This window comes from Oncorhynchus mykiss, unplaced genomic scaffold (genome assembly GCF_013265735.2).
Source record: "Oncorhynchus mykiss isolate Arlee unplaced genomic scaffold, USDA_OmykA_1.1 un_scaffold_121, whole genome shotgun sequence".
Taxonomy (NCBI): Eukaryota; Metazoa; Chordata; class Actinopteri; order Salmoniformes; family Salmonidae; genus Oncorhynchus; species Oncorhynchus mykiss.
In genome coordinates, this window is record NW_023493662.1 from 202 (window position 1) to 72,290 (window position 72,089).

General features: G+C 42.2%; 3 protein-coding genes and 1 long non-coding RNA gene across 6 annotated transcripts in view; 2 read left to right on the plus strand and 2 right to left on the minus strand.

Moving 5' to 3' along the window:
• The first annotated feature begins 7,849 nt into the window (after positions 1-7,849).
• LOC110511519 lies at positions 7,850-18,523 on the plus strand. 3 transcript variants are annotated; one of them, XR_005041748.1, is made up of 3 exons: positions 7,850-7,965; positions 17,211-17,547; positions 17,658-18,523. It is a non-coding gene; the product is annotated as an uncharacterized LOC110511519 (long non-coding RNA). The 3 variants fall into 3 exon arrangements; XR_005041749.1 differs by lacking the exon at positions 7,850-7,965 and adding an exon at positions 16,743-16,762; XR_005041750.1 differs by lacking the exon at positions 7,850-7,965 and adding an exon at positions 17,055-17,073.
• Positions 18,524-21,520: 2,997 nt separating this feature from the next.
• Positions 21,521-33,438, plus strand: LOC118947090 (tripartite motif-containing protein 16-like). Its single transcript, XM_036972227.1, has 6 exons — positions 21,521-22,183; positions 22,613-22,708; positions 26,131-26,364; positions 32,233-32,392; positions 32,518-32,577; positions 32,809-33,438. Exons 1-6 carry the CDS (start codon positions 21,587-21,589, stop codon positions 33,351-33,353), a joined length of 1,692 nt encoding a protein of 563 aa, XP_036828122.1. The 5' UTR covers positions 21,521-21,586; the 3' UTR covers positions 33,354-33,438.
• An 11,576-nt stretch (positions 33,439-45,014) lies between these two features.
• LOC110516932 (E3 ubiquitin/ISG15 ligase TRIM25-like) overlaps positions 45,015-72,089 on the minus strand; it is a 538,607-nt gene continuing 511,532 nt past the window's right edge. Inside the window, exon 4 of the mRNA XM_036972188.1 lies at positions 45,015-45,755. Within this exon, the coding sequence (XP_036828083.1) occupies positions 45,654-45,755 (102 nt within the window). The 3' untranslated portion in view covers positions 45,015-45,653. The remainder of the gene's footprint in view (positions 45,756-72,089) is intronic.
• LOC110499822 (tripartite motif-containing protein 16) lies at positions 47,591-59,000 on the minus strand. The gene is made up of 6 exons (XM_036972217.1): positions 58,365-59,000; positions 57,868-57,963; positions 56,901-57,134; positions 49,172-49,331; positions 48,987-49,046; positions 47,591-48,775 (listed from the first exon to the last, which is right to left on the minus strand). Exons 1-6 carry the CDS (start codon positions 58,959-58,961, stop codon positions 48,255-48,257), a joined length of 1,668 nt encoding a protein of 555 aa, XP_036828112.1. The 5' UTR covers positions 58,962-59,000; the 3' UTR covers positions 47,591-48,254.

Sequence of the window (72,089 nt, forward strand, 5' to 3'; positions counted from 1 at the left end):
GTAGTGTATTAAACAGAGTGAGTACAGTAGTGTATTAAACAGAGTAAGTACAGTAGTGTAGTAAACAGGGAGTACGGTAGTGTAGTAAACAGAGTGAGTACGGTAGTGTAGTAAACAGAGTGAGTACAGTAGTGTATTATTAGACAGAGTGAGTACAGTAGTGTAGTAAACAGGGAGTACGGTAGTGTAGTAAACAGAGTGAGTATGGTAGTGTAGTAAACAGAGTGAGTACGGTAGTGTAGTAAACAGAGTGAGTACGGTAGTGTAGTAAACAGGGAGTACGGTAGTGTAGTAAACAGAGTGAGTACGGTAGTGTAGTAAACAGGGTGAGTACGGTAGTGTATTAGACAGAGTGAGTACAGTAGTGTATTAAACAGAGTGAGTACGGTAGTGTAGTAAACAGAGTGAGTACGGTAGTGTAGTAAACAGAGTGAGTACGGTAGTGTATTATTAGACAGAGTGAGTACAGTAGTGTAGTAAACAGAGTGAGTACAGTAGTGTAGTAAACAGAGTGAGTACGGTAGTGTATTATTAGACAGAGTGAGTACGGTAGTGTATTATTAGACAGAGTGAGTACAGTAGTGTAGTAAACAGAGTGAGTACGGTAGTGTATTATTAGACAGAGTGAGTACAGTAGTGTAGTAAACAGAGTGAGTACAGTAGTGTAGTAAACAGAGTGAGTACGGTAGTGTATTATTAGACAGAGTGAGTACAGTAGTGTATTAAACAGAGTGAGTACAGTAGTGTAGTAAACAGAGTGAGTACAGTAGTGTAGTAAACAGAGTGAGTACGGTAGTGTATTATTAGACAGAGTGAGTACAGTAGTGTATTAAACAGAGTGAGTACAGTAGTGTATTAAACAGAGTGTGTACGTAGTGTAGTAAACAGAGTGAGTACGGTAGTGTATTATTAGACAGAGTGAGTACAGTAGTGTATTAAACAGAGTGAGTACAGTAGTGTATTATTAGACAGAGTGAGTACAGTAGTGTATTAAACAGAGTGAGTACAGTAGTGTATTAAACAGAGTAAGTACAGTAGTGTAGTAAACAGGGAGTACGGTAGTGTAGTAAACAGAGTGAGTACGGTAGTGTAGTAAACAGAGTGAGTACAGTAGTGTATTATTAGACAGAGTGAGTACAGTAGTGTAGTAAACAGGGAGTACGGTAGTGTAGTAAACAGAGTGAGTATGGTAGTGTAGTAAACAGAGTGAGTACGGTAGTGTAGTAAACAGAGTGAGTACGGTAGTGTAGTAAACAGAGTGAGTACGGTAGTGTATTATTAGACAGAGTGAGTACAGTAGTGTAGTAAACAGTGTGAGTACAGTAGTGTATTAAACAGAGTGAGTACGGTAGTGTATTATTAGACAGAGTGAGTACGGTAGTGTATTATTAGACAGAGTGAGTACAGTAGTGTAGTAAACAGAGTGAGTACGGTAGTGTATTATTAGACAGAGTGAGTACAGTAGTGTAGTAAACAGAGTGAGTACAGTAGTGTAGTAAACAGAGTGAGTACGGTAGTGTATTATTAGACAGAGTGAGTACAGTAGTGTATTAAACAGAGTGAGTACAGTAGTGTAGTAAACAGAGTGAGTACAGTAGTGTAGTAAACAGAGTGAGTACGGTAGTGTATTATTAGACAGAGTGAGTACAGTAGTGTATTAAACAGAGTGAGTACAGTAGTGTATTAAACAGAGTGTGTACGTAGTGTAGTAAACAGAGTGAGTACGGTAGTGTATTATTAGACAGAGTGAGTACAGTAGTGTATTAAACAGAGTGAGTACAGTAGTGTATTATTAGACAGAGTGAGTACAGTAGTGTATTAAACAGAGTGAGTACAGTAGTGTATTAAACAGAGTAAGTACAGTAGTGTAGTAAACAGGGAGTACGGTAGTGTAGTAAACAGAGTGAGTACGGTAGTGTAGTAAACAGAGTGAGTACAGTAGTGTATTATTAGACAGAGTGAGTACAGTAGTGTAGTAAACAGGGAGTACGGTAGTTTAGTAAACAGAGTGAGTATGGTAGTGTAGTAAACAGAGTGAGTACGGTAGTGTAGTAAACAGAGTGAGTACGGTAGTGTAGTAAACAGAGTGAGTACGGTAGTGTATTATTAGACAGAGTGAGTACAGTAGTGTAGTAAACAGAGTGAGTACGGTAGTGTAGTAAACAGAGTGAGTACGGTAGTGTAGTAAACAGGGAGTACGGTAGTGTAGTAAACAGAGTGAGTACGGTAGTGTAGTAAACAGGGTGAGTACGGTAGTGTATTAGACAGAGTGAGTACAGTAGTGTATTAAACAGAGTGAGTACGGTAGTGTAGTAAACAGAGTGAGTACGGTAGTGTAGTAAACAGAGTGAGTACGGTAGTGTATTATTAGACAGAGTGAGTACAGTAGTGTAGTAAACAGAGTGAGTACAGTAGTGTAGTAAACAGAGTGAGTACGGTAGTGTATTATTAGACAGAGTGAGTACGGTAGTGTATTATTAGACAGAGTGAGTACAGTAGTGTAGTAAACAGAGTGAGTACGGTAGTGTATTATTAGACAGAGTGAGTACAGTAGTGTAGTAAACAGAGTGAGTACAGTAGTGTAGTAAACAGAGTGAGTACGGTAGTGTATTATTAGACAGAGTGAGTACAGTAGTGTATTAAACAGAGTGAGTACAGTAGTGTAGTAAACAGAGTGAGTACAGTAGTGTAGTAAACAGAGTGAGTACGGTAGTGTATTATTAGACAGAGTGAGTACAGTAGTGTATTAAACAGAGTGAGTACAGTAGTGTATTAAACAGAGTGTGTACGTAGTGTAGTAAACAGAGTGAGTACGGTAGTGTATTATTAGACAGAGTGAGTACAGTAGTGTATTAAACAGAGTGAGTACAGTAGTGTATTATTAGACAGAGTGAGTACAGTAGTGTATTAAACAGAGTGAGTACAGTAGTGTATTAAACAGAGTAAGTACAGTAGTGTAGTAAACAGGGAGTACGGTAGTGTAGTAAACAGAGTGAGTACGGTAGTGTAGTAAACAGAGTGAGTACAGTAGTGTATTATTAGACAGAGTGAGTACAGTAGTGTAGTAAACAGGGAGTACGGTAGTGTAGTAAACAGAGTGAGTATGGTAGTGTAGTAAACAGAGTGAGTACGGTAGTGTAGTAAACAGAGTGAGTACGGTAGTGTAGTAAACAGAGTGAGTACGGTAGTGTATTATTAGACAGAGTGAGTACAGTAGTGTAGTAAACAGTGTGAGTACAGTAGTGTATTAAACAGAGTGAGTACGGTAGTGTATTATTAGACAGAGTGAGTACGGTAGTGTATTATTAGACAGAGTGAGTACAGTAGTGTAGTAAACAGAGTGAGTACGGTAGTGTATTATTAGACAGAGTGAGTACAGTAGTGTAGTAAACAGAGTGAGTACAGTAGTGTAGTAAACAGAGTGAGTACGGTAGTGTATTATTAGACAGAGTGAGTACAGTAGTGTATTAAACAGAGTGAGTACAGTAGTGTAGTAAACAGAGTGAGTACAGTAGTGTAGTAAACAGAGTGAGTACGGTAGTGTATTATTAGACAGAGTGAGTACAGTAGTGTATTAAACAGAGTGAGTACAGTAGTGTATTAAACAGAGTGTGTACGTAGTGTAGTAAACAGAGTGAGTACGGTAGTGTATTATTAGACAGAGTGAGTACAGTAGTGTATTAAACAGAGTGAGTACAGTAGTGTATTATTAGACAGAGTGAGTACAGTAGTGTATTAAACAGAGTGAGTACAGTAGTGTATTAAACAGAGTAAGTACAGTAGTGTAGTAAACAGGGAGTACGGTAGTGTAGTAAACAGAGTGAGTACGGTAGTGTAGTAAACAGAGTGAGTACAGTAGTGTATTATTAGACAGAGTGAGTACAGTAGTGTAGTAAACAGGGAGTACGGTAGTTTAGTAGAGTGAGTATGGTAGTGTAGTAAACAGAGTGAGTACGGTAGTGTAGTAAACAGAGTGAGTACGGTAGTGTAGTAAACAGAGTGAGTACGGTAGTGTATTATTAGACAGAGTGAGTACAGTAGTGTAGTAAACAGTGTGAGTACAGTAGTGTATTAAACAGAGTGAGTACAGTAGTGTATTATTAGACAGAGTGAGTACAGTAGTGTATTAAACAGAGTGAGTACAGTAGTGTATTAAGCAGAGTGAGTACGGTAGTGTATTAAACAGAGTGAGTACAGTAGTGTATTAAACAGAGTGAGTACGGTAGTGTATTAAACAGAGTGAGTACAGTAGTGTATTATTAGACAGAGTGAGTACGGTAGTGTAGTAAACAGGGAGTACGGTAGTGTAGTAAACAGAGTGAGTACGGTAGTGTAGTAAACAGAGTGAGTACGGTAGTGTAGTTAACTGGATATCTAGCTAGCTAGTAGCTACCACAGCCAGTTCAGGTCTAGCATCCAGCCTTAGCCTCTAGCTATCTGTCAGATAGGTTAGCAGGTAGCCTAGAGCGTTGGGACAGTAAACGAAAGGTCTCTGGAACTAATCCCCAAACAAATGATGTGAAAAGTCTGTCAATGTGCCCTTGAACAAGACACTTAACCCGAGGTCTGGATAAGAGTGTCTGCTGATGATGTAAATAGTGCTGTGACAATAGCAGCATCATATTGCTATCTAACAGCTGTTGTGTGTTTGGAAATGTTTTGTAGCCTTTGATTTCAACAGAAGTAAATGAACTTGGCTGGCTTTCCACAGTTGGTGTACTGTTAGAGCCAGAGCTAGCCAAAAAAGTTGGCTAAAGCTGCTATTTTTGCCTCAATCACACTAGATCTGAATCGGGCCTGGCGCCACGAGGGGGCTAAAGGGGGATTAGCCCACTAATTTCAAACTTCATTTTTTGTTTTATTTCCCTGTATAAAAATATCAAAAAAGTCTCAATGAGTAACAGGTTGGCGCCAAAAAGTTATCTTATTCCCTCCTGATTCCGTGAATCTTCCAACCAGGTTTTCAAAGAATGTTTTTTGCAACTACCCAGGAGAGAACTCACCCACTGTCTATATAATAGACCGAGCTCCCTAAGTAACAATGAGATGACAACTGTGACCTTCCGGCTCTATTCCATCTTATGTATCAATATTTTAAAATGTGTTTTTTACATTGGATATAAGTAGAGACTCAGAGCTAGAAAATGGATTATCAACACTACAGTTGAGAAACAATGGGAAAGTCATTCTGCTGATAAACTTGTAACCCCACTTTTGAGGTAATGGGCCTTGAATGTTTTGGTACACCAACTGGAGAGCTCTTCTTTGTCTACCCCCATTCAGTATCGACCCCACCCATCTCTTTAAGGATTCACATGTGAGGCCATGTGCTAAACAGAGTGAGTACTGTAGTGTAGTAAACAGAGTGAGTACAGCAGTGTAGCAAACAGAGTGAGTACAGTAGTGTAGTAAACAGGGTGAGTACTGTAGTGTAGTAAACAGAGTGAGTACAGTAGTGTGCTAAACAGTGTGAGTACTGTATTGTAGTAAACAGAGTGAGTACAGTAGTGTAGTAAACAGAGTGAATACTGTAGTGTATTGAACAGAGTGAGTTCAGTAGTGTAGTAAACAGAGTGAGTACAGTAGTGTAGTAAACAGACTGAGTACAGTAGTGTAGTAAACAGGCTGAGTACAGTAGTGTATTAAACAGAGTATGGTAGTGTACTAAACAGAGTGAGTACTGTAGTGTAGTAAACAGAGTGAGTACGGTAGTCTGTCTGTAGACAGTGATACCCTCTTAAGGACATTTCCAAATCTAACTGCGGGTCGCTCAGGACCTGAAGTAGGGATACGCATTTCCTTGATACCATTTAAAATGACGTTTTCAGGTTTGTGGAAATGTGAAATGAATGTAGGAGAATATAACACAGTAGATCTGGTAAAAGATAATACAAACAAAACATATGTTTTTTCTTCCTATCTTTGAAATACAAGAGATGGGCCAGAATGTAATATTTCAGGTTTGAGACAATTTAGACTTTGGCCATTTAATGGCAGCAGTGTATTTGCAAAGTTTAAGACTGATCCAATGAACCATTCTGTTCAAAATGTTGTATCGAGACCTCCTAATGGTATTATTTCACTGTAATAGCTACTGTAAATTGGAGAGGGCAGTTAGATTAACAAGAATTTAAGCTTTCTGCCAATATCAGATATGTCTATGTCCTGGGAAATGTTCTTGTTACTTACAACCTCATGCTAATCACATTAGCCTATGTTAGCTCAACCTCATGCTAATCACATTAGCCTACGTTAGCTCAACCTCATGCTAATCACATTAGCCTATGTTAGCTCAACCTCATGCTAATCACATTAGCCTACGTTAGCTCAACCTCATGCTAATCACATTAGCCTATGTTAGCTCAACCTCATGCTAATCACATTAGCCTACGTTAGCTCAACCTCATGCTAATCACATTAGCCTACGTTAGCTCAACCGTCTCGCAGGGGGAGACCGATCCCGTAGAGGATAATGCCCTTTTAGTGTAACACCAGATCCCAAATGATTTCACAACTTGAATCTGTTTACACATTTGATTGTTTTTAATACTTCATTTGTGGAGGTGAAGAATCGTTTCAACTCATTTTGAGCATTTTTTATGAAAGTTAAACTACACCTCTTCAGTTATGTTAACCTATATTATAATTCTAATAGTCTGTTTATCATCATGAACCTCTTCTGTTGTCTGTCTAGAAACGGTGCTGTTACAGATACTGCTTGTGTTTATCATCATGAACCTCCTCTGTTGTCTGTCTAGAAACGGTGCTGTTACAGAAACTGCTTGTGTTTGTCATCATGAACCTCCTCTGTTGTCTGTCTAGAAACGGTGCTGTTACAGAAACTGCTTGTGTTTATCATCATGAACCTCCTCTGTTGTCTGTCTAGAAACGGTGCTGTTACAGAAACTGCTTGTGTTTATCATCATGAACCTCCTCTGTTGTCTGTCTAGAAACGGTGCTGTTACAGATACTGCTTGTGTTTATCATCATGACCCTCCTCTGTTGTCTGTCTAGAAACGGTGCTGTTACAGAAACTGCTTGTGTTTATCATCATGAACCTCCTCTGTTGTCTGTCTAGAAACGGTGCTGTTACAGAAACTGCTTGTGTTTATCATCATGAACCTCCTCTGTTGTCTGTCTAGAAACGGTGCTGATACAGATACTGCTTGTGTTTATCATCATGAACCTCCTCTGTTGTCTGTCTAGAAACGGTGCTGATACAGATACTGCTTGTGTTTATCATCATGAACCTACTCTGTTGTCTGTCTAGAAACGGTGCTGTTACAGAAACTGCTTGTGTTTATCATCATGAACCTCCTCTGTTGTCTGTCTAGAAACGGTGCTGTTACAGATACTGCTTGTGTTTATCATCATGAACCTCCTCTGTTGTCTGTCTAGAAACGGTGCTGTTACAGAAACTGCTTGTGTTTATCATCATGAACCTCCTCTGTTGTCTGTCTAGAAACGGTGCTGTTACAGATACTGCTTGTGTTTATCATCATGAACCTCCTCTGTTGTCTGTCTAGAAACGGTGCTGTTACAGAAACTGCTTGTGTTTATCATCATGTGATGGTAGATTAGAACCTTTTCTTGATGTTTAATGTGAAAACAAGGTTCATTTTATTCTAATTGTGAAGATGAATCAAAACATTTAGGCATTAAAGTCAATACATTGAAGCAAGGTGTTAGGTTGTAAACAGATGACCTCAAACGAATGCAGAGAAAAGCTCAAACAGAGTTCATTCACCCCACTGAATGCTGCATTTATATGCCATAGCTTGCACATAACCAAACAATAATTCATACGTCAAGACAAAGGTAGGGGTGTGACTTCTCAGAAATGTCCTTCTGTTTCCCAGAACTGCATGTTGGTCTGTTGTTGAGCGGCTGGTATCACCCCTCCCCCATTATCCCCCATGTTGCTCCACCTCCTTGTGGGAGGAGCCAGGCGAGGCCACAGATCAGGTAAGTACAGATTCTTCTCCAGTGATGTCAACGTGATATTACCTCTGTTACACTGAACACATATCCTACGTCTAGAGGAAGTTGATTTACAAACAGCAGAATGCTCTGGTCTAAAGTAGTGCACTATATAGGGAATAGGGCTCTGATCTATAGTAGTCCACTATATAGGGAATAGGGCTCTGGTCTAAAATAGTGCACTATATAGGGAATAGGGCTCTGATCTATAGTAGTCCACTATATAGGGAATAGGGCTCTGGTCTAAAAGTAGTGCACTATATTTGGAATAGGGCTCTGGTTTAAAGTAGTGCACTATATAGGGAATAGGGCCTTGGTCTAAAAGTAGTGCACTATATAGGGAATAGGGCTCTGGTCTAAAGTAGTGCACTATATAGGGAATAGGGCTCTGGTCTAAAGTAGTGTACTATATAGGGAATAGGGCTCTGGTCTAAAGTAGTGCACTATATAGGGAATAGGGCCCTGGTCTAAAAGTAGTGCACTATATAGGGAATAGGGCTCTGGTCTAAAGTAGTGCACTACATAGGGAATAGGGCTCTGGTCTAAAGTAGTGCACTACATAGGGAATAGGGCTCCATTTAGGACAATAAGGCTTTTGTGTTCCAACCACAGGAGTGAACATCCTAGTGTGGAACAGAGGGGAGACATTGGCTGGTAAGCAGCAGAGAGGAGAGCTACAACAGGAAGCAGGAGTCCAGGTTGGCAGAGGTCGAGACCAGCGGAGGAGAAGAGGGGAGACTCGGAGGGGGGGAGGGACGGGGGGGGGGGCGGGGGGGAGAGGATGAGGACGACATTGGGAAGCTGAAGAAGAAGCTGTCTTCGTCCTCGGGGACCAGAACCAGAACATCCAGGGACACAGAAGGGTCCAAATAAATAATCAGGGAGAAAGAGATAGGTTTATTGTGTGTTTCCTTTATTTTGGTAGTTACCCGACAATGTCATAGACAAGTAACTACCAAAATAAAGGAAACACCAACATACAGTGTTTTAATAGGGTGTTGGACCACCACCAACCAACCAGAACAGATTCAATGCTCCTTGGTATAGATTCTACAAGTGTCTGGAACTCTATTGGAGGGACGCGACACCATTCTTCCACCAGAAATTACATCATTTGGTGTTTTGTTGATGGTGGTGGAAAAACACTGTCTCAGGCGGCGCTCCAGAATCTCCCAAGAGTGTTCAATTGGGTTGACTGATACACATCCTCTATGTTCCTTTGAGAGCCCTCTTTCAGTCACTGAGATCTGGTGACTGAGACACATCCTCTATGTTCTTTGGAGAGCCCTCTTTCAGTCACTGAGATCTGGTGACTGAGACACATCCTCTATGTTCTTTGGAGAGCCCTCTTTCAGTCACTGAGATCTGGTGACTGAGACACATCCTCTATGTTCTTTGGAGAGCCCTCATTCAGTCACTGAGATCTGGTGACTGAGACACATCCTCTATGTTCTTTGGAGAGCCCTCTTTCAGTCACTGAGATCTGGTGACTGAGACACATCCTCTATGTTCCTCTGAGAGCCCTCATTCAGTCACTGAGATCTGGTGACTGAGACACATCCTCTATGTTCCTCTGAGAGCCCTCATTCAGTCACTGAGATCTGGTGACTGATACACATCCTCTCTGTTCCTCTGAGAGCCCTCTTTCAGTCACTGAGATCTGGTGACTGATACACATCCTCTATGTTCCTTTGAGAGCCCTCTTTCATTCACTGAGATCTGGTGACTGAGACACATCCTCTATGTTCCTCTGAGAGCCCTCTTTCAGTCACTGAGATCTGGTGACTGAGACACATCCTCTATGTTCCTTTGAGAGCCCTCTTTCAGTCACTGAGATCTGGTGACTGAGACACATCCTCTATGTTCTTTGGAGAGCCCTCTTTCAGTCACTGAGATCTGGTGACTGAGACACATCCTCTATGTTCCTCTGAGAGCCCTCTTTCAGTCACTGAGATCTGGTGACTGAGACACATCCTCTATGTTCCTCTGAGAGCCCTCTTTCAGTCACTGAGATCTGGTGACTGAGACACATCCTCTATGTTCCTCTGAGAGCCCTCTTTCAGTCACTGAGATCTGGTGACTGAGACACATCCTCTATGTTCCTTTGAAAGCCCTCTTTCAGTCACTGAGATCTCTTCTTCTAGCCATAATGGGCAACTCGGCATATTTTTTTTTTACCTGACCCTAAGCATGATGGGATGTTAATTTCTTAATTACCTCAGGAACCACACCTGTGTGGAAGCACCTACTTTCAATTTACTGTGTATCATTTACTCAAGTGTTTATTTTATTTAGTCATTTTCCTGTCTGCATTTGTAATCTGTTACCTTTGTCTTGTTCAAATCATGTGTTTTATTGAAAATGTTCCATTCCCTTTGTTATAAACAGGAACAATCGTGGCTTTGACTCCACACAACACAACATCCACAGATGTTTCAATCGTGGCTTTGACTCCACACAACATCCACAGATGTTTCAATCGTGGCTTTGACTCCACACAACACAACATCCACAGATGTTTCAATCGTGGCTTTGAGTCCACACAACACAACATCCACAGATGTTTCAATCGTGGCTTTGACTCCACACAACACAACATCCACAGATGTTTCAATCGTGGCTTTGACTCCACACAACACAACATCCACAGATGTTTCAAATATGTCTGACAACACATATCTTGTGTTTCAGATGTTTTATATATCTCTGTTTCTGGTGATAAATTGTTACGTTTTATAAACAGTTCATACTTTATTAAAACATTTAATTTTGAGCTTGAACTTGATTGTGTATTTATTCTTCACCTTAAACTGATGAATAGTTAGCCTGGTACCTTAAACTGATGAATAGTTAGCCTGGTACCTTAAACTGATGAATAGTTAGCCTGGTACCTTAAACTGATGAATAGTTAGCCTGGTACCTTAAACTGATGAATAGTTAGCCTGGTCCCTTAAACTGATGAATAGTTAGCCTGGTACCTTAAACTGATGAATAGTTAGCCTGGTCCCTTAAACTGATGAATAGTTAGCCTGGTACCTTAAACTGATGAATAGTTAGCCTGGTACCTTAAACTGATGAATAGTTAGCCTGGTACCTTAAACTGATGAATAGTTAGCCTGGTACCTTAAACTGATGAATAGTTAATCTAGTCCCTTAAACTGATGAATAGTTAGCCTGGTACCTTAAACTGATGAATAGTTAGCCTGGTCCCTTAAACTGATGAATAGTTAGCCTGGTCCCTTAAACTGATGAATAGTTAGCCTGGTACCTTAAACTGATGAATAGTTAGCCTGGTACCTTAAACTGATGAATAGTTAGCCTGGTACCTTAAACTGATGAATAGTTAGCCTGGTCCCTTAAACTGATGAATAGTTAGCCTGGTACCTTAAACTGATGAATAGTTAGCCTGGTACCTTAAACTGAAGAATAGTTAGCCTGGTACCTTAAACTGATGAATAGTTAGCCTGGTCCCTTAAACTGATGAATAGTTAGCCTGGTCCCTTAAACTGATGAATAGTTAGCCTGGTACCTTAAACTGATGAATAGTTAGCCTGGTACCTTAAACTGATGAATAGTTAGCCTGGTACCTTAAACTGATGAATAGTTAGCCTGGTACCTTAAACTGATGAATAGTTAGCCTGGTACCTTAAACTGATGAATAGTTAGCCTGGTACCTTAAACTGATGAATAGTTAGCCTGGTCCCTTAAACTGATGAATAGTTAGACTGGTACCTTAAACTGATGAATAGTTAGCCTGGTACCTTAAACTGATGAATAGTTAGCCTGGTACCTTAAACTGATGAATAGTTAATCTAGTCCCTTAAACTGATGAATAGTTAGCCTGGTACCTTCAACTGATGAATAGTTAGCCTGGTCCCTGTTGAAGGAATTCTAAATTCCTCTGTTTTATTTCCCAATCAGAATTAAACACTCTGTCAATGCATTTAAGGGTTTGTAAGACCCTATATATTTTATAAGAATGGACAGAGCCCCGGTCTTAAAAGTCAGGTAACAGCGTTTAATTCAAGAGAGTACTGGTATATACACATTTTTCCACAGGTTATAAACTGAAAATGACGTCAGCGTTTTCTAAATGTTCTCTTCATGACACCGGTAGAGAGGCCCTATAGTTCTCGAGCCTTCCCTCCTCTCCTAAAGCCAAGATCAGTCAGTGTAGATTAGCATTCTAGACAGTCTGGAGATAGTCCGTCCCTGCCATCTGGAGATAGTTCATTCATTTGTACCAAGGCACTGTTCTAAACTCCTGACTATATTATATACAATTGGGAATGGGAGCAAGAGAGAAAATTCATACATGTACAGTACATAATAGCATTTGGACAAGTCAGTCCTGATTGAAATGTATACATAATTAGTCATCATTGATAAACGGTAGTGTAGTAAACAGAGTGTACAGAGTGTACGGTAGTGTAGTAAACAGAGTGAGTACGGTAGTGTAGTAAACAGAGTGAGTACGGTAGTGTAGTAAACAGAGTGAGTACGGTAGTGTAGTAAACAGAGTGAGTACGGTAGTGTAGTAAACATGGAGTACGGTAGTGTAGTAAACAGAGTGAGTACGGTAGTGTAGTAAACAGGGTGAGTACGGTAGTGTATTAGACAGAGTGAGTACAGTAGTGTATTAAACAGAGTGAGTACGGTAGTGTAGTAAACAGAGTGAGTACGGTAGTGTAGTAAACAGAGTGAGTACGGTAGTGTATTATTAGACAGAGTGAGTACAGTAGTGTAGTAAACAGAGTGAGTACAGTAGTGTAGTAAACAGAGTGAGTACGGTAGTGTATTATTAGACAGAGTGAGTACGGTAGTGTATTATTAGACAGAGTGAGTACAGTAGTGTAGTAAACAGAGTGAGTACGGTAGTGTATTATTAGACAGAGTGAGTACAGTAGTGTAGTAAACAGAGTGAGTACAGTAGTGTAGTAAACAGAGTGAGTACGGTAGTGTATTATTAGACAGAGTGAGTACAGTAGTGTATTAAACAGAGTGAGTACAGTAGTGTAGTAAACAGAGTGAGTACAGTAGTGTAGTAAACAGAGTGAGTACGGTAGTGTATTATTAGACAGAGTGAGTACAGTAGTGTATTAAACAGAGTGAGTACAGTAGTGTATTAAACAGAGTGTGTACGTAGTGTAGTAAACAGAGTGAGTACGGTAGTGTATTATTAGACAGAGTGAGTACAGTAGTGTATTAAACAGAGTGAGTACAGTAGTGTATTATTAGACAGAGTGAGTACAGTAGTGTATTAAACAGAGTGAGTACAGTAGTGTATTAAACAGAGTAAGTACAGTAGTGTAGTAAACAGGGAGTACGGTAGTGTAGTAAACAGAGTGAGTACGGTAGTGTAGTAAACAGAGTGAGTACAGTAGTGTATTATTAGACAGAGTGAGTACAGTAGTGTAGTAAACAGGGAGTACGGAAGTGTAGTAAACAGAGTGAGTATGGTAGTGTAGTAAACAGAGTGAGTACGGTAGTGTAGTAAACAGAGTGAGTACGGTAGTGTAGTAAACAGAGTGAGTACGGTAGTGTATTATTAGACAGAGTGAGTACAGTAGTGTAGTAAACAGTGTGAGTACAGTAGTGTATTAAACAGAGTGAGTACAGTAGTGTATTATTAGACAGAGTGAGTACAGTAGTGTATTAAACAGAGTGAGTACAGTAGTGTATTAAGCAGAGTGAGTACGGTAGTGTATTAAACAGAGTGAGTACAGTAGTGTATTATTAGACAGAGTGAGTACAGTAGTGTATTAAACAGAGTGAGTACGGTAGTGTATTAAACAGAGTGAGTACAGTAGTGTATTATTAGACAGAGTGAGTACGGTAGTGTAGTAAACAGGGAGTACGGTAGTGTAGTAAACAGAGTGAGTACGGTAGTGTAGTAAACAGAGTGAGTACGGTAGTGTAGTTAACTGGATATCTAGCTAGCTAGTAGCTACCACAGCCAGTTCAGGTCTAGCATCCAGCCTTAGCCTCTAGCTATCTGTCAGATAGGTTAGCAGGTAGCCTAGAGCGTTGGGACAGTAAACGAAAGGTCTCTGGAACTAATCCCCAAACAAATGATGTGAAAAGTCTGTCAATGTGCCCTTGAACAAGACACTTAACCCGAAGTCTGGATAAGAGTGTCTGCTGATGATGTAAATAGTGCTGTGACAATAGCAGCATCATATTGCTATCTAACAGCTGTTGTGTGTTTGGAAATGTTTTGTAGCCTTTGATTTCAACAGAAGTAAATGAACTTGGCTGGCTTTCCACAGTTGGTGTACTGTTAGAGCCAGAGCTAGCCAAAAAAGTTGGCTAAAGCTGCTATTTTTGCCTCAATCACACTAGATCTGAATCGGGCCTGGCGCCACGAGGGGGCTAAAGGGGGATTAGCCCACTCATTTCAAACTTCATTTTTTGTTTTATTTCCCTGTATAAAAATATCAAAAAAGTGTCAATGAGTAACAGGTTGGCGCCAAAAAGTTATCTTATTCCCTCCTGATTCCGTGAATCTTCCAACCGGGTTTTCAAAGAATGTTTTTTGCAACTACCCAGGAGAGAACTCACCCACTGTCTATATAATAGACCGAGCTCCCTAAGTAACAATGAGATGACAACTGGGACCTTCCGGCTCTATTCCATCTTATGTATCAATATTTTAAAATGTGTTTTTTTACATTGGATATAAGTAGAGACTCAGAGCTAGAAAATGGATTATCAACACTACAGTTGAGAAACAATGGGAAAGTCATTCTGCTGATAAACTTGTAACCCCACTTTTGAGGTAATGGGCCTTGAATGTTTTGGTACACCAACTGGAGAGCTCTTCTTTGTCTACCCCCATTCAGTATCGACCCCACCCATCTCTTTAAGGATTCACATGTGAGGCCATGTGCTAAACAGAGTGAGTACTGTAGTGTAGTAAACAGAGTGAGTACAGCAGTGTAGCAAACAGAGTGAGTACAGTAGTGTAGTAAACAGGGTGAGTACTGTAGTGTAGTAAACAGAGTGAGTACAGTAGTGTGCTAAACAGTGTGAGTACTGTATTGTAGTAAACAGAGTGAGTACAGTAGTGTAGTAAACAGAGTGAATACTGTAGTGTATTGAACAGAGTGAGTACAGTAGTGTAGTAAACAGAGTGAGTTCAGTAGTGTAGTAAACAGAGTGAGTACAGTAGTGTAGTAAACAGACTGAGTACAGTAGTGTAGTAAACAGGCTGAGTACAGTAGTGTATTAAACAGAGTATGGTAGTGTACTAAACAGAGTGAGTACTGTAGTGTAGTAAACAGAGTGAGTACGGTAGTCTGTCTGTAGACAGTGATACCCTCTTAAGGACATTTCCAAATCTAACTGTGGGTAGCTCAGGACCTGAAGTAGGGATACGCATTTCCTTGATACCATTTAAAATGACGTTTTCAGGTTTGTGGAAATGTGAAATGAATGTAGGAGAATATAACACAGTAGATCTGGTAAAAGATAATACAAACAAAACATATGTTTTTTCTTCCTATCTTTGAAATACAAGAGATGGGCCAGAATGTAATATTTCAGGTTTGAGACAATTTAGACTTTGGCCATTTAATGGCAGCAGTGTATTTGCAAAGTTTAAGACTGATCCAATGAACCATTCTGTTCAAAATGTTGTATCGAGACTGCCTAATGGTATTATTTCACTGTAATAGCTACTGTAAATTGGAGAGGGCAGTTAGATTAACAAGAATTTAAGCTTTCTGCCAATATCAGATATGTCTATGTCCTGGGAAATGTTCTTGTTACTTACAACCTCATGCTAATCACATTAGCCTATGTTAGCTCAACCTCATGCTAATCACATTAGCCTACGTTAGCTCAACCTCATGCTAATCACATTAGCCTACGTTAGCTCAACCTCATGCTAATCACATTAGCCTATGTTAGCTCAACCTCATGCTAATCACATTAGCCTACGTTAGCTCAACCTCATGCTAATCACATTAGCCTACGTTAGCTCAACCTCATGCTAATCACATTAGCCTACGTTAGCTCAACCGTCTCACAGGGGGAGACCGATCCCGTAGAGGATAATGCCCTTTTAGTGTAACACCAGATCCCAAATGATTTCACAACTTGAATCTGTTTACACATTTTATTGTTTTTAATACTTCATTTGTGGAGGTGAAGAATCGTTTCAACTCATTTTGAGCATTTTTTATGAAAGTTAAACTACACCTCTTCAGTTATGTTAACCTATATTATAATTCTAATAGTCTGTTTATCATCATGAACCTCCTCTGTTGTCTGTCTAGAAACGGTGCTGTTACAGATACTGCTTGTGTTTATCATCATGAACCTCCTCTGTTGTCTGTCTAGAAACGGTGCTGTTACAGAAACTGCTTGTGTTTATCATCATGTGATGGTAGATTAGAACCTTTTCTTGATGTTTAATGTGAAAACAAGGTTAATTTTATTCTAATTGTGAAGATGAATCAAAACATTTAGGCATTAAAGTCAATACATCGAAGCAAGGTGTTAGGTTGTAAACAGATGACCTCAAACGAATGCAGAGAAAAGCTCAAACAGAGTTCATTCACCCCACTGAATGCTGCATTTATATGCCATAGCTTGCACATAACCAAACAATGATTGATACGTCAAGACAAAGGTAGGGGTGTGACTTCTCAGAAATGTCCTTCTGTTTCCCAGAACTGCATGTTGGTCTGTTGTTGAGCGGCTGGTATCACCCCTCCCCCATTATCCCCCATGTTGTTCCACCTCCTTGTGGAAGGAGCCAGGCGAGGCCACAGATCAGGTAAGTACAGATTCTTCTCCAGTGATGTCAACGTGATATTATCTCTGTTACACTGAACACATATCCTACATCTAGAGGAAGTTGATTTACAAACAGCAGAATGTTCTGTAGGTGTTCTGATTGGGGTGATTGTGTGTTCCAGCTTCCAGATCTAGAGGAAGTTGATTTACAAACAGCAGAATGTTCTGTAGGTGTTCTGATTGGGGTGATTGTGTGTTCCAGCTTCCACTGCCAACAAGGATCACAACTTCTTAACCCATTACATTGGTGTCAACCATACTTTTATTCAGTCTAATCCAGAGAACCCAGTTGTAAATCTTTTTTTTATCATAACAAACTGTGTCTAAAGTTTCCAGACATATATTTTAGAGTTTATTAACATTTGGTAATAAATCAGTATTTCTGATGTTTTTCTTGTTTTGTTTGTTCATCCTGTTTTGACCTCCAGACTCCTCCATCTCATCCCACCAACTCTGTCAGTCCACCAGGCCACTGCAGTAACAGCCATATCTTCACGTCGCGTAGCTTCAGTACCATCTCATCCCACCAACTCTGTCAGTCCACCAGGCCACTGCAGTAACAGCCATATCTTCACGTCGCGTAGCTTCAGTACCATCTCATCCCACCAACTCTGTCAGTCCACCAGGCCACTGCAGTAACAGCCATATCTTCACGTCGCGTAGCTTCAGTACCATCTCATCCCACCAACTCTGTCAGTCCACCAGGCCACTGCAGTAACAGCCACATCTTCACATCACAAAGCTTCAGTACCATCTGAATGTGTTGTAAGTCTTGTATAGCACTTGGTATTCATCACTATTCAGACAATGTTACAGCTAATAACATGTAATGACATTTCCAACCTAACCAACCCCCTCTGATTCTTCTCATTCAGGAAGTACCATCCAGGATCCTGTGGCAACGTCAATATGAAACAGCATTGACCCGTGATCACCACCAACCAGGGATCCACAGCGGTTGTCTTGGACACCCAGGGAAAACAGCATTGACCCGTGATCACCACCAACCAGGGATCCACAGCGGTTGTCTTGGACACCCAGGGAAAACAGCACTGACCCGTGATCACCACCAACCAGGGATCCACAGCGGTTGTCTTGGACACCCAGTGAAACAGCATTGACCCGTGATCACCACCAACCAGGGATCCACAGCGGTTGCCTTGGACACCCAGTGAAACAGCACTGACCCGTGATCACCACCAACCAGGGATCCACAGCGGTTGTCTTGGGCACCCAGGGAAAACAGCATTGACCCGTGATCACCACCAACCAGGGATCCACAGCGGTTGTCTTGGACACCCAGGGAAAACAGCACTGACCCGTGATCACCACCAACCAGGGATCCACAGCGGTTGTCTTGGACACCCAGTGAAACAGCATTGACCCGTGATCACCACCAACCAGGGATCCACAGCGGTTGCCTTGGACACCCAGTGAAACAGCACTGACCCGTGATCACCACCAACCAGGGATCCACAGCGGTTGCCTTGGACACCCAGGCTTCACTCAAGATCAACAAAAGGACATTTGGAAGGATCCCATTGAGCAAAGTAAACAACGATATATTTTTTCATGTCTTTTGCTCGTAGGGATGACTTCCCGAGAGAGCACACCAGGCAGGAGGGAGCACTTTGATGTGATTGGCTGTTCAGCAGGAAGTTTCATCTGGCCACACAGAAGGGATGATGAATCTGACAGAGAATGTTTTTTTTTAATAAGTATTAAAAAAAGATGAAAAGTACAGAATGACTCGATTGATCAATTAATAACACAACAGTTTTTTTAAATACATGGAATAATGTGATTAGTCAAGGTACAGAGTTCCTCTGTCCAGTGTCTGTGTTCTTTTGCCCATCTTAATCTTTTATGGGCCAGTCTGAGATATGGCTTTTTCGGTGTAACTCTGCCTGGACGGCCAATTTGACATTTTGAAGTGACCCCAAACGTTTGAACGGTAGTGTCCACTACCAGTCAAAAGGTTTGGACACACCTACTCATTCAATTAAAAAAAATAAACAACTATTTTCTACACTGTAGAATAATAGTGAAGACATCAAAACTATGAAATAACACATATGGAATCATGTCGTAACCAAACAAGTGTTAATCAAATCAAAATATGTTTTATATTATAGATTCTTCAAGGTAGCCACCCTTTTTCCTTGATCTATTAGATGCTATAGACTATGTTCAGTTTAGTATAGGAGCTTAGTATAGGAGTTTAGTATAGGAGTTTAGTATAGGAGTTTAGTATAGGAGTTTAGTATAGGAGATAAGTATAGGAGTTTAGTATAGGAGTTTAGTATAGGAGCTTAGTATAGGAGTTTAGTATAGGAGTTTAGTATAGGAGTTTAGTATAGGAGTTTAGTATAGGAGTTTAGTATAGGAGTTTAGTATAGGAGTTTAGTATAGGAGTTTAGTATAGGAGTTTAGTATAGGAGCTTAATATAGGAGCTTAATATAGGAGTTTAGTATAGGAGCTTAGTATAGGAGTTTAGTATAGGAGTTTAGTATAGGAGTTTAGTATAGGAGCTTAATATAGGAGCTTAATATAGGAGTTTAGTATAGGAGTTTAGTATAGGAGTTTAGTATAGGAGTTTAGTATAGGAGTTTAGTATAGGAGTTTAGTATAGGAGCTTAATATAGGAGTTTAGTATAGGAGTTTAGTATAGGAGCTGTTGGAACAGTTGGAACAGTTGGAACATTTGGAACAGTTGGAACATTTGGAACATTTGGAACAGTTGGAACAGTTGGAACAGTTGGAACAGTTGGAACATTTGGAACATTTGGAACAGTTGGAACAGTTGGAACATTTGGAACATTTGGAACATTTGGAACAGTTGGAACATTTGGAACAGTTGGAACATTTGGAACATTTGGAACAGTTGGAACATTTGGAACATTTGGAACATTTGGAACATTTGGAACATTTGGAACAGTTGGAACAGTTGGAACATTTGGAACAGTTGGAACAGTTGGAACATTTGGAACATTTGGAACAGTTGGAACAGTTGGCAGGATAAAGTCCAGCGAACGAAGAGAGTACCCACCACATTTCTGAACCACCACATTTCTGAACAATAAAAATGCCCCCCAAAAATGGTAGTAAATCCAAAATGGCTTTGTAAATAAAAGTATACCAGTGACTGAGCCAACAATTGACTAGAGAAGGCCAGCCAACCCTGATATATAAAGTGCAGTGGTGTGTAAGGGTTTTGCAGTTTATAATACATCTCAATGGTAAAGGAGTCAATTGATCTCAAACACTGAATGGAAGCATTCATATATAAAATCTCCCCATAGTCTAGTAAAGGCATAAATGTAGCAGATACTAGCCTCCTTCCAGCCTCCTCCTAGTTTCCAACTTAACCTGGTTAAATAAAGGTGAAATAAAAAAAATAAACACAGGCCTTATTCCTAAAATAAAATCCCAACTTCAACTCAAATTATTTTGTAAGTTGCTGAATCTGCTGTGGTGATGACAGTAATACCCAGGATGTAGAACACAGTTATTTATCTGCTGAGGTGATGACAGTAATACCCAGGATGTAGAACACAGTTATTTATCTGCTGAGGTGATGACAGTAATACCCAGGATGTAGAACACATGGACATCTACCACGATCAGATTAGAGACGTAAGGGAGATGAGACATCTACCACTTTCAGATTAGAGCCGTAAGGGAGAATAGACATCTACCACCCCACTACCACTATCAGATTAGAGCCATAAGGGAGCCTAGACATCTACCACTATCAGATTAGAGCCATATCAGATTAGAGCCAGAAGGGAGACTAGACATCTACCACCCCACTACCACTATTAGATTAGAGCCATAAGGGACACTAGACATCTACCACCCCACTACGACTATCAGATTAGACCCATACGGGAATCTAGGCATCTTTCACCCCACTACCACTATCAGAATAGAGCCAACAGGGAGACTCTGCATCTACCACCCCACTATCAGATTAGAGCCGTAAGGGAGACTAGACATCTACCACCCCACTACAACTATTAGATTAGAGCCATAAAGGAGACCAGACATCTACCACTATCAGATTAGAGCCGTAAGGGAGAAGAGACATCTACCACCCCACTACAACTATCAGATTAGACCCATAAGGGAGGCTAGACATCTACCACCCCACTACCACTTTCAGATTAGAGCTGTAAGGGAGACTAGACATCTACCACTATCAGATTAGAGCCGTAAGGGAGACTAGACATCTACCACTAACAGATTAGAGCCGTAAGGGAGACTAGACATCTACCACCCCACTACCACTATCAAAATAGAGCAATAAGGGAGACTCAACATCTACCACTAATATACCACACCTCCTCAGTCCTTATCTGTGGTACTGTATATTAACTATATACCACACCTCCTCAGTCCTTATCTGTGGTACTGTATATTAACTATATACCACACCTCCTCAGTCCTTATTGATTAATTACAACACATAGGTGTATTATAAGGCATTAAAATAATGATACATACGTACTTCATAGAAACTGTTACCCTTCATATATTCTAACAACTCACATTTTATGATTCATTATGTCATTTGTTCCATGTTAAGGGCTCTAACCTTGGAACAAAACTATTTGTCTCCCTCTTGCTGTTGCATGCAGTTCCTCTCTCTCTTCCTCCATTCCTCTAACCCCTCCCTCCTTCTAACCCCAGCCCTCTGGCAGAACCAGGAAGTCCCTCCCCTATACAAACTCTCTTTAGTGTAAACGAAACTGATCTGAGTGTCTGTGTCGTCTGTCTGTGTGAGAGTGAACAGCCGTCCAAATGGCTCAACAGGGAGTTCTGCTGGACCAGGACCAGTTCTGTTGTTCTGTCTGTCTGGATCTACTGAAGGAGCCGGTCACTATTCCCTGTGGACACAGTTACTGTAGGAGCTGTATTGAGGGCTGCTGGGGTCAGGATGTTCTGAAAGGGGTCTATAGCTGTCCTCAGTGCAGAGAGACTTTCACTCCAAGGCCTAATCTGAGGAAAAATAACATGTTGGCTGAGCTTGTGGAGAAACTGAAGAAGACAGGACTCCAGGCTGCTCCCCCTCCTGCTCTGTGCTATGCTGGACCTGGAGATGTGGCGTGTGATGTCTGCACTGGGACCAGAAAGCAGAAAGCCCTCATGTCCTGTCTGGTGTGTCTGGCCTCTTACTGTGAGACTCACCTCCAACTTCACTATGAATCTCCTGCTTTGAAGAAGCACAAGCTGGTCAAAGCCACGGCACAACTACAGGAGAAGATCTGCTCTCATCATGACAAACTGCTGGAGGTTTACTGTCGTACCGATCAGCAGTGTATCTGTTATCTGTGTACAATGGATGAACATAAAGGCCATGATACAGTGTCAGCTGCAGCAGAGAGGACTGAGAAACAGGTAAGACCAGAACAACTTGTTGGTGACTGTCTGATAAACAAGGAATTAAAGATACAGTACGAACTAAATCTGTTTGAATATGAGATCATTATATTATATACAATATGAAATGGATCCACAAATATGAACACAAACCTTGAGTATATAGATATGTTAACCCAGATTCTCCAAATGTATCACCATTTTCTAAAATAAAACTCTATTCTCATTCTGAATGGCCTTTTATGAGTCCAAAGTTCATTCTCAACCCCTTGATACATGTAGGCCTACCATACAAACTATAATCATTCACATAGCAACATAATATTGTAAAGGGACTTCCTCAGGATTGTAGACCTTCCTCTCTATGGGTCCTATGTCACATTACTATACTATTGATCTACTGGACTAATAAAGCTTGATAGCTCATTGAAGAGTGATTCTCCACAGAGGCAGCTGGGGATGAGTCAGCAGAAGGTCCAGCAGAGATTCCAGGAGAGAGAGAAGGAGCTGAAGGAGCTCCAACAGGCTGTGGAGTCTCTCAAGGTGAGTATTGTTGACCAAAGGAGACACACCATTTCACTTCTCTCCTCCAGTCAGAGAGAGAGAGAGAGGGGCCCCTATCCAATCCCACTGACCCCACTGTTGGGAACAGGCTGTCTAGACCCCTTTCAGAGAATAGACTGGTTCATGTAACCAGCTGGGCTGCCTCATCACATAACCATGAGTAACCATGACGACTCATGTCCCCTAGACATTAATATGGAACTGTCTCTCTCTCAATTCAATTCAAAGGTCTTTATTGGCATTTGAAACATATCTTTACTATGCCAAAGCAAGTGAAGTAGATATTAGATATATAGATATTAGATATTAGATATAGATAATTTGGTCATATTAGATTTGACTTCAGAAGAGTTCCAGGGTGTGTTGAGTGGTGGTGTCCAGTCCTCCCAGGTCGTTGTCATGGTGATGGAGCAGATAGGGTCAAAGTAGTGGAATGGGTTAGTGGGTTTTTAATGAGTGTAGGTTAGTTGTCATGGTGCAGGAGCAGATAGGGTCAAAGTAGTGGAATGGGGTAGTGGGTTTTTAATGAGTGTAGGTTAGTTGTCATGGTGATGGAGCAGATAGGGTCAACGTAGTGGAATGGGGTAGTGGGTTTTTAATGAGTGTAGGGTTAGTTGGAAGGGTGTTACTTAGTATTATCATCATTATATTATTATTAGTATGCGCTGAATACAACAGGTGTTTTTACAGTGAAATATCAAGACTTGCAAGTAATTAAAGAGCAGCAGTAACAATAGTGAGACTAAAATCAGACTATATACAGGTGGGAACCGGTACAGAGTCAATGCACGGGGTCATAGGTTAGTTGAGGTAATATCAAGAATTGCATGTGTTGTGATATTGTTATAAGGATGTTGAAGAGAGGGAAAGATTGAAGTGTCATTGGGGTTGGACGGGGTTGGGGGAGTTTGGAAGGAATTTGGGGGATGGGGGAGGGTCTATTATAAGTTAGTAGGACTCTTTTATTTTCTCAGAAGTACTGAGTTAGGTAGGAGGATTTAGAGTGGTGTAAACCGTGATGGAACACACTCCAGAACAGTAGGTGGCGCCATGCCCCTTTAACGTTGGTTTGAGGACCTCCATTATATCATAGAAGAAGAAGTTGGTCTGTCAGGTTTTGTTGTTCCTGAGGAGGGCTACTATTCTTTTCTCTTTTGGTTTTCAAGTATTTTCAGAATGTATTAAAGCCAAAGCTAAAGCTTCCCTAAACAATTCAATATATCAGTCAATATATTTTCTCTGTGATTTATTTTCTCTCCGTCAACCGTTCCATCGCATCTTAACCGTCTTACCGGGCGGGCACTAGGACCCGGGGGAGGCTGCTGCTGCAGAGGCTGCTGCACCGCTCGTGACTGTCAGTCCTCCTTGTAGCTCATTGGTTAAGCTGCGGCTCGAGACTGTTAACAGTTAACGGACAGGAAACGGCTCTGACAGGACACATTCATGTCGAGGCAGTGATGTGAATGTGTGGTAAGTTAGAATAGAGAGAGAGAGTTTTCACTACTATAGACTTTGGTCATAATCAAAGCTTTGTTAACCAATAGGTTTTTATGTGAGGCTGCCTGTAAGTTACAGTGTAACAGACGTTACTAACAGTAACGGTGTCTTTTAAATTCGACATAAGTTATGTGGCGATGATATCTAGTTAACGTTGTATTTAATGTAGTGTAATGACCTGACTAGATCATAAAGGAACAATTGTCCAGACAGAGGATTGAGTTACGAATTGACGGTTTATTAGCAACTTTACACAGGCTACTGTTTGGCCTTAGCTCACGCCAAATAAATGAAAGATACCCCACAAGCCAATCGGGACCTTCCTTAACTTCCAATGCCCCGCCCCCTCCACGCCACTCCGCCAACCACCAGGATGCCCGGCATCAGAACATCCCAGGCATTCCTGTGATTGGCAGATAGCAGGTTGATTGGCATGTCGGACCCCGCGAACACTGGGAACTGGTAAGTACAACACAACCACCTACTAGCCGAACACATAACACACAGCTGTCTGTGCGGGTCGCTACAGTAGTTTTACTATCTGTGCCAGGCTATAAATGACACAGATAATATCTAGTTAACGTTGTATTTAATGTAGTTTTACTATCTGTGCCAGGCTATAAATGACACAGATAATATCTAGTTAACGTTGTATTTAATGTAGTTTTACTATCTGTGCCAGGCTATAAATGACACAGATAATATCTAGTTAACGTTGTATTTAATGTAGTTTTACTATCTGTGCCAGGCTATAAATGACACAGATAATATCTAGTTAACGTTGTATTTAATGTAGTTTTACTATCTGTGCCAGGCTATAAATGACACAGATAATATCTAGTTAACGTTGTATTTAATGTAGTTTTACTATCTGTGCCAGGCTATAAATGATACTGCAAAAAATTGGAAAAAAATCTTGATTTATCTTTGTCAAACATGAGATGACACAAACACACAGAGACAGTGTTGTGGCAAAGCTACCAGGAAACTATCAATCATGGGAACATTGCTCAGATTTGACCATCTGACCCTGCTGGTGATATTGCAGAGAGAAGGGAGTATCTGAGGAGAATTGTTGTGGTCACATCAATGTTAGGAAGACAGGGACTCTCTTTCCGTGCCAATGATGAATCTAGTGAAAACACAAATAGAGGGAACTCTCAATAGTAAAACTAAAATAAAACTCAAACAACTTCCTAGATACATCATGCTGAACTGAGTTTACCAAGAACTACGGTATTGATGTCAAAACAGAAAACATGTTGGTGGACAGAAACTTTCTTTCCCGGAAAAGAGAGGCTGGTGTTCTGTACCTGTCTGTCCAGGAGGGAGGAGAGTAGAGCAGGACCAAGAGGTGTTCTGTACCTGTCTGTCCAGGAGGGAGGAGAGTAGAGCAGGACCAAGAGGTGTTCTGTACCTGTCTGTCCAGGAGGGAGGAGAGTAGAGCAGGACCAAGAGGTGTTCTGTACCTGTCTGTCCAGGAGGGAGGAGAGTAGAGCAGGACCAAGAGGTGTTCTGTACCTGTCTGTCCAGGAGGGAGGAGAGTAGAGCAGGACCAAGAGGTGTTCTGTACCTGTCTGTCCAGGAGGGAGGAGAGTAGAGCAGGACCAAGAGGTGTTCTGTACCTGTCTGTCCAGGAGGGAGGAGAGTAGAGCAGGACCAAGAGGTGTTCTGTACCTGTCTGTCCAGGAGGGAGGAGAGTAGAGCAGGACCAAGAGGTGTTCTGTACCTGTCTGTCCAGGAGGGGGGACAAGGCCTGGTGGACCTGGAGAGCAGGGTGGCAGAGGTCTGACTCAATGAGGTGTAGATAGACTACTGAACCTAATGTCTCCCTCTCTCTCTCTCTCTCTCTCTCTCTCTCTCTCTCTCTGTCTCTCTCTCTGTCTCTCTCTCTCTCTCTCCAGCGCTCTGCACAGTCAGCAGTGGAGGACAGTGATCAGATCTTTACTGAGCTGATCCGCTCCATTGAGAGAAGGAGCTCTGAGGTGAAGGAGCTGATCAGAGCCCAAGAGAAGGCTCAAGTGAGTCAAGCTGAAGGACTCCTGGAGCAACTGAAGCAGGAGATAGCTGAGCTGAGGAAGAGAAGCACTGAGCTGGAGCAGCTCTCACACACAGAGGATCACATCCATTTCCTCCAGGTAACTAAACTGTCTTGTTACATGTGATATGAAATTAACTTCATGTGAAACTATTCATCTCAATCATTATGTTGTCCTGTCTGTCTCTCTGTCCCTCTCTCTGTCTGTCCGTCCCTCTCTCTTTCTCTGTGTCCGTCCCTCTCTCTCTCTCTCTGTCCGTCCCTCTCTCTCTCTCTCCGTCCCCCTCTCTCTCTCTCTCTCTGTCCGTCCCTCTCTCTCTCTCTCTGTCCGTCCCTCTCTCTCTCTCTGTCCGTCCCTCTCTCTCTCTGTCCGCCCCTCTCTCTCTCTGTCCGTCCCTCTCTCTCTCTGTCCGTCCTTCTCTCTCTGTCCGTCCTTCTCTCTCTTTCTGTCCGCCTCGCTCTCTGTCCGTCTCTCTCTGTCCGCCCCTCTCTCTCTCTGTCCCTCCCTCTCTCTGTCCGTCCCTCTCTCTGTCCGTCCGTCTCTCTCTCCTTCTGTCCGTCCCTCTCTCTCTCTCTCTTTGTCCGTCCCTCTCTCTCTCTCTCTCTGTCCGTCCCTCTCTCTCTCTCTCTCTCTGTCTGTCCCTCTCTCTCGCTGTCTGTCCCTCTCTCTCTCTCGCTGTCTGTCCCTCTCTCTCTCTTTCTGTCCGTCCCTCTCTCTCTCTCTATCTGTCCGTCTCTCTCTCTCTCTCTCTCTCTCTCTCTCAAATTCAAATTCAAATTCAAGCTGCTTTATTGGCATGAAAAACATTGTGTCAATATTGCCAAAGCAACAATGTATACAATATACATTGTAACAAAATTATAAATGATAGCAAATAATAATATAAAATGGTAGTAAATAATAATACAAAATTAAATACAAAAATAATAACAATAAAATGGTAACAGTCTACAGTAAACATTAATAATTATAGTAATAACAATAATAGTAATAATAAGTAAGTTACTGTTTACTATGCAGATGTTATTATTCAGTGTCCCTCAGGCTATGGCAGGAAAATACATATTTGGCTGCAAGAGGAGCCATTGCTCCTTCGCCCATGAGTATTCTTAGTTTTTCCTCTGGGTTCAATTTGTAAAAATGTGGAATATATGTAGTCATTTCTGTGAATAATGAGTCTCTTTGTGAGGAATATTTATCACAGTAAAGGAGAAAGTGCATCTCTGTCTCTACCTCCCCTGTCATGCAGTGACCACATACACGCTCCTCTTTGGGTAGCCATGTCTTTTTATGTCTGCCGGTTTCTATTGCCAATCGGTGGTCACTCAGCCTGTACTTGGTAAGGATCTGTCTCTGCTTCGTATCTCTGACAGAGTAGAGATAATCAGCCAATTCATATTCTCTGTTTAGGGTCAGATAGCAATTTAGTCGGCTTTGGGATTTTGTTTCGTTTTTCCAGTATTGTAAGTATGATTCCTTTGATTGGTTCATGATTTTGTTTATTGGAATTCTTTCTTTTGAAGCAGTGCTGGTGTCAGCTTGATTGGTGAGGTCCAACACCAGCTGACTGAGAGGGCTCGTTTCTGGGCTCAGCTCTTGGGCTTGAAGTGCTTTAAATTGCAGACTCGAATTTGGACTTGAATTTAGATGTAGCCAAAATTTTAATGATCTTTTCTGTATTTTCATTATTACTGGAAAACGGCCCAATTCTGCCCTACATGCATTAGTTGGTGTATTTCTCTGGACTTGTAGAATTTTCCGACAGAATTCTGCATGTAGGGTTTCAATTGGATGTTTGTCCCACATTTTAAAATCCAGTTTATTGAGTGGCCCCCAAACCTCACTTCCATAAAGTGCTATTGGTAGGATTACACTGTCAAATATTTTAGTCCAAATTCTAATTGGGATGTTGATTTTGAATAATTTCATTTTTATTGCATACATTGCTCTGCGGGCTTTTTCTTTGAGTGCCTTCACTGCCATATTAAAGTTTCCCGATGCAGATATGGTCAGACCAAGGTAGGTGTAATTTTTTGTGTGTTCAATTAAGGTGTTGTTCAGGGTGAATTTACATTTTTGTTTCTGACATCTGTTTTTTTTTTGGAAAATCATGATTTTAGTTTTTTGGAAATTTACTGCCAGGGCCCAATTATGGCAATATTGCTCCAGAATATTAATGTTTTGTTGAAGACCTTCTTTGGTTGGTGATAGAAGTACCAAGTCATCAGCATATAGCAGGTATTTCACCTCTGTGTCAAATAGTGTGAGTCCTGGGGCTGGAGATTGGTCCAACATGTCTGCTAATTCATTGATATAAATGTTGAAAAGATTTGGACTCAAATTGCAGCCTTGTCTCACACCTCGACATTGTGAAAAAAATTCTGTTCTTTGGTTTTTGATTTTTATTGCACACTTATTTTCTGTGTACATACATTTTATTAAGTCATACACCTTACCACCAAGCCCACTTTGTAGAATTTTGTAGAATAGCCCTTCGTGCCAAATCGAATCAAATGCTTTTTTAAAGTCAATAAAGCAAGCAAAGATTTTGCCCTCTTTTTTTTGGTGGACGTGTTTATTAATTAGTGTGTGTAAGGTGTATATATGGTCAGTAGTGCGATGGTTAGGGAGAAAGCCAATTTGACATTTACTTATTACATTTTTTTCTTGAAGAAAGGTTTGAATTCTTGAATTCAAAATGCTACAGAAAATCTTTCCCAAGTTACTGTTGACGCAAATTCCCCTGTAATTATTGGGGTCTGATTTGTCTCCACTTTTGTGGATAGGGGAGATGAGCCCCTGGTTCCAGACATCAGGGAAGCAGCCAGAAGTTAAAACCATGTTGAACAATTTAAGCACAGCATTTTGCAACTCAGGTGTGCTGTTTTTCAGCATTTCATTTCTGATGTTGTCTACACCACAAGCCTTTTTTGATTTAATAGATTTTAGCTTTTCATTTAGTTCTTGTTGGGTTATTGGGTAATCTAATGGATTTTGGTTGTTTTTAATGACTGATTCCAGGATGTTCAATTTTTCTTTAATTTCTAATTGGTTCTGGTTTAAGTCTTTTTGTGGGATGTTTTTGTATAGATTATCAAAGTAAGTTTTCCAAATTCCTACATCTTGTATGGCTAATTCTTGTGGCTTTGTTGTGCTTAAATTGTTCCACATGTCCCAGAACTGATTTTGGTCAATTGCGTTTTCAATTTCATCAAGTGTCTTGTTGGTATAATTCAATTTCTTGCATTTCAGTGTTTGTTTATACTGTTTCAGAGTTTCAAAGTATTCATATCGTAGCTCTGGGTTGTTTTGCTGCTTATGTTTTTTGTTTGACATTTGTCTTAGGTGTTTTCTAATTGTTTTACATTCATTATCAAACCATTTGTCAGAAACATTTTGATTTTTGCTTCTGATGTTGCATTGCTTTGGTTTTCTCAAATTTGCTTTCGATGCTGCTTTTTGGAATATGCAGTTGATGTTTTGGGTAGCTGAATTGACACCATCTTTATTGTTTTGGTACTGTGAGTTATTGAAAAACTGTATAGAGTTCATCATTTCATTTGAGTTCAATGTTTCAATGAATGCCTCTGCACTGTTTGGAGCCCATCTGAACGATTGGTTTATGTTGTAAAGTTTATTGGGCTGTTTTTTTGAATGAATATTGCCGGTTAATTTCTTCAGAAACACGTTGATCTGACTGTGATCTGACAATGGTGTCTGTGGTCTGACAGTGAATGCACTAATGGAGGAGGGGTCAATGTCAGTGATGGCATAATCGACTACACTTGTCCCAAGAGCTGAGCAGTAAGTAAACTGACCTAAAGAGTCCCCTCTGATTCTACCATTAAGCATGTACAGGCCTAAGGCTCGACAGAGATGTACTAACTCTTTTCCATTTTTGTTCAGTATTTGGTCAGGACTGTTTCTATTATTTATAATAGGGCTACTGTACAAGGAGGGGTGTCCAAATATGTGGTGGTTACCTCCCGCATCAGTGTAGTCAGGCTCAGAACCTGTTCTTGCATTGAAATCTCCACAAAGAAGCACTTTACCCTGCGCCTGAAATGTAATGATTTCTGTCTGGAGATTGTCAAAAAACTGATCATCATAATATGATGAATCTGAAGGAGGAGCATAAGCTGCACATATGTATACATCATTGTCACAATAGATTGTACCTTTGTTAAGTTTTAGCCAAATGTGAGTGGTACCTTTTTTCATTTCATTCAGTGCTAAGTCCTGCTTATGCCAAATGATGATTCCACCTGAGTCTCGGCCCCGTTTAACATTTTTATGTTTGATTGATGGTAGTAAACTTTCTCTATAGCCTGAGGGACACTGAGTATCTATGTCTCCACGACACCATGTTTCCAGTAGGATTATGATGTCCTGTCCCTTGATGTTTTTAATCAATTCTGGATTAGTTGTTTTATAACCAAAATGTGAAGAGTATAGGCCCTGGATATTCCAAGAGCTGATAGTTAATGATCTCATTTATAATAAGTGATATTCACTGGTTTGAGTAAAGTACATCGAAAATAACAAAAAAAAAAAAATACTATATATATATATATATATATATATACATACATACATATATACACACATACATACATATATACATACACATACATATACACACATACACACACACACACACACACACACACACACACACACACACACACACACACACACACACACACACACATACATACATACATACATACATACACACACACATACATACATACATACATACATACATACATACATACATACACACACACCATTACATATAATAATTATTATAATACCGGTGTCAATACATTTAGGAATATTTGTAAACAAATGAATAAGAATGGAATAAGATTGCACTGTACTTATTTTATGTGCAATCTGCAACCCTGTGTGTTTGTGTGTGTGTGTGTGTGCGCGTGTGTGCCCGTGTGTGAATTAAAGGGACTGTCTAGCTCAGTAGTCTGCATATTAGTTGCAGTAGTTGGCGCACCTCTCCTATCTCTGATTGTTCTAGGGGTCTTCTGCCAGAGGTTACCTCAGCAAATGTAGGCTGACGATCTAATTGAAACATGGTGTGGACTGCATCATGTGGTCTACTTCCCTGAAGGGCAGTGTTCTGACCGACCCTGGAGTAGTGGTCAGAGCTCTCTCTCTCTCTCTCTGTCTCTCTGTCCGTCCCTCTCTCTCTCTGTCCGTCCCTCTCTCTCTGTCCGTCCCTCTTTCTCTCTGTCCGTCCTTCTCTCTCTCTGTCCGTCCCTCTCTCTCTCTCTCTCTCTCTCTCTCTCTCCAGAGTTATCAGTCTCTCTCTCTCTCTCCAGAGTTATCAGTCTCTCTCTCTCTCTCTCTCTCTCTCTCCAGAGTTATCAGTCTCTCTCTCTCCAGAGTTATCAGTCTCTCTCTCTCCAGAGTTATCAGTCTCTCTCTCTCCAGAGTTATCAGTCTCTCTCTCTCCAGAGTTATCAGTCTCTCTCTCTCCAGAGTTATCAGTCTCTCTCTCTCCAGAGTTATCAGTCTCTCTCTCTCCAGAGTTATCAGTCTCTCTCTCTCCAGAGTTATCAGTCTCTCTCTCTCCAGAGTTATCAGTCTCTCTCTCTCTCTCTCTCCAGAGTTATCAGTCTCTCTCTCTCTCTCTCTCTCTCCAGAGTTATCAGTCTCTCTCTCTCTCTCTCCAGAGTTATCAGTCTCTCTCTCTCTCTATCCAGAGTTATCAGTCTCTCTCTCTCTCTCTCTCTCTCTCTCTCTCTCTCTCTCTCTCTCTCCAGAGTTATCAGTCTCTCTCTCTCTCTCTCTCCAGAGGTATCAGTCTCTCTCTCTCTCTCTCTCTCTCTCTCTCTCTCCAGAGTTATCAGTCTCTCTCTCTCTCTCTCTCCAGAGTTATCAGTCTCTCTCTCTCTCTCTCTCTCTCTCTCCAGAGTTATCAGTCTCTCTCTCTCTCTCTCTCTCCAGAGTTATCAGTCTCTCTCCAGTATCAGTATATCTTCAGACTTACCCAGCATCGTTGTCCGTCCTCTTCAGTACTTTGGAGATGTGAGTAAGACTGTGTCTGAACTGAGAGAGAAACTAGAAGACTTCCTTAAAGGAGAATGGACCAAGATCTCCACTACAGGTGTGTTGAAAACAATAAGAACATCAACTTTAGACCATTGAAAGTTCCCTACTAGTCATATACATGTGGAATATGGTCTGATGATAACATTCCCTCTCTCTGTCAATGTGTTTGTGTGTCTGTAGTGAATATAGTGGATGTTGTACTGCCTCCAGAGCGCAAGACCAGAGAACAGTTGTTACAATGTGAGTCTCTTTATTGTGAAGTAACTAACAGTCTCTTTTTACTGACACTCCTAACAATCCCTCTAGAAATATATAGCAATAGTAGATCTAATCAAAGACTGGGTATCTATCTGACTCCTCATATTTCTCTGATTTGATCTCTGCTGTGCTCTAATCAAAGACAGGGTAGATACAGTATCTGACTTAACTTATTGTTCTGACTCCCCTCATTGGTCTCTGCTCTTCTCCCAGATTCCTGTCAGCTCACACTGGACCCAAACACAGCATACACACTCCTCTCTCTGTCTGAAGGGAACAGAAAGGTGACCTGTACAGGCCAAGTCCAACCATATCCTGTCCATCCAGACAGATTCACCAACTACAGGCAGGTTCTGTGTAGAGAAGGTCTGTCTGGACGCTGTTACTGGGAGGTGGAGTGGACTGGTTATGTTGTTACAGCAGTCTCATATAAAGACATCAGCAGAACAGAGAGAGGTAATGATGGTGGATTTGGAAACAATAACAAGTCCTGGAGTTTACATTCCTCTAGTTACTGTAGTGATGGTTATTGTTTCAGACACAATAATGTTGTGACTAAAGTATCAGGCCCTCAGTCCTCCAGAGTAGGAGTGTACCTGGATCACAAGGCAGGTACTCTGTCCTTCTACAGTGTCTCTGACACAATGACCCTCCTCCACAGAGTCCAGACCACATTTACTCAGCCCCTCTATCCTGGGTTTGGTCTCGATGGGATTGGGATCTATTATAATGTTTCTGCTGAGCTGGTTAAACTGTAGTAGGGTCCACATAGATACTAGTCATGCTGGTGTAGTCTATAGCTGAGCTGGTTAAACTGTAGTAGGGTCCACATAGATACTAGTCATGCTGGTGTAGTCTATAGCTGAGCTGGTTAAACTGTAGTAGGGTCCACATAGATACTAGTCATGCTGGTGTAGTCTATAGCTGAGCTGGTTAAACTGTAGTAGGGTCCACATAGATACTAGTCATGCTGGTGTAGTCTGTAGCTGAGCTGGTTAAACTGTAGTAGGGTCCACATAGATACTAGTCATGCTGGTGTAGTCTATAGCTGAGCTGGTTAAACTGTAGTAGGGTCCACATAGATACTAGTCATGCTGGTGTAGTCTATAGCTGAGCTGGTTAAACTGTAGTAGGGTCCACATAGATACTAGTCATGCTGGTGTAGTCTATAGCTGAGCTGGTTAAACTGTAGTAGGGTCCACATAGATACTAGTCATGCTGGTGTAGTCTATAGCTGAGCTGGTTAAACTGTAGTAGGGTCCACATAGATACTAGTCATGCTGGTGTAGTCTATAGCTGAGCTGGTTAAACTGTAGTAGGGTCCACATAGATACTAGTCATGCTGGTGTAGTCTATAGCTGAGCTGGTTAAACTGTAGTAGGGTCCACATAGATACTAGTCATGCTGGTGTAGTCTATAGCTGAGCTGGTTAAACTGTAGTAGGGTCCACATAGATACTAGTCATGCTGGTGTAGTCTATAGCTGAGCTGGTTAAACTGTAGTAGGGTCCACATAGATACTAGTCATGCTGGTGTAGTCTATAGCTGAGCTGGTTAAACTGTAGTAGGGTCCACATAGATACTAGTCATGCTGGTGTAGTCTATAGCTGAGCTGGTTAAACTGTATTAGGGTCCACATAGATACTAGTCATGCTGGTGTAGTCTATAGCTGAGCTGGTTAAACTGTAGTAGGGTCCACATAGATACTAGTCATGCTGGTGTAGTCTATAGCTGAGCTGGTTAAACTGTAGTAGGGTCCACATAGATACTAGTCATGTTGGTGTAGTCTATAGCTGAGCTGGTTAAACTGTAGTAGGGTCCACATAGATACTAGTCATGCTGGTGTAGTCTATAGCTGAGCTGGTTAAACTGTAAACTGATTTGTTATTAATTAAAATTCAATACAATGTTTTAATCTTGTACATTTCCATGAATCATGATGTCTGGTGTTGATGTATATTGGTTGTCATTCAGAACCATCGATATGTTTTCTCAGTTGGTTCTCTGTCTCTATGTAATTCTCCTCAGTATCATTGATCAGCTTGTTGGCTCGGTCCTAATTGATGTGTTCTCTGTCACCTGGAGCTGCATGGAAAATGGTCCAGGAACTAAAGGACAATTCAGGACTAGTCAGCCCACTACAAGCTGGTATCACTTACTTTCTACTAAACTATATGGTCTGGTTTCCCAGACACAGATGAATCCTAGTCCTGGACTAAACAGTATGTTCAATGTAGATGTCCAGGAAACCGGTCCTAAATGTGTCATCTTTCATCCTCCCATACTGCTCAGTCCAGCAACATTAAACCTGTCCAGCAGGTGGTGCTGTTGACCAAACAATAAAACCAGCAGATATCTTGACTTGCCACTCAGTATATCAGTAATGTTCAGAATAGTACTTTAATATCATTGGAGATTGATGGTCTTTTTAATCCACTATCCAGAGTCAGGAACAGATGAAGTTAGGTCTGCTACTGTTCAGTGATTAAATATGATTTATGGTGATGGGAAATAATAAAAAACACTCAACTTCATCTAGTAATAGTTTTCCTTTGTTATTTATTCCAAGGTGTGTCTTTAACTTGTAAATGTATTGTGTGGAGGTGAGCTAGTGGTGTGGCTGATAGAATAGAATGAAAAGGGAGGATGGGAGGGGAAATGGGCAGATATATCAGACAGATGAGGGAGAGAGAGATTTTCATCCAGGAGTTAGTGTTTCTGTTCCAAATAGCTCCCTATTCCCTGCGTAGTGCACTAGGCTTCTTATAACCAGGTCTAAAGTAGTGTTCTAGATGTTAATGGTTTCTCCCTGTCATTACATGACAATATGGTCATGACTTTAGTGGTTTCCTCCCCCTTTGTTTTTAGTGTTATTTTGTTATGTGTGTTGTCAGGGTTGTTCCTCTGTGTTCCTCATTGAAAATCCATTAACAATGAATCACAAACTAATGATATTCCAGTTGTGTTTAGACAACTTGATGTCTGACGTCCCCCAGTTCTGTTCAGACCCATTGAACTGGGTCACATTCTGAATGGTGACTTGTATTGATAGTCCATACTGGACCTGACTGTGGTTAACCAGACTGGAGGGGTTCTGATCACATATTCCCTCATCTCCACAACTTCACCTGATGTTCTCTCTCTGTGTGTGTGTGTGTGTGTGTGTGTGTGTGTCTGTGTGTGTGTCTGTGTGTGTGTGTGTCTGTGTGTGTAGAAAGCAGACAACCTCAGTATGGTTTCATTCCTGTAGTTATCAGAACACATGGGGTGTGTAACAATTATCTCTCCTTTCTAAGTGTGAACTTGTCCACTTCCCTTCATGGATTTAAAGGAAATGACTGGTATATGTAAACTCCCTCTACCCCATGTCAACACCAATCCAATGCTTTTACATTTGTGAGGAGTAGAGAAGGAAAGCTACATTTCACAACTCTTAGTACAAACTCAAAACATGAAGCCCTCTCTAAGGAGCCCTCAGAGAGGTGGACATCAGAGAGATGGAGGCAGGCGGCAGGGAACTGTTGTATCTAATGAAGTCCGGTCCATCGTCGTTGATCATGTGGTCAACAGAGGTCTTACCATGACAGAGGCCGACACATTAGTTCACCCCAATCTGAAAAGATCAACTGGCAAATTCCATCATGAGAACATTTCACTAAGAAAAGCGGTAAGTCAGCAGGATGTGCACTGTGCTTTACCTTTACATTTACAGGAAATGACATATTGTAATGCATGTCAACATGTTCCAGGATTGTTCCAGTAGGATCTATTGACAGTAAACTCTGTTCTACCCTCAGAATAGACAGAAGACCCCATGGTGGTGGTCATGTGCTGACTGACCAGCAGGAGTGGACAGTGGAGGAAATGGTGAGGGACAGGAATGATATACTGACCAGCAGGAGAGGACAGTGGAGGAAATGGTGAGGGACAGGAATGATATACTGACCAGCAGGAGAGGACAGTGGAGGAAATGGTGAGGGACAGGAATGAAATACTGACCAGCAGGAGAGGACAGTGGAGGAAATGGTGAGGGACAGGAATGATATACTGACCAGCAGGAGAGGACAGTGGAGGAAATGGTGAGGGACAGGAATGATATACTGACCAGCAGGAGAGGACAGTGGAGGAAATGGTGAGGGACAGGAATGATATACTGACCAGCAGGAGAGGACAGTGGAGGAAATGGTGAGGGACAGGAATGATATACTGACCAGCAGGAGTGGACAGTGGAGGAAATGGTGAGGGACAGGAATGATATACTGACCAGCAGGAGAGGACAGTGTAGGAAATGGTGAGGGACAGGAATGATATACTGACCAGCAGGAGAGGACAGTGGAGGAAATGGTGAGGGACAGGAATGATATACTGACCAGCAGGAGAGGACAGTGGAGGAAATGGTGAGGGACAGGAATGATATACTGACCAGCAGGAGAGGACAGTGGAGGAAATGGTGTGGGACAGGAATGATATACTGACCAGCAGGAGAGGACAGTGGAGAAAATGGTGAGGGACAGGAATGATATACTGACCAGCAGGAGAGGACAGTGGAGTAAATGGTGAGGGACAGGAATGATATACTGACCAGCAGGAGAGGACAGTGGAGGAAATGGTGAGGGACAGGAATGATATACTGACCAGCAGGAGAGGACAGTGGAGGAAATGGTGAGGGACAGGAATGATATACTGACCAGCAGGAGAGGACAGTGGAGGAAATGGTGAGGGACAGGAATGATATACTGACCAGCAGGAGAGGACAGTGGAGGAAATGGTGAGGGACAGGAATGATATACTGACCAGCAGGAGAGGACAGTGGAGGAAATGGTGAGGGACAGGAATGATATACTGACCAGCAGGAGAGGACAGTGGAGGAAATGGTGAGGGACAGGAATGATATACTGACCAGCAGGAGAGGACAGTGGAGGAAATGGTGTGGGACAGGAATGATATACTGACCAGCAGGAGTGGACAGTGGAGGAAATGGTGAGGGACAGGAATGATATACTGACCAGCAGGAGTGGACAGTGGAGGAAATGGTGAGGGACAGGAATGATATACTGACCAGCAGGAGAGGACAGTGGAGGAAATGGTGAGGGACAGGAATGATATACTGACCAGCAGGAGAGGACAGTGGAGGAAATGGTGAGGGACAGGAATGATATACTGACCAGCAGGAGAGGACAGTGGAGGAAATGGTGAGGGACAGGAATGATATACTGACCAGCAGGAGAGGGCCGTGCTGCAGGTAGCGTAGTGGTTAGAGTGTTGGGCCGTGTGGCAGGTAGCGTAGTGGTTAGAGCGTTGGGCCGTGTGGCAGGTAGCGTAGTGGTTAGAGCGTTGGGCCGTGAGGCAGGTAGCGTAGTGGTTAGAGCGTTGGGCCGTGCGGCAGGTAGCGTAGTGGTTAGAGTGTTGGGCCGTGCGGCAGGTAGCGTAGTGGTTAGAGCGTTGGGCCGTGTGGCAGGTAGCGTAGTGGTTAGAGCGTTGGGCCGTGAGGCAGGTAGCGTAGTGGTTAGAGCGTTGGGCCGTGCGGCAGGTAGCGTAGTGGTTAGAGTGTTGGGCCGTGCGGCAGGTAGCGTAGTGGTTAGAGCGTTGGGCCGTGCGGCAGGTACAAGACAGTTAACCCACTGTTCCCCTGAACAAGGCAGTTAACCCACTGTTCCCCTGAACAAGGCAGTTAACCCACTGTTCCCCTGAGCAAGGCAGTCAACCCACCGTTCCCCTGAACAAGGCAGTCAACCCACTGTTCCCCTGAACAAGACAGTTAACCCACTGTTCCCCTGAACAAGACAGTTAACCCACTGTTCCCCTGAACAAGGCAGTTAACCCACTGTTCCCCTGAACAAGGCAGTTAACCCACTGTTCCACTGAACAAGACAGTTAACCCACTGTTCCCCTGAACAAGACAGTTAACCCACTGTTCCCCTGAACAAGGCAGTTAACCCACTGTTCCCCTGAACAAGGCAGTTAACCCACTGTTCCCCTGAACAAGGCAGTTAACCCACTGTTCCACTGAACAAGACAGTTAACCCACTGTTCCCCTGAACAAGACAGTTAACCCACTGTTCCCCTGAACAAGGCAGTTAACCCACTGTTCCCCTGAACAAGACAGTTAACCCACTGTTCCCCTGAACAAGGCAGTTAACCCCACTGTTCCCCGGTAGGCCGTCATTGGAAATGAGAATTTGTTCTTAACTGACTTGCTGAGTTAAATGAAGGTAAACAAGTATTATTAAATGTACATTCTACTTCACAACATCATATTGGAACTATACTGTAAAAACAACGAACTATGAGGACGTCACCATTGTTGAGGACGTCTCCATTGTAGAGGACGTCACCATTGTAGAGGACGTCACCATTGTAGAGGACGTCTCCATTGTAGAGGACGTCTCCATTGTAGAGGACGTCACCATTGTTGAGGACGTCTCCATTGTAGAGGACGTCTCCATTGTAGAGGACGTCTCCATTGTAGAGGACGTCTCCATTGTAGAGGACGTCTCCATTGTAGAGGACGTCTCCATTGTTGAGGACGTCACCATTGTTGAGGACGTCACCGTTGTTGAGGACGTCACCGTTGTAGAGGACGTCACCGTTGTTGAGGACGTCACCATTGTTGAGGACGTCACTGTTACGTCACCATTGTTGAGGACGTCACCGTTGTAGAGGACGTCACCGTTGTTGAGGACGTCACCGTTGTTGAGGACGTCACCATTGTAGAGGACGTCTCCATTGTAGAGGACGTCACCATTTTAGAGGACGTCACCATTGTTGAGGACGTCACCGTTGTTGAGGACGTCACCATTGTTGAGGACGTCACCGTTGATCACACCTTTGCTTCCACATTGGATAGATATTCTATAAATCTGATTACTGTGGGGTCACCGTGATCTGATTACTGTGGGGTCACCGTGATCTGATTACTGTGGGGTCACCGTGATCTGATTACTGTGGGGTCACCGTGATCTGATTACTGTGGGGTCGCTGTGGAGTCACCGTGATCTGATTACTGTGGGGTCACCGTGGCAGTATTGTGATATTTGGATGAAAAACGTGCCCAAATTAAACTGCATATTTCTCATGCCCAGAAGCTAGAATATGCATATAATTGACAGATTGAGATAGAAAACGCTCTAAAGTTTCCAAAACTGTCAAAATATTGTCTGTCAGTATAACATAACTGATATGGCAGGCGAATATCTGAGGAAAATCCACCAGGATATGACTGTTATTCTGAAAGTAAGCCTATCCTCCATTTCAAAAGAAAGGACCCAGATTCCTTTCCCTATGGCTTCCACAAGGTGTGACCAGTCTTTAGATATAGTTTCAGACTTTTATTCTGAAAAATAAGCGAGAATGATCACATTGCGTCAGTGGTGTCCTTTAATTTTTTTATGCGCTCGCGCAGGGAGGAACACATTCTTTTCTCTCTATTCTAATGAAAAGGCCGGTTGAAATATTATCATTTATTTATTGTAAAAAACAACCTGAGGATTGATTATAAAAAACGTTTGACATGTTTTTGCGAACTTTACGGATAATATTTTGAATTTTCGTCTGCCTGTCGTGACCTCACGAGCCTGTGGAATTACTGAACAAAACGCGCCAACCAAATGGAGGTTTTTGGATATAAAGACAATCAGAATATACAGATATACAGAAAGTCTTTATGGAACAAAACAAACATTTATTGTGTAACTGGGAGTCTCGTGAGTGCAAATATACAAAGATAATCAAAGGTAAGCGATTCATTTTATTGCTTTTCTGACTTTAGTGACCAATCTACTTTGCTGCTAGCTGTTTGTAATGTTTTGTCAGCTGAGCGATGTCGTCACATAATCGCATGGTTTGCTTTCACCATAAAGTCTTTTTGAAATCTGACATGCCAGCTGGATAAACAACTAGTTAAGCTGTGTTTCGATGTATTGCACTTGTGATTTCATGAAGATTAAATATTTTTTATATTTAATTTGAATTTGGCGCTCTGCAATTCACCGGGTGTAGATGTCAATGATCCCGCTGAAGGGATCGGTTCTATTATGACGTTTTAAGAGCCTGTAATCAAGGCATATGATCACGTCAAATGTTTCACTAATGTTAAATTGTATCATTTTTTTCAAATAAAATGTATTGAGTTTAATCAGTCATTCAAAAGTTATTCAGAAGTTTAACCTGAGAGATCAGGATTAGTGGTGTAAATTAGTTATTATCAGCCCTTTCAAAGGGGGAAGGGGTTGTTAGAATGTCTGTAGCTCGTTTTTGTTTTAAAGTTTGAATGTGTTGACGAAGCTTATAGTTGGGTAGACCCGAGAGGAGAATGTTGAGGATTGCCAGGGCCAACATCTTGAAACTAGGGGGCACTATTTTTATTTTTGGAAAAATAACGTTCCCAAAGTAAACGGCCTATTTCTCAGGACCAGATGCTAGAATATGCATATAATTGATAGCTTAGGATAGGAAACACTCTAAAGTTTCCAAAACTGTCAAAATATTGTCTGTGAGTATAACAGAACTGATATTGCAGGCGAAACCCTGAGGAAAATCCAATCAGGAAGTGCCTCTTATTTTGAAACCGTTGTGCTCCTATGTATCCCTATTGGCCATTGAAAGGGATATCAACCAGATTCCTTTTCCTACGTATTCCATAAGGTGTCTACAGCCTTTAGAAGTAGTTTAATTTACATATTTGAAAAACACCTTGAGGATTGATTATAAAAAACGTTTGCCATGTTTCTGTCGATTATTGTGGATATAATTTTGCATTTTTTTCGGCGTTGTCGTGACCGCTATTTCCGGTGGATTTCTCAACATAATGTGACCAACAAACGGAGGTATTTTGGGTATAAAAATAATCTCTAGGAACAAAAGGAACATTTGCTGTCTAACTGGGAGTCTCGTGAGTGAAAACATCCGAAGATCATCAAAGGTAAACGATTAATTTGATTGCTTTTCTGATTTTCGTGACCAAGCTTCCTGCTGCTAGCTGGACATAATGCTATGCTAGGCTATCGATAAACTTACACAAACGCTTGTCTTGCTTTGGCTGTAAAGCACAATTTCAAAATCTGAGATGACAGGGTGATTAACAAAAGGCTAAGCTGTGTTTCGCTATATTTCACTTGTGATTTCATGAATATGAATATTTTCTAGTAATATTTTTTGACCGTTGCGCTATGCTAATTAGTGTAGTTGATGACAATTCTCCCGGATCCAAGAGGTTAATGGTTGGTCTCTCTCTCACCTTGTTTTACCAAGGCCAAATATCTTTGCAAGAGGTTTGTGTATTTTTGGACCTTTTCATAGGGGTTCAATCCGTGTCTGTTCAAAATATCCTATAAATTCTTTGCAATCTTTATTGATCAACACTGTTAGCATATTGCTTCTCTGGGAAAGTTTGCCCCAAAGCGAGTTTAAATACAATTTCTACAGATTTCTTTTGGTTTTGTTGACCTCTATTCTGTCAGGGTCAAGATGTATACCTTCTCTGTCGTGATAGTCCTGAATGTATTTGTCTTTGCTCTCCTGATCTGTGACCGATGCAGGATAGCCTGAAGCCATTTGCTTGCATCTCAAAAAGTTATTGATGTACTCTTTAAAAAGAGTGTCTGATTTCCTGGAAAAGTTCCCCACTTCAAAGATTTTGGCCACACGATACCCCTCTCTAGAGCCTTAGAGAATTCAAGTGTGACCCAAACCCCTGTCAGGGCTCTTTCTTGATCTGAATGATCGCAGGGCTGGTTGTTGTTTTCACTGCAGGTATGACAAAGGGCAAAGAAAAGTTTTCCTTGAGCTCCCTTGTAAGGCCACACGGGCAGAAACAAACCCCGGGGAGGGTAAACAGTTGCTTTTATCAGACCAAGATAGTTTTGTGGTAAGTCAAAGTCACGGTGAATAATTTCTGGATGCCCCATAGGATAGCAAAAGGAACTCATTACATGAGGATAAAGGGATGTAAAATCTACATATCCTATTGTCTCGTCGGGTTGCGCTACATACCTCAATGTCAAAGCATTGGTACGGCCTCAATACAAGGCCTGCCGGGGCTCAAAGGGTTCTGGTGTATCAAAGCTGGAAAGGAAAGCTCGAACATGAGGATCAGACTTTTTGAGTTCGGTCCACTCATGCTCCACATCACATTCCCTTTCAAACCATAAGTAACCTGTAAAGATTCCAAATTGTCTTGGAACTCCTGGTACATTTCCCCAAAAGTCTTCTGGGTTAGCCTTCTCCCCACTATTCAAAGCATGTTGAAAAAAAATGTTTTTATCCTGGGCCAAGTACTCCAACCATCGAATGGACCCGCTAGAGTATGACTTGAATTGGCGTCGGTAGTTGTCAGGCGAGGGTTAGGGTTAGGGTTAGGGTCGATGAATTGCTATAGAGGATGTAGGCAGATAGTGTGTATGGTAGGTTTTCATGCATGCCGATGCAATAGTTGTACAACTCCAGGGGTCAATGCCGGCATCTTTGATTACCTCTTCTCTGAACCTGAAGCTTCCGTCACGAAGTATATCCACATCGTTGTCACAGTTTGACTCCATCTCTTTATGGAAAGGTGTTATGATGAACTGTCTCATACCATGTCATGAATCTCTCTCCCTCTTTGGGAGACATTTGATCACACCCATACATTTCTGGGCTGGGATAATATCCGATATAATGTAGATTCTCCTCAGATGTGAAAAAGTGAGGGAACCAACCTTTCACAGAGTTTTCAAAACCCAAGGCCTCTGGCATTTGAGCCAATCTCATGGGTAAGAAACTTAAACTGTCAATGTATCTCTGGTTGAAGGCGGGGTCTAAAAAAACACAAGATTTTACTACCTTGAACTATGACCCTGGTTGAAGGCGGGGTCTAAAAAACACTAGATTTTACTACCTTGCGCTATGACACTGGGTGCAACGCCTTGTTGTATCAAGGGGTTCAGAAGAACATAGGAATCATAGGCTCTAGAATTGTAAGCTAAAGTGTTTTAGAAAGAGTAATGCACAATTGGGTCCATCTGCTGACCACTTTTCACCCTTGAATGTCGTGGTAGATACAAAAATAGGCAAATTAACACCTGATTGCTGATTAGTTTCAAAATGATGAAACACATATTTCTCTGAATGTTCATCTTCTGCCAAGGGCTGAATATAACACTCGTGTGGCACTTCTTGAACCACTTCAGCGTCTCTGCTTTTCTTAGGTCCTTTACAGATTGGGCAGTGTATGATTCCACACACGTGAGGTTTAGGGCTGTCTATTTTAAGGTTGTAATTGCGATGGCATTTTGGACATTTCCTGTTAACGTCACAACTGCTTACAGATTTACATGCCATGTTTCAATTTTGTGTTTTTCGTAGCAGTAGGTTGAACGTGCGTTGACAATCTGCACAGGCTGTTAGGTTTAAGGGTTGCATCTGAAAATTTTCATCCTGACATACTCTGAACAGTTATAACGACAAGAGTTCCCCCCCTTTCAGGTGTAGCCGGTATGGCATGATGGACACATAAGGCGCTCCTAAAAACGCTGTGATGTTGGTAATAGCATAATAATGGGTGTTTTGCACATAAAAGTACAGAATCTGAGGATGAGGTTGTGGGCTGTTCTGGACTTTCAAGAGAGCTGAATTAGCTCTACTGTGGTACAAAACAACAATCTTGATGTTCAGAAAGTTTTCAAATGTGACAATGTCAGAGAAAGCCACAGCCTCCTGTATACCTAGACCCACTGCATTCTGGAGCTCCCTAGCCTTTTGTAAAGCCTCTAGATCAGTCACATCCAGGGTTGAGTAAATGTGATAGGCCTATTGCAAAGCATAACTGATTACCAGGATTGTGAACTTTTATGAGATATGCCCTTTTATTGTTTATGATTTCTGATTGCATGAGACTATCCAGTTTCCTTCTCTGACCCCCTCCGCCTCAGGGTTGACGTACAATTTGTGCAACGAGCTCTAGGGTCCTATCAGCTGTGATGGATGAATTAGATTGAACAAGTCGTTCCAGCAGGGCTATAAATTGTTCAAGATCTGCTTCGCCGTTGGGTAAAACAAGAGATAGTGTTTTGCATACTATCTCCACAAATTTCATGTTGTAAGACATCACGAGGTTCTGCAAAATCTGTAGCCCTTTCTAGAAGTTCGCTCAGAGTATCCAATATCATAACATAAAAAACAGCATAATCAAGGTTCTGATTCATCCCTGTGAAATTAAAAAACAGCATAATCAAGGTTCTGATTCATCCCTGTGAAATTAAAAAACAGCATAATCAAGGTTCTGATTCATCCCTGTGAAATTAAAAAACAGCATAATCAAGGATCTGATTCATCCCTGTGAAATGAAAAAACAACATAATCAAGGTTCTGATTTGTCCCTGTGAAATTAAAAAACAGCATAATCAAGGATCTGATTCATCCCTGTGAAATTAAAAAACAGCCGACTCTCTGTATTGCTGTATTTATTTCTGTAAACAACACAAACACTTCTATCAAAACCATCGACACACTGATTTATTACACCATTTTCCAATTCCTCAAAAACATTGTGTGTTTGCTCAGACTCCTCGGACATGGGAGTTTAAGGAGGTGTGTGTGTGGCAGGGAGGGTGTTAACGATGTTGTGCTCTCATTCATTTGGTTAATTAAGGATATGAGTTCTGCCGGTATCTGTGATAACAGGTTTTCAAGTGTCTGAATTATAGGTGGAGATGTCGGCCCTGTCTCATTCATTTGGTTAATTACGGATATGTGTTCTTTTGGTATTCTGGAAGGATCCATGTTACATACAGTTTTTTAGAGCTTGTTTTTGCGTTTTTGAATCAGATTGCCGTTGTTCTATGCCAGAAGGATCTAGACTGTATTGACACATTAGAAAAGCAACCATTCGTTGGTGTAGCCGAACCTCTCTGGATTTTAAGAGCCATGTAAAAGGCTGTGAGAAACCTCTTGATCTACTTTAGGATCTGTTGTTTCTACCTCAGAATTGGCTGTATCAAGCTGTTTGGCCACCTCATACATCAACAAATCGTCTACCTCAAAATTGTTATTTACTAAAGCCTTGAAACTATCAGACTTCAATATTCACTCATATTTTACGATGTATGTCCTGGGCGCCGAATTCCTCCTCGACCACGTCCTCTCCACGTATTGGGCCTTCTGTGGTGGTATACGCCTGGGAGGACTCTGAAAGAAAAATATATACAAAATAGGGTATTAAAAATAAAATATATATTATATAAAAATTATATATTAACATATTAACAATATATAGTTAAATGAGCTGTGTTTTTTTGACGCTGTTCTGAGGAATCCTGGATACCGCGCCCCTTTCTCCTCTGGCTTTGGAGATTCTGTTTGTATAGATATTGTTGGAGTCTGAAATTAAACATTAGTTGACATTGTTTTAACATATTCTATCAACAAATGTATAATGGGGTCATACCGTATCCATGTTCTTGAATCATTTTCAGACCAGGCGCCCCTCTCGGGCCTCGCTGATTCTGCGATGCACTTGTAACAAAGTAGTGTGATGCGTCTTAGGGGCTAGATTATGTTTGATTGGCTGGAGGTTCCAGGGGGGTGTGTCTGTGTGTTAAAGCTGCTTGTGTTGTTTAGAGTTCTGGTAAAGATGTTCGTACAGAATGGTAGAATATCGTCTGTTTCATTACCCTCGTTCAGAGGTAGAGTCCATAATGCTTCAGGTATTCTTGTTGGGGTTCCTCTGTAAATACAAGGTTATCTTTTTAAAATAGTGTACACACTTTTTGTTTTAGTGTTTAAATATTATTCTACATTTTATTTTTGGAAATAGCGAATAATTTTGCACGCCCAATTCTTCAGTTTTTGATTTGTTAATTAAAAAAGTTTGAAATATCCAATAAATGTCGTTCCACTTCATGATTGTGTCCCACTTGTTGTTGATTCTTCACAAAAAAATACAGTTTTATATCTTTATGTTTGAAGCCTGAAATGTGGCAAAAGGTCGCAAAGTTCAAGGGGGCCGAATACTTTCGCAAGGCACTGTATATATTAAAGGCCATATTGTGGCTTAAACACTGGTATACACTGATTTATAAGGTCATATTGTAGGTTTAAACACTGGTATACACTGATTTATAAAGCCATATTGTAGGTTTAAACACTGGTATACACTGATTTATAAGGTCATATTGTAGGTTTAAACACTGATATACACTGATTTATAAAGCCATATTGTAGGTTTAAACACTGGTATACACTGATTTATAAGGCCATACTGTCAATACAGATACTGTATGTAGAACCATAGTAAAGACCAGTATGGACTATCAATACAGGTACTGTATGTAGAACCATAGTAAAGACCAGTATGGACTATCAATACAGGTACTGTATGTAGAACCATAGTAAAGACCAGTATGGACTATCAATACAGGTACTGTATGTAGAACCATAGTAAAGACCAGTATGGACTATCAATACAGGTACTGTATGTAGAACCATAGTAAAGACCAGTATGGACTATCAATACAGGTACTGTATGTAGAACCATAGTAAAGACCAGTATGGACTATCAATACAGGTACTGTATGTAGAACCATAGTAAAGACCAGTATGGACTATCAATACAAAGTGACCATTTAGAATGAGGCCCAGTTCAATGAGAGGAAGTCTTAACAGAACTGGGGGATGTCAGACAGGAAGTGGGGGGGTGGAGATCTAATATATTGTTGTGCCAAACACTAAAGCATGATATTGTAATAAATCTACACCCTGTTCCCTACGTAGAACACTACTTTAGACCTGGTAAGATGCACCGTATTGCACTACGTAGGGAATAGGGAACCATTTGGAACAGAGACAGTAATTCCCCTGAACATCTTCCTCTTCCTCATCTGGTTTCTTGAACAGCCCTTCACTCCTCCCCTCTTCCTCCCCTCCTCATTCTATTCTATCAGCCACACCACTAGCTCACCTCCACACAATACATTTACAAGTTAAAGACACACCTTGGAATAAATAACAAAGGAAAACTATTACTAGATGAAGTTGAGTGTTTTTTATTATTTCCCATCACCATAAATCATATTTAATCACTGAACAGTAGCAGACCTAACTTCATCTGTTCCTGACTCTGGATAGTGGATTAAAAAGACCATCAATCTCCAATGATATTAAAGTACTATTCTGAACGTTACTGATATACTGAGTGGCAAGTCAAGAGATCTGCTGGTTTTATTGTTTGGTCAACAGCACCACCTGCTGGACAGGTTTAATGTTGCTGGACTGAGCAGTATGGGAGGATGAAAGATGACACATTTAGGGCCAGTTTCCTGGACATCTACATTGAACATACTGTTTAGTCCAGGACTAGGATTAATCTGTGTCTGGGAAACCAGACCATATAGTTTAGTAGAAAGTAAGTGATACCAGCTTGTAGTGGGCTGACTAGTCCTGAATTGTCCTTTAGTTCCTGGACCATTTTCCATGCAGCTCCAGGTAACAGAGAACACATCAATTAGGACCGAGCCAACAAGCTGATCAATGATACTGAGGAGAATTACATAGAGACAGAGAACCAACTGAGAAAACATATCAATGGTTCTGAATGACAACCAATATACATCAACACCAGACATCATGATTCATGGAAATGTACAAGATTAAAACATTGTATTGAATTTTAATGAATAACAAATCAGTTTACAGTTTAACCAGCTCAGCAGTATTATTATAATAATAGAGACTAAACCCAGGATAGAGGGGCTGAGTGAATGTGGTCTGGACTCTGTGGAGGAGGGTCATTGTGTCAGAGACACTGTAGAAGGACAGAGTACCTGCCTTGTGATCCAGGTACAATCCTAATCTGGAGGACTGAGGGCCTGATACTAAAGTCTCAACATTATTGTGTCTGAAACAATAACCATCACTATCGTAATCTAAACTCCAGGACTTGTTATTGTATCCAAATCCACTATTTGTCCCTGTTCTGCTGATGTCTTTATATGAGACTGCTGTATAAACAACATCACCACTCCACTCCACCTCCCAGTAACAGCGTCCAGACAGACCCTCTCTACACAGAACCTGACACCAGTTGGTGAATCTGTCTGGATGGACAGGATATGGTTGGACTTGGTGTGTACAGGTCACCTTTCTGTTCCCTTCAGACAGAGAGAGGTGTGTGCCTGCTGTGTTTGGGTCCAGTGTGAGCTGACAGGAATCTGGGAGAAGAGCAGAGACCAATGAGGGGAGTCAGAACAATAAGTTAAGTCAGATACTGTATCTACCCTATCTTTGATTAGAGCACAGCAGAGATCAAATCAGAGAAATATGAGGAGTCAGATAGATACCCAGTCTTTGATTAGATCTACTATTGCTAGTAGAGTGTCAGTAAAAAGAGACTGTTAGTTATTTCACAATAAAGAGACTCACAATGTAACAACTGTTCTCTGGTCTTGGGCTCTGGAGGCAGTACAACATCCACTATATTCACTACAGACACACAAACACATTGACAGAGAGAGGGAATGTTATCATCAGACCATATTCCATATGTATATTACTAATAGGGAACTTTCAATGGTCTAAAGGTGATGTTCTTATTGTTTTCAACACACCTGTAGTGGAGATCTTGGTCCATTCTCCTTTAAGGAAGTCTTCTAGTTTCTCTCTCAGTTCAGACACAGTCTTACTCACATCTCCAAAGTACTGAAGAGGACGGACAACGATGCTGGGTAAGTCTGAAGATACACTGATACTGGAGAGAGACAGATACCTCTGGGGAGAGGGAGAGAGGGAGAGAGAGAGAGAGAGAGAGAGAGAGAGAGAGAGAGAGAGAGAGAGAGACTGATAACTCTGGAGAGAGAGAGAGAGAGAGAGAGACTGATAACTCTGGAGAGAGAGAGAGAGAGAGAGAGACTGATAACTCTGGAGAGAGAGAGAGAGAGAGAGAGAGAGAGAGAGAGAGAGAGAGAGAGAGAGGCTGATAACTCTGGAGAGAGAGGAGAGAGAGAGAGAGAGACTGATAACTCTGGAGAGAGAGAGAGAGACTGATAACTCTGGAGAGAGAGAGAGAGACTGATAACTCTGGAGAGAGAGAGAGAGAGACTGATAACTCTGGAGAGAGAGAGAGACTGATAACTCTGGAGAGAGAGAGAGAGACTGATAACTCTGGAGAGAGAGAGAGACTGATAACTCTGGAGAGAGAGAGAGAGACTGATAACTCTGGAGAGAGAGAGAGAGACTGATAACTCTGGAGAGAGAGAGAGAGAGACTGATAACTCTGGAGCGAGAGAGAGAGAGAGAGAGAGATAGAGAGAGACTGATACCTCTGGAGAGAGAGAGAGAGAGAGAGAGACTGATAACTCTGGAGAGAGAGACAGAGAGACTGATAACTCTGGAGAGAGAGAGAGAGAGAGAGAGAGAGACTGATAACTCTGGAGAAAGAGAGAGAGAGAGACAGAGAAAGAGAGAGGAGGTCACGATCAGATGAGCTCCTGCATTTTTCAGCATTTTCTTTAAAAAAGATAGATTAGGAGTTAGAAAAACTTGGATTTTTTGTCAGGAACACATACTGGATTCTACCCTCTACAACATAACCCCTACTTCAAATCAAAACTTAAAACCTACAACCTGATTTTGTACGGAATTACGGAATCACCTGGAAGGTTCACTTAGAACCAATGATTATTACCCTATACAGCAAATTCTCTGGAAAACAACAGAAACCTGAAACACCATCCAACCTGGAACTGAGTGAGTAATGTTTAGTCTGAAACTATATTTTATTTCCAAAAGCCAAGAAGAAAAATACACAACATTACTTTATAAGGACTGAATTCTAACATAATTCTGCCAAGCTTGATACAGCTTCAACTAGCACTGACGTGTCAAGTGAGAGGTGTCAAAGTCCATTAGCCCAACAATGGCAGGAGAGTCACACAGTCTACCCCAACCAAATGGAGAGGCCTTAGAAGCTCCCTCCCGCTGTTCAGAGGTAATTAAAATACAGTACCCTGTGCATGTAAAGAATGATAAGGCAAGAAAAGACCACAAGAAGAAGCTCCTTATGGAAAATCAAGAAACACTTTTTGCTGACTATTACAAAAATGGGAACATCAGCAACCTTATCTTCCACACAAACCATCCCCTGGCATGGCACAGTGCTATATTAGCACACTACCCCTTTGTTAAGAAAGGGGGGGTTAACGAGGGGTGGAAACTCAGAATAACGAGGACTCTGAGTCAGGTAATATAAATATCTATAAGTCCGGAACAGTAATGGTACAGGGTAACCCCAAACAGTTTCAGCTGGACTTTCACCTAATCAAAGAATTAGCCCAGCAGGAGAAGCTCTCCCTTGATAAAGATACCCCCACCCCGAGCGGGTCAGACCAGACCTCTTCATTACGTAACCCCACAGACGAGCAACCCCCAGCGGAGAGTCAACCTCCCAGCACAGATTACCACTCCCTCATTGAAATGAAGGACAAATTCACCCAGCTGGAGGTAAAGCAGGTGGAGCTGGAACAGCAGGTAATTACACTTCAGTCAGCACAGACCCAGACAACAGTCCAGCACAACAAGACCCCCTTAACCAGACCTGGAATGCTGGAGGTGGAGAGAGACATATCTGCACTCTGGACAGTGGTGAGACAACTACAACAGGAGAAAGAGGAGAAGAACAGAGCACTCGAGGAGAGGATCAGACTGCTTGTGCAGGAGAGGTTGAGGGGGATGGAGGAGAGGGTGAGGGGGACGGAGGAGAGGTTGAGGGGGACGGTGTGTGACAGAGAACAACCCACTAGAGAGGTGGCCACCCCCACAGAGAAGCCAGCAGAACAGCCCACCTCAGCACCCGACAAAAGTCTCGACACCACAGCAGAACAGTCCACACCAGACCCTGATCATAGAGTTGACATCACAGCAGAACAGACAAATGAAGAACCCCAAGCCCAGAGGCTCTCACCCCCTCTGAGCACCCCCCCTGTCAGCCACCCTGATAGCCCTTCTGACAACCCCCCCACACCCACTGAGGACAAACACAAGACACAGATTGTACTACTTATGGACTCAAATGGGAAATATATAGAAGAAAAAAACATTTTTCCCAAACACAGTGTGTCTAAACTCTGGTGTCCAAACACCCAGCGCGCCCTCGACCTTCTGTCTAAGGACCAACTAGGCTCACCCAGCCACATAATAATACACACAGGCACAAACGACCTGAGAGCACAGCAGGAAAGGGTGGCCACAGCACTGAAGGGAGTGATTGAAAAGGCTTCTTCTACTTTCCCCAACGCACAAGTGGTTATCTCCACCCTGCTACCACGAAAATACTTCCACCCTGCCACAATACAGCGGGTAAATGCAAGTATTTCCCGTGACTGTGCCTCAAAACCAAATGTTTTCCTGGCCCACCACTCCACCCTGGACTTGAACAGCCTATATGACCAGGTCCATCTCTACAAGGCAGCAGTGCCCACCTTTGCCCGAACTCTAAAGGACATCGCTCTCAAACGTATCCCCAACACTTCACACAGGAGCAACAGATCAATAGACACCCCACCCAGACCAGCGAGACACCCTCCCAGAACTGCAGGACCCCCCCTGGACCTACACATAGAGGACCCACGCCAAGAGGAATTACATCCAGACCACAGCACACCCAGACACATCCACACCCCCACCCCAACCAATCAACACCCCCCCACGTCAACCATTCCCACACCCCATTTAGGCCCCCTCAGATCAGACCTATGCCACTCCTGCCCACCCCATGCACCCCACCCCGCAAAGAGGGCCTCAACATGGAAGCCACACATACGCCAAGGTAGTGAGCGGGCAAACAGTCCCAACCCCCACTCTCACACTCGCCCAAGCCAATGGCATGTACCAGATGCTCAGCAAGCTCTGCTCACACTTACTGGCCTGAGGCCAAACCACGACCAACAACATTGGACAACATTGGACACCAACAACACACGGACCCACTGGTTGCCCTCTAGGTTACAGAGAGCTGGTAGTCCCATCCACCAAACTACCAGGTGTGAAACAGGGAAGGGACTCAGGGGGGGTATGCTAATTTGGTATAGAGCACACCTAACTCACTCCATTAAATTAATTAAAACAGGAACATTCAGGAACATTCTACATTTGGCTAGAAATTCAAAAGGAAATTATCCTAACAGAGAAAAATGTCCTCCTGTGTGCTACCTATATGCTACCTATGTGCTACCTATATCCCCCCACTAGAATCCCCATATTTTAATGAAGACAGCTTCTCCATCCTGGAGGGGGAAATCAATCATTTCCAGGCACAGGGACATGTACTAGTCTGTGGCGACCTAAATGCCAGAACCGGACAAGAACCTGACACCCTCAGCACACAGGGGGACACACACCTGCCTGGAGGTGACAGCATTCCCTCCCACATATGCCCCCCTAGGCACAACTATGACAACACAACCAACAAAAACGGGTCACAACTCCTGCAGCTCTGTCGCACGCTGGGTATGTACATAGTCAATGGTAGGCTTCGAGGGGACTCCTATGGTAGGTACACCTATAGCTCATCTCTTGGCAGTAGTACTGTAGACTACTTTATCACTGACCTCAACCCAGAGTCTCTCAGAGCGTTCACAGTCAGCCCACTGACACCCCTATCAGACCAAAGCAAAATCACAGTCTACTTAAACAGAGCAATACTCAATCATGAGGCATCAAAGCCAAAGGAACTGAGTAATATTAAGAAATGCTATAGATGGAAGGAATGCAGTTTGGAAACCTACCAAAAAACAATTAGGCAACAACAAATTCAATCCCTTTTAGACAATTTCCTGGGTAAAACGTTCCACTGTAATAGTGAGGTGTAAACTTGGCAGTAGAAAATCTTAACGGTATATTTGACCTCTCAGCTTCCCTATCAAATCTAAAAATCTCAAATAGAAAACCAAAGATAATTAACAATAATGAGACAAATGGTTTGATGAAGAATGCAAAAATCTAAGAAAGATATTGAGAAACCTGTCCAACCAAAAACATAGAGAACCGGATCACTAAAACAATACAGAAATACACTACGGAAAAAGAAGGAACAGCATGTCAGAAATCAGCTCAATGTAATTGAAGAATCCATAGACTAACCACTTCTGGGAAAATTGGAAAACACTAAACAAACAACAACACGAAGAATTATCTATCCAAAATGGAGATGTATGGGTAAACCACTTCTCCAATCTTTTTGGCTCTATAACAAAGAATAAAGAGCAAAAACATATACATGATCAAATACAGATCTTAGAATCAACTATTAAAGACTACCAGAACCCACTGGATTCTCCAATTACATTGAATGAGTTACAGGACAAAATAAAAACCCTCCAACCCAAAAAGGCCTGTGGTGTTGATGGTATCCTCAATGAAATGATCAAATATACAGACAACGAATTCCAATTGGCTATACTAAAACTCTTTAACATCATCCTTAGCTCTGGCATCTTCCCCAATATTTGGAACCAAGGACTGATCACCCCAATCCACAAAAGTGGAGACAAATTTGACCCCAATAACTACCGTGGAATATGCGTCAACAGTAACCTTGGGAAAATCCTCTGCATTATCATTAACAGCAGACTCGTAGACTTCCTCAATGAAAACAATGTACTGAGCAAATGTCAAATTGGCTTTTTACCAAATTACCGTACAACAGACCATGTATTCACCATGCACACCCTAATTGACAACCAAACAAACCAAAACAAAGGCAAAGTCTTCTCATGCTTTGTTGATTTCAAAAAAGCCTTTGACTCAATCTGGCATGAGGGTCTGCTATACAAACTGATGGAAAGTGGTGTTGGGGGTAAAACATACGACATTATAAAATCCATGTATACAAACAACTAGTGTGTGGTTAAAATTGTCAAAAAACACACACATTTCTTCACACAGGGTCGTGGGGTTAGACAGGGATGCAGCTTAAGCCCCACACTCTTCAACATATATATCAACGAATTGGCGCGGGCACTTGGAATGTCTGCAGCACCCGGCCTCCCCCTGCTAGAATCCGAAGTCAAATGTCTGCTGTTTGCTGATGATCTGGTGCTTCTGTCACCAACCAAGGAGGGCCTACAGCAGCACCTAGATCTTATGCACAGATTCTGTCAGACCTGGGCCCTGACAGTAAATCTCAGTAAGACCAAAATAATGGTGTTCCAAAAAAGGTCCAGTCACCAGGACCACAAATACAAATTCCATCTAGACACTGTTGCCCTAGAGCACACACAAAACTATACATACCTTGGCCTAAACATCAGCGCCACAGGTAACTTCCACAAAGCTGTGAACGATCTGAGAGACAAGGCAAGAAGGGCATTCTATGCCATCAAAAGAAACATAAATTTCAACATACCAATTAGGATTTGGCTAAAAATACTTGAATCAGTCGTAGAGCCCATTGCCCTTTATGGTTGTGAGGTCTGGGGTCCGCTCACCAACCAAGACTTCACAAAATGGGACAAACACCAATTAGGCCGATACCCACTAATTATCAAAATCCAGAAAAGAGCCGTTAAATTCTATAACCACCTAAAAGGAAGCGATTCCCAAATCTTCCACAACAAAGCCATCACCTACAGAGAGATGAACCTGGAGAAAAGCAAGCTGGTCCTGGGGATCTGTTCACAAACACACCCTACAGAGCCCCAGGACAGCAGCACAATTAGACCCAACCAAATCATGAGAAAACAAAAAGATAATTACTTGACACATTGGAAAGAATTAACAAAAAAACAGAGCAAACTAGAATGCTATTTGGCCCTACAAAGAGAGTACACAGCGGCAGAATACCTGACCACTGTGACTGACCCAAAATTAAGGAAAGCTTTGACTATGTACAGACTCAGTGAGCATAGCCTTGCTATTGAGAAAAGCCGCCGTAGGCAGACATGGCTCTCAAGAGAAGACAGGCTATGTGTTCACTGCCCACAAAATGAGGTGGAAACTGAGCTGCACTTCCTAACCTCCTGCCCAATGTATGACCATATTAGAGAGACATATTTCCCTCAGATTACACAGATCCACAAAGAATTTGAAAACAAATCCAATTTTGAAAAACTCCCATATCTACTGGGTGAAATTCCACAGTGTTCCATCACAGCAGCAATATTTGTGACCTGTTGCCACGAGAAAAGGGCAACCAGTGAAGAACACACACCATTGTAAATACAACCCATATTTATGCTTATTTATTTGATCTTGTGTCCTTTACCATTTGTACATTGTTAAAAACCTGTATATATAATATGACATTTGTAATGTCTTTATTGTTTTGAAACTTCTGTATGTGTGATGTTTACTGTTAATTCTAATTGTTTATTTCACTTTATATATTCACTTGATATATTATCTACCTCACTTGCTTTGGCAAACACATGTTTCCCATGCCAATAAAGCCCTTGAATTGAATTGAATTGAATTGAGAGACTGATAACTCTGGAGAGAGAGAGAGAGAGAGAGAGAGAGAGAGAGAGAGAGAGAGAGAGAGAGAGGCAGACAGAAAGAGAGAGGGGGCAGACAGACAGAGAGAGAGGGGCGGACGGACGGACAGAATGAGAGAGAGAGAGAGGGACGGACGGACAGAGAGAGAGGGATGGACAGACAGAGAGAGGGAGGGACAGACAGACAGAGAGAGGGAGGGGCAGACAGACAGAGAGAGGGAGGGGCAGACAGACAGAGAGAGAGGGGCAGACAGACAGAGAGAGAGAGAGAGAGAGAGAGGGACGAACAGAGAGAGAGACGGACGGACAGAGAGAGAGGGACAGACGGACAGAGAGAGATGAATGGATGGACAGAGAGAGAGGGACGGATGGACAGAGAGAGAGAGAGGGATGGACAGAGAGAGAGAAAGAGAGAGAGGGGGACGGACAGAGAGAGGGAGAGAGGAACGGACAGAGAGAGGGAGAGAGGGACGGACAGAGTGAGAGAGGGACGGACAGAGAGAGAGGGACGGACAGAGAGAGAGGGACGGACAGAGAGAGAGAGAGAGGGACGGACAGAGAGAGAGAGAGAGGGACGGACAGAGAGAGAGAGAGAGGGACGGACAGAGAGAGAGAGAGAGAGACGGATAGAGAGAGAGAGAGAGAGGGACGGACAGACAGAGAGAGAGAGGGACGGACAGACAGAGAGAGAGAGGGACGGACAGAGGGAGAAAGAGGGACGGACAGAGGGAGAGAGTGAGACAGGGATGGACAGAGAGAGGGAGAGAGAGACAGGACAACATAATGATTGAGATGAATTGTTTCACATGAAGTTGATTTCATATCACATGTAACAAGACAGTTTAGTTACCTGGAGGAAATGGATGTGATCCTCTGTGTGTGAGAGCTGCTCCAGTTCAGTGCTTCTCTTCCTCAGCTCAGCTATCTCCTGCTTCAGTTGCTCCAGGAGTCCTTCAGCTTGACTCACTTGAGCATTCTCTTGGGCTCTGATCAGCTCCTTCACCTCAGAGCTCCTTCTCTCAATGGAGCGGATCAGCTCAGTAAAGATCTGATCACTGTCCTCCACTGCTGACTGTGCAGAGCGCTGGAGATAGAGAGAGAGAGACAGAGAGAGAGAGAGAGAGAGAGAGAGATACAGTAGGCACAGTTCTGCACCACATTGAGTCAGAACGCTGCCACCTGATCTCCAGGTCCCCCCTCCTGGACAGACAGGTAGAGAACATATTTTTTTGTCCTGCTCTACTCTCCTCCCTCCTGGACAGACAGGTACAGAACACTTATTGGTCCTGCTCTACTCTCCTCCCTCATGGACAGACAGGTACAGAACACCTCTTGGTCCTGCTCTACTCTCCTCCGTCCTGGACAGACAGGTAGAGAACACCTCTTGGTCCTGCTCTACTCTCCTCTCCTCCCTCCTGGACAGACAGGTACAGAACACCTTTTGGTATATCATATCATCATTCAGAAAATTATGCACCACAAGCATACAGTGCCTTGCGAAAGTATTCGGCCCCCTTGAACTTTGCGACCTTTTGCCACATTTCAGGCTTCAAACATAAAGATATAAAACTGTATTTTTTTGTGAAGAATCAACAACAAGTGGGACACAATCATGAAGTGGAACAACATTTATTGGATATTTCAAACTTTTTTAACAAATCAAAAACTGAAAAATTGTTCTATTCTCTGAAAGGGGTCCAGACAGCCTGTTCCCAACAGTGGGGTCAGTGGGATTGGATAGGGGCCCCTCTCTCTCTCTCTCTCTGATTGGAGGAGAGAAGTGAAATGGTGTGTCTCCTCTGGTCAACAATACTCACCTTGAAAGACTCCACAGCCTGTTGGAGCTCCTTCAGCTCCTTCTCTCTCTCCTGGAATCTCTGCTGGACCTTCTGCTGACTCATCCCCAGCTGCCTCTGTGGAGAATCACTCTTCAATGAGCTATCAAGCTTTATTAGTCCAGTAGATCAATAGTATAGTAATGTGACATAGGACCCATAGAGAGGAAGGTCTACAATCCTGAGGAAGTCCCTTTACAATATTATATTTTGTTGCTATGTGAATCATTATAGTTTGTATGGTAGGCCTACATGTATCAAGGGGTTGAGACTGAACTTTGGACTCATAAAAGGCCATTCAGAATGATAATAGTGTTTGACTTTAGAAAATGGTGATACATTTGGAGAATCTGGTTCAATATATAAATAAGGTTTGTGTTCATAGTTGTGGATCCATTTCATTTGAATGATCTCATATTCAAACAGATCTTTAATTATTTGTTTATCAGACAGTCACCAACAAGTTGTTCTGGTCTTACCTGTTTCTCAGTCCTCTCTGCTGCAGCTGACACTGTATCATGGCCTTTATGTTCATCCATTGTACACAGCAGACAGATACACTGCTGATCGGTACGACAGTAAACCTCCAGCAGTTTGTCATGATGAGAGCAGATCTTCTCCTGTAGTTGTGCGGTGGCTTTGACCAGCTTGTGCTTCTTCAAAGCAGAAAATTCATATTGAGGTTGGAGGTGAGTCTCACAGTAAGAGGCCAGACACACCAGACAGGACATGAGGGCTTTCTGCTTTCTGGTCCCAGTGCAGAAATCACACGCCACATCTCCAGGTCCAGCATAGCACAGAGCAGGAGGGGGAGCAGCCTGGAGTCCTGTCTTCCTCAGTTTCTCCACCAGCTCAGCCAACATGTTATTTTTCCTCAGATTAGGCCTTGGAGTGAAGGTCTCTCTGCACTGAGGACAGCTATAGACCCCTTTCAGATCATCCTGATCCCAGCAGCCCTCAATACAGCTCCTACAGTAACTGTGTCCACAGGGAATAGTGACTGGCTCCTTCAGTAGATCCAGACAGACAGAACAACATAACTGGTCCTGGTCCAGCAGAACTCCCTGTTGAGCCATTTGGACGGTTGTTCACTCTCACACAGACAGACGACACAGAAACTCAGATCAGTTTTGTTTCCTCAGAAGAGAACTTGTGAAGGGGATGGACTTCCTGGTTCTGCCAGAGGGCTGGGGTTAAAGGGAGGGAAGGAAGGAGTGAGAGAGGGAGGGGTTAGAGGAAGGGAGGGAGAGAGAGAAAACTGCAGGCAAAGTTGAGAAGTGTCACGTTCTGACCTTTATTTCCTTTGTTTTGTCTTTATTTAGTATGGTCAGGGCGTGAGTTGGGGTGGGCAGTCTATGTTTGTGTTTCTATGATTTTGGGGATTTCTATGTTTCGGCCTAGTATGGTTCTCAATCAGAGGCAGGTGTCATTAGTTGTCTCTGATTGAGAATCATACTTAGGTAGCCTGGGTTTCACTGTGTGTTTGTGGGTGATTGTTCCTGTCTCTGTGTGTCTATATTAAAGAACCATGAATAACCACCACGCTGCGTTTTGGTCCGCCTCTCCTTCACCTCAAGAAAACCGTTACAAGAAGGCCTTAGTTCCTAGGACCCTTAATATAGAATAAATTAAATAGAGTGGTTAGAATATATAAAGGGTAACAGTTTCTATGAAGTACATATCTAAAATGCTTTTAATGAATGTTGTAAAGTCTTAAACTGATGTGCTGTGATACTAACTATAAGCGTCCATAATAACTCATACGTGGTTGTAAAACTGTACAATGTGTTGTAGATAATTAGCTACAATGGGGGGAGGGGGGACTTGAAATGGATACAATGTACTGTAGGTGAAATGAATACTGTATGTACAGACTGATCATTGAGAATGAGGTAATACTTTACATTACAGTGTGGTTATTACTGACAGGTCTAGGGTCAGGGTTAGAGGTACTACATTCAGCAGTAACCCTAGAATGGAACACTTTACATTACAGTGTGGTTATTACTGACAGGTCTAGGGTCAGGGTTAGAGGTACTACATTCAGCAGTAACCCTAGAATGGAACACTTTACATTACAGTGTGGTTATTACTGACAGGTCTAGGGTCAGGGTTAGAGGTACTACATTCAGCAGTAACCCTAGAATGGAACACTTTACATTACAGTGTGGTTATTACTGACAGGTCTAGGATCAGGGTTAGAGACATATCTAGGACTAAAAAGAGAAGACGTTTTACTATCAGAGTTCTTTGCGTCTCTTCTTAGTCACACAGATCCCCCACATCTTATAGGTGGACGGGGTTATGAACATAGTTCTAGTTTTTTGCATTTCTATGTTGGCCTGGTATGGTTCCGAATCAGAGGCAGCTGTCTATCGTTGTCTCTGATTGGGGATCATATTTAGGCAGCCTTTTTTGTGTGGGATCTTGTTTATGTATAGTGAGCACAACATTGGCTTCACGTGTCACAGTTTTGGTGAGTTTAATTTTCATTAAACATGTGGTCACGCTGTGCCTTGGTCCATTCATTCTCTAAACGATCATGGCTGGGTGTCTTCAGAGGCTGAGAGGTAGAGAGACACACTGTCAAGGTGACAGGTATCCTAGTGGTTTAGAGACTGAGAGGTACAGAGACACACTGTCAAGGTGACAGGTATCCTAGTGGTTTAGAGACTGAGAGGTACAGAGACACACTGTCAAGGTGACAGGAATCCTAGTGGTTTAGAGACTGTCTGTCTATGTTCCCTTGTGGTTTAGAGCATAGAGACAGTAACTGAAAGGTCGCTGGTTTGAATCCCTGATCTGACTAGGTGAAACCTCTGTCTATGTTCCCTTGTGGTTTAGGGACAGTAATTGAAAGGTCGCTGGTTTGAATCCCTGAGCGGACTAGGTGAAACCTCTGTCTATGTTCCCTTGTGGTTTAGGGACAGTAACTGAAAGGTCGCTGGTTTGAATCCCTGAGCTGACTAGGTGAAACCTCTGTCTGTCTATGTTCCATTGAACAAGACACTGAACCATAATTGTTCCTGCAAGTTGCTCTGGATAAGAACTTCTGCTAAATGACTAAAAAGTCCATCTGGCTGTGCTTTCATGTCAAAACCCTTATTCTATTATAGTCATTATATTATAATGTATTATATTGTAAGAGTCTCCACTCAGTATGGTGTTAATGATGACTGTGTTGTGTACATTGATTGAATGGTTAGGACTCTCTCTCTGTATTCACAGTTTATATCCCAAGAGACCAGGAGACCTAAAGGAAGCATTCAACACTGCATCCCTTCATCCAGTCATAGTAAACTGTCTGTCTGCCTGTCTGTCTGTCTGTCTGTCTGTCTGTCTGTCTGTCTGTCTGTCTGTCTGTCTGTCTGTCTGTCTGTCTGTCTGTCTGTCTGTCTGTCTGTCTGTCTGTCTGTCGACACAGCCAACTTCTCTGTTGTGGTTGTTGTTGCTGCTATCAGTGTTAAGGTCAAGGTACAAAGTGATTGACCTCCCTCTGAGCCATATACAGAGTTCAACCCCTCTATACATGCCATCTTTTATATCCTATATTGTATATAGCTCTGATGTCACTGTCCTTAATCAACTTGTCGTGTCTTAGGCTATGCCGGATTAAGTGATATGACATGCTATTCTATAAAATGATTTCTCCGTAATTAATATTACCTGATTGAGCTAATCATGTAAATGTAATTAACTAGAGAGTCGGGCACCACAAAATAATATTTATAGAGCTGTTATCTTCCGAATAAACTCTTAAAGACCTAGTAATATTTTACATCAATAGCAGTCAATATCAATCGTCATCTTAATTCAGTCTCATCTGAAAGTTGTTAATTCTTGGTTATCTGCATGAACCCTGGTTAACAATTTGAATCAGCAATACAAAATTGGGTTTAATTATTTATTTACTAAATACCTAACTAATCACACATACACACAATGAATCATACCTTGATTACATATTAGGTCATAAAGGAAAATGTCCCTAGTGGGCGGAACAGATATGACAGCTGGTTACACAAAGAACGGGGGGGCTGGGTTTGAGTGAAAGAGCGGGAAGACTGAGGGACACAGGGAGAAGCTGTGCTATCGTAAATACAGCATCTGATCCATTCTAAATTCCCGCCCATTTGGAAAAGGAAAATGCAATAAATATTTACTCTGAGCTGCGCTTCGGTAGGTTGGTGGTAGATGGAAGACCGTGTTGCCCAACCGAGTCCTGTGTCCTTTGAAGAATGTCTCTGCTGGTAAATTGAATACGTTGTAGTAACGTCGTTGTGTGGTAGACGGGATACTCTGTCTGTTCCTTCCTAACCTGCGTTTGCTGCTACTGTTGCTAACTCAACGGCTAGGAGGTATCACTTCTGTAGTGAATAAGAGTTCAAAGTTCATACCATTTGCAACCAAAGCTCACGCTGATGTTGGCTTCGTTCTGTAGTTATTATCTGAACCATTCTGACATAGGACCGTCGTCCTCACATCTTTGGAACAGGAGGTTATATAGTCGTCAAGGGCTTATATAGGAAGGGAGAGGAGGGCGTGTTTGAAAAGTTTTATAGCCCATCCACAGGGGTGGGCCACTGATTGAGCAGCCCTATTCTTATGAAAACCCAAATCTCACATTTTAGAAGCTAGAATAACATTTCATCCCATCACGAATAATTTAATATTCAAACATTTAAATTGAACATTAATTCCATGTGAATCCGATAACTCTGATGTGTAGACTTTCCACTGTAGAGTTTATGTCATCTTCTCATTGATGAGAATGTCTCAGATGACAACCGAACTGACATCATATTCATTAAGTACCAACGCATATGTTCAATTGTTCGGATTGCCAGAATATAGTTCATTTCCCTCCACCTTCTGATGTTCCCAGAATCTCTATGTTAACCAAGGGATTTGCAAATGTAACATCAATAGGGTAGAGAGAGGAAAAAGGGGGAAAGAGGTATTTATGACTGTCATAAACCTACCCCCCCTTGTGGGAAGGAGTGAATGGATCCTGTGAGATCCAGTCGTGTTTCTTCCTGCTCTGTAAGGACCTGTGTCTCTGAGTGCTTCATGTGATGGTATACAGTCTGGGCCTGGAGGCTGTAAGGACCTGTGTCTCTGGGTGCTTCATGTGATGGTCTACAGTCTGGGTCTGGAGGCTGTAAGGACCTGTGTCTCTGGGTGCTTCATGTGATGGTCTACATTCTGGGTCTGGAGGCTGTAAGGACCTGTGTCTCTGGGTGCTTCATGTGATTGTCTACAGTCTGGGTCTGGAGGCTGTAAGGACCTGTGTCTCTGGGTGCTTCATGTGAGGGTCTACAGTCTGGGTCTGGAGGCTGTAAGGACCTGTGTCTCTGGGTGCTTCATGTGATGGTCTACAGTCTAGGTCTGGAGGCTGTAAGGACCTGTGTCTCTGAGTGCTGTTGTAGTTATTGTTACATATAGAGACAGATATGACACTATTGAGCAAAGATAGGTGTACATTAGACCACAAACAGAAAGCGGACAGGAAACCAAAGATTAAACAGACATAAGTATAATGGCCGAAGCCATACGTGCTTTACTGTGCATAAGGGCTTAGGGCAAAGAGGAGGAGGTGACACTTAAAAATATTATCTATTATGGAAAGAGCAGGACACCATTATAAAGATTAGATAGAGAGGTAAAGGACATAAGTGCTTAGGTTAAAGGCCATAAGTGCTTAGGGTAAGATAGACATATATTAATTTTAGGACACGAGAGGGTCCTGCCACCATTGTAATCTAATCAAGAGCGGATTCAGGCGTTATTAGGCATGAACAAGCAGGAAGTCTGGACTGAAAGATAATGGTGACCGATGACCTGAGGGAAGTAACTTCATTAACATATGGAATGGACTCATATACTGTGTGTGTATAAAGACAGAGCCAGTGCTGGGAAAGGGTGTGTTCCACGGACCATCTAGCCTGATATGTTTGTATTAAAAGCCTATATTGAATTCACAAGTTCTTGTAAGTGTTATATTTTGAAATGATTCACCACGACACTGATCATGTTGCTGTTGTTCATGTTGCTGCTGTTCATGTTGCTGCTGTCTATCCTTGGCTTTCACAATGTTGGAGATACTTTTAGAGCCCGTTGCTCTGTGAATGAGGAAATATGTGACTGTTTCTCCCTCGAGTTTTGGGAGAAACCACACGCTTGCACGTGAGATCTATGCACATTTCTCCCAAACAACATGGGAGAAATGGGACTCTTGCTCTGACATGTCAGGACTGTTTTCTTGGTACTGAACCGTGTCTCTGGACTTTCCACATCTCCTGAATGTTGTGGCGTTAAAGATTCTGGTGACTATGGATTGTCCTTCAAGTGCTGTCTATAAATCCACATGTTGGAACCCTCCATCTAGACTGGCCATTATCTTGCTGCTTCTACTGTCTGGAAATGTGCAATCTGACCCAGGTCCTGACATTCTTCCCCCTGTCCAATGAAGTAGTCAGAGCGGCCTGAAGTTTCTGCATGTGAATGTAATAAGTCTGCTGCTGAAGTATGATTATGTGGATAAAACCTGCCCAATGTCGTGGAAATTTCCTGTATTTACCAAATCATGAGCGCAAACCACAACACAAGTCAGAGTTAGTTATCAAAGTCCATCTTTAATTATATGAGCTCTATCACAACCCTGTGACTCTCAGATCAATTCAGTGTCTATCAATGAATTCTCTGAGAGCCCCCCTACATTGCAACTGAGATCCTTTAATAGCAAAGAACACACATAGTCAGACAGCATAGACATAATAAATTGTTCAGCTTTGTCTCCTTACTAAAACCCAGAACCATAAACCAATCCTCCATATCAACAGGCATATATCAAATTGTCATTTAGATACAACCAATTCTAAATACAACCAATCCTGGACAAGCTCACGGGGAGCATAGAATGATTCCAGACACTGCCATCCTCCTCTCCCCGATGGGAAAAGTAGGGAGTGACTGGCACACAGACACAGTGGAGCAAAAGATATGTTTACACATGATGACACCTTGACCTCTCCCCTCTCTGCGGCCTATGCAACTTAGTCTTTACATAGACCAGATAACTGCCAATGGCCACCACTATAGTACAACAAAATACATTCTTATGAGAAATAACTCATAAGCATATGATTAATATAAAACATCTTACCTATGTTACCACCCAATTCTGATTATTCCCCAACACCAACCTGATGTGTTTATGCTTTCTGAAACCTGGCTCCAAAAATCTATTAAAGACAAAAATATTGGCAACAATAGTTAGAATGTTTTTGGTGCAGGTGGTCAATCTAAGGGTGGTGGTGTTGCTGTTTACGTAAAACACAAGTTCTCAGCGGTCTGACTTCTACTCAACCTCAGCAAGTTGAATATCTGTGTTTGAACCTTAACCTTGGCTCCTGTTTAAATATGGTTGTATCTTGTTGTTATGGACCATCTGCTCCTGTTTAAATATGGTTGTATCTTGTTGTTATAGACCATCTACTCCTGTTTAAATATGGTTGTATCTTGTTGTTATAGACCATCTACTCCTGTTTAAATATGGTTGTATCTTGTTGTTATAGACCATCTGCTCCTGTTTAAATATGGTTGAGTTTGTCCTGATAGGTGATCTGAATCAGGACTGGTTAACATCTAGCTCTGATCAACTCTAAATTCTATACAATACCTATAATCTCACTCAGATTGTCAACAGTGTAACGAGGTTGAATATAAAGTCTCCTCTGAAATCCTCTTTGATTGATTTTGTTTTAATGCTTCTGGTATTTATGCAAATGACATAAGTGATCACTGTGCTATTGTCTGTGTGAGAGATGGTCAAATTCCTAAACATCCTCCACGTGTCATTACGAAAAGAAACCAGAAGCTGTTTGATATTCCAGGTTTTTTACATGATGTTTCCAGAATGAAATGGAATAGAATGGAATTAATCCCTGATGTTGAATTAGCCTTTTCTAACTTCCACAATGCTTTCCAGGATGTACGCAATAGGCCCCTTTAAATAAATTCAGGATGAAGGGCAGAGAGAATCCCTGGTTTACTGAGGAACGTACTACAATCATAAGGGAACTAAATGCTATGTGGGATAAAGCAAGAGGGTCTGGTTCAGCAGATGATTGGATGGCTTTTAAACGTCTGAAATATGGGTGTGGCTTTGATCTGAAAAGTGAAAGCAGACCACTACCTGAAATCTACTTCAGATCATTTAAATAATCCCTCCACATTCTGACAAGTAGTGAAAGGTTTGGAGTGAAAAGAAGATTCACAGCTTCCCAAACTATTGTTGGTCGACACAAGGTAGTAACTGAGAGAACCTCCATTCTGAAGGCATTGAATCAGCATTTTATAGATGCAGGCAGTTTATTTGAAAAGGTCTAAATGAGCCCCCTATGAATTTACCTTCTCATCCCTGACACCCCTGTGCTCTCCTTCACCAGGCTCTCTTTCACCAGGTTATCCTTCTCATCCCTGACACCCCTGTGCTCTCCTTCACCAGGTTCTCCTTCTCATCCTTCTGTTTCAGAAGTGTGTAAAGCCCTGAAATAAATTGATAGAACAGAATCCCCTGTCCCTGATGAACTAGACCCCTGCTTCCTACACCTGCTGCTGACATCATTGCTCCCCCCTATATTTCTAACCTCACGCTTGACGTTCAGGAAATCCCCAAGTTATGGAAATCTGCTTTTGTACTGCCTCTCCTGAAAGGTGGAGATCCTTCGCTGCTTGACAACTATCGACCCATATCAAAAGTGTATCAAAACCGTCTGTTCTGTCAAAGGTCCTGGAGTCCTGGAGTCCTTAGTTAGTAGGTCCTGGAGTCCTGGAGTCCTTAGTTAGTAGGTCCTGGAGTCCTTAGTTAGAAGGTCCTGGAGTCCTTAGTTAGAAGGTCCTGGAGTCCTTAGTAGGTCCTGGAGTCCTTAGTTAGAAGGTCCTGGAGTCCTTAGTTAGAAGGTCCTGGAGTCCTGGAGTCCTTAGTTAGAAGGTCCTGGAGTCCTTAGTTAGTAGGTCCTGGAGTCCTTAGTTAGAAGGTCCTGGAGTCCTTAGTTAGAAGGTCCTGGAGTCCTGGAGTCCTTAGTTAGTAGGTCCTGGAGTCCTTAGTTAGTAGGTCCTGGAGTCCTTCGTTAGTAGGTCCTGGAGTCCTTCGTTAGTAGGTCCTGGAGTCCTTCGTTAGTAGGTCCTGGAGTCCTTAGTTAGTAGGTCCTGGAGTCCTTAGTTAGTAGGTCCTGGAGTCCTTAATTAGTAGGTCCTGGAGTCCTTCGTTAGTAGGTCCTGGAGTCCTGGAGTCCTTCGTTAGTAGGTCCTGGAGTCCTGGAGTCCTTCGTTAGTAGGTTCTGGAGTCCTGGAGTCCTTAGTTAGTAGGTCCTGGAGTCCTGGAGTCCTTAGTTAGTAGGCAGCTGAAGGCCTCAGAGAAAACAACTTCTTTAATGCAGTCAGGCTTTAGGTCTGGCCACAGCACTGTTTCAGCAACATGGACGGTTTTACATGGATGCAGTCAGGCTTTAGGTCTGGCCACAGCACTGTTTCAGCAACATGGAGGGTTTTACATGGATGCAGTCAGGCTTTAGGTCTGGACACAGCACTGTTTCAGCAACATGGAGGGTTTTACATGGATGCAGTCAGGCTTTAGGTCTGGCCACAGCACTGTTTCAGCAACATGGAGGGTTTTACATGGATGCAGTCAGGCTTTAGGTCTGGCCACAGCACTGTTTCAGCAACATGGAGGGTTTTACATGACATCCACTGTGCTCTTGAAAAGAAGTGTGTCTGTCTTTATTGATTTGTCAAAGGCTTTTGACACCGTGGACCATGCTGTGTTAGTGTAAAGGTTAAAATGTTGTGTAATTACAGGTCATGATCTAGATTAGGTAATTTATTAACCAATCAAATCATACACAATGTGTAATGGTGGATGGTTGTAAATCTGAGTCCATAGAGGTGTGCTCAGGTGTCCCGCAAGGTTCTATTTTGGGACCAATGTTGTTCCTTTTGTATATCAACAACACTGGGGATCTTAATGAAACAGTGGATGTTCATTTTTATGCAGATGATACTGTTCTGTATTCAAGTGGTAGTAGGTTATCTTTATCTTTTGAAAATGCCCAAAGAGCATTTAACATCATACAACTGAATCTGAATGATTTGAAGCTGGTTCTGAATTTCAGATGCCAGGCATGTTACTAATCATGTCATTGCTACAATGGCTGGACATACTATACAGCAAGTCAAAGTGTACAACTATTTGGGTGAGTGGGTTGATGACAAGCTGAGCTTCACTGTTCATGTGGAGAACTTGATCAGGAAGCTCAAGCTGAAAATAGGTTTTTATTACCGGCATGAGGCTTGTTTTTCTCTGGAGGCCAGGAAGGAGCTGGTATGATGTACATTACTGGCATCAGGCTTGTGTTTCTCTGGAGGCCAGGAAGGAGCTGGTATGATGTACATTACTGGCATCAGGCTTGTTTTTCTCTGGAGGCCAGGAAGGAGCTGGTATGATGTACATTACTGGCATCAGGCTTGTTGTTCTCTGGAGGCCAGGAAGGAGCTGGTATGATGTACATTAGTGGCATCAGGCTTGTTTTTCTCTGGAGGCCAGGAAGGAGCTGGTATGATGTACATTACTGGCATCAGGTTTGTTTTTCTCTGGAGGCCAGGAAGGAGCTGGTATGATGTACATTACTGGCATCAAGCTTGTTTTTCTCTGGAGGCCATGAAGGAGCTGGTATGATGTACATTACTGGCATCAGGCTGGTTTTTCTCTGGAGGCCAGGAAGGAGCTGGTATGATGTACATTACTGGCATCAGGCTTGTTTTTCTCTGGAGGCCAGGAAGGAGCTGGTACGATGTACATTACTGGCATGAGGCTTGTTTTTCTCTGGATGCCAGGAAGGAGCTGGTATGATGTACATTACTGGCATAAGGAGGCCAGGAAGGAGCTGGTATGATGTACATTACTGGCATCAGGCTTGTTGTTCTCTGGAGGCCAGGAAGGAGCTGGTATGATGTACATTACTGGCATCAGGCTTGTATTTCTCTGGAGGCCAGGAAGGAGCTGGTATGATGTACATTACTGGCATCGGGCTTGATTTTCTCTGGAGACCAGGAAGGAGCTGGTACGATGTACATTACTGGCATCAGGCTTGTTTTTCTCTGGAGGCCAGGAAGGAGCTGGTATGATGTACATTACTGGCATCAGGCTTGTTTTTCTCTGGAGGCCAGGAAGGAGCTGGTATGATGCACATTACTGGCATCAGGCTTGTTTTTCTCTGGAGGCCAGGAAGGAGCTGGTATGATGTACATTACTGGCATCAGGCTTGTATTTCTCTGGAGGCCAGGAAGGAGCTGGTATGATGTACATTACTGGCATCGGGCTTGATTTTCTCTGGAGACCAGGAAGGAGCTGGTACGATGTACATTACTGGCATCAGGCTTGTTTTTCTCTGGAGGCCAGGAAGGAGCTGGTATGATGTACATTACTGGCATCAGGCTTGTTTTTCTCTGGAGGCCAGGAAGGAGCTGGTATGATGTACATTACTGGCATGAGGCTTGTTTTTCTCTGCAGGCCAGGAAGGAGCTGGTATAATGTACATTACTGGCGGTTTTAGATTTTAGTGATGTTATATATATGCAGGCCTCAGCCAAGACCCTGAGAGCACTTGATTCAGTGTATCAAGCAGCCCTCAGGTTCTTTACAAATCAGAAACGTCTAACACATCATTGTGATCTCTACAGCGCTGTTGGCTGGTGGTCATCTACCTTGCGTAGGTTTAAACACTGATATACACTGATTTATAAGGCCATATTGTAGGTTTAAACACTGGTATGAAAATCTATACAGGTACCGTATGTAGAACCAGAGTAAAGACCAGTATGGACTATCAATACAGGTACTGTATGTAGAACCAGAGTAAAGACCAGTATGGACTACCAATACAGATACTGTATGTAGAACCATAGTAAAGACCAGTATGGACTATCAATACAGGTACTGTATGTAGAACCATAGTAAAGACCAGTATGGACTATCAATACAGATACTGTATGTAGAACCATAGTAAAGACCAGTATGGACTATCAATACAGGTACTGTATGTAGAACCATAGTAAAGACCAGTATGGACTATCAATACAGGTACTGTATATAGAACCATAGTAAAGACCAGTATGGACTATCAATACAGATACTGTATATAGAACCATAGTAAAGACCAGTATGGACTATCAATACAAAGTGACCATTTAGAATGAGGCCCAGTTCAATGAGAGGAAGTCTTAACAGAACTGGGGGATGACAGACAGGAAGTGGGGGGGTGGAGATCTAATATATTGTTGTGCCAAACACTAAAGCATGATATTGTAATCAATCTGCACCCTATTCCCTATGTAGAACACTACTTTAGACCTGGTCAGAAGCACCGTAGTGCACTTCGTAGGGAATAGGGAACCATTTGGAACAGAGACAGTAATTCCCCTGAACATCTTCCTCTTCCTCATCTGGTTTCTTGAACAGCCCTTCACTCCTCCCCTCTTCCTCCCCTCCTCCCTTTTCATTCTATTCTATCAGCCACACCACTAGCTCACCTCCACACAATACATTTACAAGTTAAAGACACACCTTGGAATAAATAACAAAGGAAAACTATTACTAGATGAAGTTGAGTGTTTTTTATTATTTCCCATCACCATAAATCATATTTAATCACTGAACAGTAGCAGACCTAACTTCATCTGTTCCTGACTCTGGATAGTGGATTAAAAAGACCATCAATCTCCAATGATATTAAAGTACTATTCTGAACATTACTGATATACTGAGTGGCAAGTCAAGATATCTGCTGGTTTTATTGTTTGGTCAACAGCACCACCTGCTGGACAGGTTTAATGTTGCTGAACTGAGCAGTATGGGAGGATGAAAGATGACACATTTAGGGCCGGTTTCCTGGACATCTACATTGAACATACTGTTTAGTCCAGGACTAGGATTCATCTGTGTCTGGGAAACCAGACCATATAGTTTAGTAGAAAGTAAGTGATACCAGCTTGTAGTGGGCTGACTAGTCCTGAATTGTCCTTTAGTTCCTGGACCATTTTCCATGCAGCTCCAGGTGACAGAGAACACATCAATTAGGACCGAGCCAACAAGCTGATCAATGATACTGAGGAGAATTACATAGAGACAGAGAACCAACTGAGAAAACATATCAATGGTTCTGAATGACAACCAATATACATCAACACCAGACATCATGATTCATGGAAATGTACAAGATTAAAACATTGTATTGAATTTTAATTAATAACAAATCAGTTTACAGTTTAAACAGCTCAGCTATAGACTACACCAGCATGACTAGTATCTATGTGGACCCTACTACAGTTTAACCAGCTCAGCTATAGACTACACCAGCATGACTAGTATCTATGTGGACCCTACTACAGTTTAACCAGCTCAGCTATAGACTACACCAGCATGACTAGTATCTATGTGGACCCTACTACAGTTTAACCAGCTCAGCTATAGACTACACCAGCATGACTAGTATCTATGTGGACCCTACTACAGTTTAACCAGCTCAGCTATAGACTACACCAGCATGACTAGTATCTATGTGGACCCTACTACAGTTTAACCAGCTCAGCTATAGACTACACCAGCATGACTAGTATCTATGTGGACCCTACTACAGTTTAACCAGCTCAGCTATAGACTACACCAGCATGACTAGTATCTATGTGGACCCTACTACAGTTTAACCAGCTCAGCTATAGACTACACCAGCATGACTAGTATCTATGTGGACCCTACTACAGTTTAACCAGCTCAGCTATAGACTACACCAGCATGACTAGTATCTATGTGGACCCTACTACAGTTTAACCAGCTCAGCTATAGACTACACCAGCATGACTAGTATCTATGTGGACCCTACTACAGTTTAACCAGCTCAGCTATAGACTACACCAGCATGACTAGTATCTATGTGGACCCTACTACAGTTTAACCAGCTCAGCAGTACCTCCTACATAGAGCCAAAACCCAGGATAGAGGGGCTGAGTGAACGTGGTCTGGACTCTGTGGAGGAGGGTCATTGTGTCAGAGACACTGTAGAAGGACAGAGTACCTGCCTTGTGATCCAGGTAAACTCCTACTCTGGAGGACTGAGGGCCTGATACTTTAGTCTCAACATTATTGT

Bases quoted from the DNA above. Each gene is read 5' to 3' on its own strand.
- LOC118947090 (XM_036972227.1), top strand. From the start codon at position 21,587: ATGGCTCAACAGGGAGTTCTGCTGGACCAGGACCAGTTCTGTTGTTCT. The intron at 26,365-32,232 runs GTAACTAAACTG...CTCTCTCTCCAG, and splicing joins ATCACATCCATTTCCTCCAG to AGTTATCAGTCTCTCTCCAG. The intron at 32,393-32,517 runs GTGTGTTGAAAA...GTGTGTCTGTAG, and splicing joins GACCAAGATCTCCACTACAG to TGAATATAGTGGATGTTGTA.
- LOC110499822 (XM_036972217.1), bottom strand. From the start codon at position 58,961: ATGGCTCAACAGGGAGTTCTGCTGGACCAGGACCAGTTATGTTGTTCT. The intron at 57,964-58,364 runs GTAAGACCAGAA...GATTCTCCACAG, and splicing joins CAGAGAGGACTGAGAAACAG to AGGCAGCTGGGGATGAGTCA. The intron at 57,135-57,867 runs GTGAGTATTGTT...CTCTATCTCCAG, and splicing joins AGGCTGTGGAGTCTTTCAAG to CGCTCTGCACAGTCAGCAGT.